The sequence below is a fragment of the Teleopsis dalmanni genome, chromosome 2 (genome assembly GCF_002237135.1).
Source record: "Teleopsis dalmanni isolate 2A chromosome 2, ASM223713v2, whole genome shotgun sequence".
NCBI lineage: Eukaryota > Metazoa > Arthropoda > Insecta > Diptera > Diopsidae > Teleopsis > Teleopsis dalmanni.
In genome coordinates this window covers 155,410,403-155,479,869 of record NC_051847.1, presented here as the reverse complement: position 1 = coordinate 155,479,869, position 69,467 = coordinate 155,410,403, and the positions used below count along the sequence as shown (strand labels likewise).

Genomic DNA, 69,467 nt, shown 5'->3' with positions numbered 1-69,467 from the left:
TGATGTCTTCAATGTGTCAGCTGTCTCATTACATCATTGTATGGTCTTTCAAAACTATTTTGTGAACATTTTTATGTTTTTTTAAAACATATACTATGAATACTATGAATAGTAAAATTAATATTGTACGAAAAAAAATGAATATTTGTAATTTTTACTAATTTTTTAAAAATTTTTAAAATAAAGTTTTAGTCTTTTTTGATTTTAACAATAAATCGAACCATTTGATAAAAAAATTAACTTTAAATTTTTAGAAGTGTTAAACTATTTTAACGACATACCTAGATGCACAACATTTATATAAATATATGTGTGTTTATATATATATACTGGAGAATCGCAGGATTTTGCTTTTATAATTTAATATTGTGTTATATTATAAAATAAATTAAGACTTATAAGACTTATAGACTTATAAGTCTGTTTACAATATATTATATATATATGTGTTTAATTTTTACTAAAACAAAATTGTGAATATATAAGAATAATATAATTACATTGCACTCTTTTGAAACTTAATTTATAATTATAATATAATACAATATTAAATATCAAAAGCACAATCCTGCGAAAATCCTTCCGTAAGTCTGCCTAGAATACATATATAAGATTAAAAAAATAAATTTTTCTCATTAAATAATTGTCATTATTCCCATTGTATTGCATTTTATTGTCATAACTCATAAAATTGATTAAAAATATTCGTTTATATATTATAAATCCATTTTTCGTATATTAATAATTAATTGATTTCCACCCGAAGCCTAACGTTGTGCAAAATGAATAAATCCTTGCGCTGATAAAAAGTACTTAAGCACATGCAAATCTACTCATGCCAGTAATTTGCAAATAATTGGAAAATATTCGCTGTTCTCGAGCACTTATGCACGTGTGTATGAGATTTAAACATAAATAAACTTATTTTTTATTCAATTTATATACACAAAAAAAATTACAAAAAGTTGTAGTTTGGCATGAAAAACACAAATTAAGATAAATGCAAATATTTGAACATAACTATATGAAAATCTACTTTGCGTAATTAATATTGAAATACTATCAATCACATTTACGAATTCTAGTAATGAATTCGTAATGCTAATTATGCAAAGTAATGTCAGATTGATCATCATCATAGCTATATAGTCTATTTAGAACCTTAACTTGTCTAACAACATCCCCCCATAATCCACCATCCATCAATCACATTTACGAATTCTAGTAATGAATTCGTAATGCTATAATTGTATGCAAAGTAATGTCAGATTGATCATCATCATAGCTATATAGTCTATTTAGAACCTTAACTTGTCTAACAACATCGCCCCATAATCCACCTCAATTATTTAATATAGCTGTTTCGATTCTACAATTCCTTCTAATAGTAGATAGAAGAATTCTCATGTAAAATCCTGGGGAAGCATTGACAAAAGCGAGTGTCTCTTCAATACTAATGCTGACAATATCGTCGAGTGTATTAAGAACGGGGGAACTCAAAAGCTTAAGTCTGTTTCTCGACAACCCTGGATGTAGACACAATAAGTATAGATATGTATATATATACTGCAGGAAATGCTACAGGAGACGCCGAGCTTGTTTCAAAAATATTGCTGCACACTGTCACTCGATATATTTCTAGTATTATATTTTGATGGGGTTTTTTCTTTACCCATACATAAATGGTCTTCTATCCACTCCAAGTGTTGTTTTTTTATATGCTGTTTTTGTTATATATCATCTGTTTATTTCTTCATGCTTATACCCCCGAAACGATATATTCCATTATCCTATAACGGTCCTAATATTTTCCGAAACAATTCTTCTTTAAATACTGATAGCTTCTGTATTACACTTTTATGGTTTATTTTATCAATTGTTAATAATGTTTCATTTTAAATCATGTTAGGTAGATATCCCAAGATAAAGAAGCTCTGAATAATATTGGTTAGACAAAATATCGTCATAAATGCAAAACTTATTTCAGCATTTTTTGTAAAAATATTCAGCAACTCAAGTGACATCTCTTTAGTTAGTGATTGTATCACGTGACTGTATCAGTTATTTCAACAGCCTAGATTTTTTCAGAGTTAATATTTGAGTATAGATAAATAATTACCTCATTAAATAGTACAAAGGTAAGGCTAACGAATTATCTTAGGAGTATTCAACGTTTTCTGGATTGAATCTTTTTTAATATAGTCCTCTCTGTTATAAACAAGGACTTATGAACTATTATGATGAAGGCATACAAAAAAGGGGGGATAAGGCATAGTTATGATAATATGACATACATTTATATAGTTATATATTATATTTAGAGTATTTAGAGTTATATATTTTTAGAGTTCCTACAGTTGACATTTAAACTGCCACTGTACCATTTTTAATCAATTATAGACTATATAAATAACACATATAAATTTTTATTTAAAATATAACAACCTATTAAGATCTAGCTGTGTCCATGCTAACAATCATTTTCGTTGAAAAGCCAAATCGTATTCATTTTTTATCAAATGTGACAAAAAGAAACTAGAAGGGTTCGAACAGTAATGAAGAAGCAACAACAAAAATTTTATTAATTCATTGAAATTTGACTGACCATATAACGCTGTTTCAATGGCAGCTTTAGGGTCAGCCATGGTTTAATTAAAAATAATATAAAAAAAATGTTTGTTGTTGCAATTTAACTACTGTTCGTTAAAAATCTCTCCATAGAAAATAATAGTTAATATTAAGAATTTAGTTTCTTTTGTCAAAACGAACGTTAAAAATCAATTTAAGACAATAGATGTTTAATTTACACAAGAATATTTTAAATATCAATTTATCTGAAATTAATAACTATAAGTTAAAAATATTTTATACTCACATTACAATATTTTGATTAATTGATTTTTGAGATGCACTTAAATCTTATTTACATTTTGAAACTGAAAATTAACATGCTGCTTTACATTGTTTTAATTACAATGAAAATTGTGATTAAATGGATTTTAATAAACTTTTAAAAAGGAAAAAACATAAGCAAATATTTAATTTGTGACCCAGAAAAAATTTATATTGTAAAACAATAAAATCTAATTCATTTTTAATTTGAAATTATTTAATGAATATTTCTATTGTTCACTCACTACTGTAAAAGATAATGGAATTATTATCAAAATAAAATTGCACATTTTGAAAAGTATAAAATAAATTATAAAAATTATTAAAAAATAAATAATTTTAATATAAGCAATAAATTTAAAATATTAAACAAAAAATATTTGTGTGTAAAATAAAAGTCTGAACTCAACAGGTATTTATCTTATTAATATGGAATTTAATTTATATTTATGTATTTCTTTTTGTTATTAGTTAATTTTATATTGAATAAAATGTAATTTAATTTATTAAAAGAGTTTAATTTTATTCTTACTCAATTACTAATAAGTCCACTTCAAATAATTACACTCAAGAGTATTAAAAATTACTCATACGTACTGATGTCCCAAAAATGCTATTATTTCATATTAAATTTAATTATTATTCCATATTTTTTTCAGAAGATTGAGTTTTATATAACAAATGAATTTATTTTAGAGTGTTATAGTATGCATTTATCAAAGTAATCTTTTATGATTTTGAATAAAACTTGTTTATATTAATATTAATTAATTGCATCTGTGAATAATATTACTATTATGCATGACAAATAATATCACGAGAATGGTATTAAGAAATATATTAAATATATTTGTACTTACCCATATGAACATTATTATTTTCAGTAACACTTTTATTTATAGAAGCAAGGAATTGAGTTTTTTTTTTGTTATTTTGTAAATAACTCTGAAGATGAAGTACTATGGTACCATTAAGATGACTAAGATGTTGAAGTAATTTAAACAATTTAATATAAAAAAAATTAAATAACATTAGATTATTTTTTTAATTATTTTACTAACGTAATAAATCTTTTAAAAATTAACTTTTTGAATTTCTGTGATTTTCGGTACTGGTATACTAACATCCTGACACTTTCATCCTGACAAATTTTTATTTTGTTAAATATTTAATTGTATTTTGGCGTCAGTTATGATGGTAGCGACCATTTACTTTATAAAAACTATTTAATATTTATATTCTATTGCTATTTAATATATAATATTTATATTTTATAGAGAGGTTTCGAATAGTAGTGAACTACAACAACAAAAATTATTTTTTATTCCATTTTAATCAATTGAATTTCTGGCTAACCATACAAATACCCATCGAGTATAGCCAAATACCTATCATCAGTAGTCTTGGAATTATTTCCTAGATTTAATTATTCGTGAGTGCTTTATGTTTTGAGGTAACAAGTATCAAAGGTTAAACTCGTACCCTGCCAAATCTTGAATATTTTGTAAAATATTTAATAAAAATTAAATATTATTTGCATCATTATATATATATTTGAAGAAGAAGCTGCATTGAACAATAAATTCTAAATTATATTCGTTTCTATTTTAATACATTTTGTAAAATAATTCCAAAGTCTGTTTCAATAATTTGTGTACTTTTTACTTTAAAAAGCTAATTTCATCTTCTTTTACTTAATTTAATTTTAATATTGCATTTGATTTTTCTTAATTTACATTTTTTTTATTTATTAAAAGTTTTGACGTGAAATCGCCCAATAGCCGGAACTGCGGCCAGAAGAGTAGTATAGTACCAATTTTACTATTGATTACACAAAGTCTTTTAAAGTTATGTGAACAAAGCTAGAGAAGAGCTCTTCATCTGTTCTGGTGACAGAAATTCCATATGAAAAAAGTTTCTTTTATGTGTTTTTAAAGCTGGACAGTCACAAAGAATATGCATAGTAGTTTCCTCATCTTCGAGGAATAAGCTGCATTCCGAATTAGCAGATAATCATAGTTTATTAAAATGATTTTATATTAAATTAGATTTTGAGAATTTAAGAATGTTTTTGTAGGTGTACGGCCTTATTACTGTTTTGCATAATATACATAAAGATATTTTTAATATTAAAAGTATTCTTAAAATAGGACTTCTCATTAACTCCTTCAATCCGGTTACTGGCTCTAATCTAAACTTATTTAATGTGTTATAATAAACCAAAAAACTTGCAAAATAATTTAAAAATATATAATCAAGTGAAAAAATTATAATCAATCACTTACTGCAAAATTATTATTGTTTTCATAACATTGTATGGTAAGTAATATTTACTTATTTCTTAATAAAATTCTTATTGATGGCTTCCACTCAAATTTCATTCAAAACACAATACTCGTGCAGAAAAAGAAACAGCAATTACTTACCCAAATTAATCATTATTTGTGTACACAATCCGAAGATTATTTTTTCCTCGAAAAATTTGCGCAAAATATAATAATACTTCAATAAATAATTTTATTAAATTTATACGCAAATAAAGTCAGGCAATTTAATAATACAAAAGGAAAATAAAGCATATTTCAAGGAGCAACAAGGAGGAGTTTAAATTTATTACAAGGCAAAATGCAAATAAGCACTGCTCCTCACGAAGGAATAATCTGAAAATAATAAAAGGAAAAATGCTTAACTCTAATCAATGACTTTACAGCAACAATAATGCGCCACAACATTGTAAATATACGTAAACATATATTATATTGTATACTAATGTGAATAATATAAATATATGTATGTAGTATATTTGTTTAAATATATCTGCAAACAAATCTGTATACACGTGTTCGACGATATATATATATATGTATGTAGTATATAATTACCAACAAATTTAAAGAATACTACGGCCCTTAACGGCACGTGATCATTAAGGAAGTTATGCCAACCTGTATAGGTAGCATGTGTTTCAATATTTTTTCCTTTAGCACAAAATAGGCGAAAATGGCTTCAAAGGATTTGTGTTTAGTAGATTTTTTTCTCATAACATAGCACTTCACCTTTTGAAATTGCGATGATAGGCTTTTGCACAAGCAAAGAGAATCACCTAAATTTTTAAAAAATGAAGTCTGTGCGAAGGCGGATGTGTTGCGGTACAATTGGTTAGTTATATCTGGCTTTTTCAAATGTATGTTATTATAAATTTCCAGCGTTCTTACGTCCTTCACTAGCGGTTGATTTTGCGTGATAGTTACCAAACCCTGTGCATCACCTAAATTGAAAAAAGGACCTGATAGGGGATAGGACTCGATATATGCACTATTATTTCATCACCTAGCAGATGTCAGGCAAATTATGCAGGGACGTCACTCGGAGGTGTTGATATTTTTCTAGTTCAATGCAATGAGATATGTTGTCTTGTTTACTCACTATCAGGGGTTCGCGACCACGCTCTCCCAGACGAAGAATCATTATTTCAAATATGTGCAACTAAGGGCTCAATAGGTAATGTGGATGTAGAGCTATCTCTCGATAGACAACATTTGCTTGTTATAAGTTGCTCATCCCAACTGTACTTCTGAATAGAAGCATAGAATAGAAGCATGCATGTTAGCACAGAATAATGAAGCAGCATCGGGAGTTTTTGAGAAAAAATTTTTTTATAAGATCTTTAGTACTTTATGAGTTGGCGACGACTACCGCATCCAAAGGAATCTTAAATTGTAAGAACTCAAGTCAAGTAAGCATGACGATGCCCCAACAAAAAAGGAGCATTTCAAGTGGGAATTGTAGAAAGACAGCTAAAAGGTTGATCTCATCTTCTGTGGAGTGACCAAGTTGAAAGAACACTTGATGTATGAGTCTGGAGAAGGCAAGCATGCAGCCGAGGCGCAAGAAGAGTCCCATCTGCTGTTTCGGATGAAAACCTGTTACAGGTTGTTATGTTCATTCAAGTAGTTAGTTATTTTAGGATGTTTTATTTATTTTCATATAGGTAAATGTGTTGATATATTTATTTGGTAAGTATATAAAAAGACTCTTAATTAGCACACAAAGAATGCAAATGGATATACTTATTTAACTTTACCGAAGCTTGGACATTTTAAAATAATTTCAGTAAATTGTGATACTTTCTTTTATTTAAAAAATTTTTCTATAAATTTTTGTACTATATGTGGAACTTTCCATAGCGATTGAGATTGTAGCGTGAACAAACGCAGAATTTTCATTGATTATTGCCATGACATTGCGTCATTTTTTGCGAGCCTAATGGTTGTTATATCAGGAAGGAATTTGCTCATGACATGGAAAATAAAAAACAAAAACAATTTAACGAGGAAAAAAAAGGAAAAAGAAAATTGCGCGTTCATCTTCTGAATCCCTTACAAAAAAAGTGTGCTTTTCGTTGTTTGCTTAAAAATTGCTCGCAAAGGAGACAGGACGAAAGGAGCGGGTGCAAATAACACTTTACATAGAAAGTACAGATGTTGCCTTTGACATACTTTTTAGGAAAAAGGAACTGTCATCGACGTGTTAGAACGTACGTTTTACCTTGCTCTTTGTGTGCCTAACACAAGTAATTGACGTCGTTAGTTGAGAATTGTATAGGTTTACAAAGAGCTCGGTACTAATTTATGTTTTCGGTTGGATTTATGGTTAAGTGTGGGGTCATTGATAAGCTTATAGTGAAAGTAAATATATTGATATTGGATTTAAGGTTTTGCGAAAATTAAAATAATTGGTAAACAATTCCTTTCAAATTGTGTTTCATGTTAAAGGCGATACTTGGGATTTATTTTAAATTGTGTGAATTTTTTGGTTTAAAGGAATTAAGCATGGAAACATGCTAGAGGGAAAGAGTTTTTATTGCAAAAATTAATTAATATACATTAATATAAAAAATATAAATATTAAAAATTATTCAGTCAAGTAATGTTGTGACATTTTACAATTTTTTGATAAATAGAAGATTTTAGGCATGATAATTTATAATCTAGGTACTTCTTCCTGTGTAGAGGTACAATTTTCTTTCTTTAAATTAAAATTTTATTATGAGATCTAGAGCGACGTTTTTCTTTTCAGCCTTGCCTTTGAGGGCGATATCAAGCTTCGATTCAAGATTATTTGGATGAATCTATATTAGTTTATGATATTTTCTGATTACCGTTTTTACTTCATCTTTCACCGGAATCATTTTAAAGTCACGATGGTCCATATTGGTTTAAACACACTTTATTTCATTTAGTAGTCAAAATATTGTACGGTATTGAATCCCAAGTGATGTTCTCTTGTTAAAAATGCAGACACAGGTATTTTGAGCTGTATGATTGAGTTATAATACATATGAATACTAATTATTATTTAATAATAATATTATTTATAATTATTATAATTTAATTCAACCAATTAATAAATAAATTCAAATAAGTCGATTAGATATTTTGATTATTGATTGATAGATAATATGGACATACTGAAAAACAAAATTCAAAAATCTGTAATAGGGAAGATTTATATATATTTTTGCGGAAACTTTTATGAGTGAATGTATGCTCACAATTTTTTGTACTACAACAATTTTAATCGACCAGGAGACATTCAGCTTTTCAAAAAAGTGTCCAAAGCTATTATTGAGAAGTTTCAAATATTAGTTGGAGATAGAAGCCCATACCTCTCTGAATTTTTCTTTTAACCAAGAACAAAGTAAGACATCACCAAAGAATATGCACCATCGTTTTCCGAGTAGAGCAAACATTTTGTCACCTCGGATACATAACAGAGCAGATTAACACGATTCGTCAGGTAACAAGTCAGCAACGGTAGTTTTGACCTACTAAGGAAGGTTGTCTCTTTCTGTAAAGTAGATTAACATGTGCCCTCAGAAATATATACTTTAAATGTTTTAGGTCATGTGGTTAAGAAGTTATAAAAACCAACATGTGGTATACTTGAACCAACATGATGCGTCGCAAAAGAATGTTTGACCTGAGATTTAATTAAAGTCTGGTTAAGCTAACTAAATTATTTATCTGAGTGAGTCCCATTTGAGTGATCCAATCATAATTGCTATTAATTATTATTAAATTAATAGAATTTAAACGGAAAGATATGACTTCATGTTTATTGTTGTTTGTTTGCGTTTGACTTTTTTGATGGATTTCATACCCAACGGTGATGTTAATGATCTAATGTGCCTTTTCGTCTGCTACGACTTAAAAAAAATACCAAGAACACAAACATAAATGTGCAAAGGTTATACTTACTTACTGCGACAATGTATCCTTTAAAAATAAAATAAGTTATTAAAATACTAAAAAAGTTGTAGAAAAGTAAATATATTCACCATAAATATCAAATGTTTAATATGTAAACATGTAAGTGGCTTTGGAATCATTCACTTTCTTTTGTTTTTTGTTTTTGAAACTAAATACTTTTCACCAAAATTTATTTGCATTATTCCCCATGCATATGGCATATAAAAAGAGTGACGTATTAAATGTCCAAGCATAGAGTTTCATTCATAAGGAAGAAGAAGAAACCGTTAAGTCAATAATCACCACTTATGTTATTAAAAAACCATAAGAGTGAGTAGTTCGGTTTATGATGCGGTTTCGATCGGTGCCGTCGTTTGGTTTTTGTTTTTTGTGTTGCTTTTGGCGTGAGGCGTTAATCTATTTAAATGTAATTAAAAAAGTGTGGGATTATTAATTGAATAAACAAATTCTTATTCAAGTATAATTAATTAAGTAAAAATCATTATAAATACTTACATTTCTATTTATAATTACTTTGTAAGTATGGAAAGTGAAACTCCAATCACACTTTTGATAAACAGAGGTTATGTGTATATATAAAAAATTATAAATATGCAGAAAAAATAATTTTCTGTAAACAAATACGTTCTATATAATATAATAAACATATTAAAAATGCTGGTTATATTAAAATAAAATTATGCAAAAATGTTAATACTTTTAGAAAATGAAAAAATAAAAATTGTTGATTCTCTAAAAAAATAAACAAGTGTAATGTGTCAGAAAATAGAAAAAAACTAGCAAGAATGAAGACACAACGCATAGCCGCAGCATCGATGTAGAAAACTGCAGTTACAGTGACGCTAGCAGCGCAGTTATTAGAAAAAGGAAAAAAAAACAGAAACGCTTCAAAGTTATTTTTTGAACGGTTAAATACGACATCGAATATTAATTATAAAATTTTGTGTTATTAAATAAGTGTTGAAAGTTATTTTTTTAATGAAAATAAATCATTATTAAATCAAAAGTAAATAATAATATTTTATATTTACATAAAAATTTTAATAAAATGAATGTGATAAAAAATGACTTCTATTTAAATATAAATTAAGAGAGAGAAAATTAATAAATCAATAATAATTAAATAATTAAATTAAAATTAAATTATTAAAATAAAAGGTTGAATGTGAGAAAAATTGATTTATGTTTAAACATAAATTAAACAATTAATTCAACTCAACACATAAAGAAGGTAAGTAATTTTTATACACATATTTTTTTTAAATAAAAATACTAATTTTAATACTATTTTTATACTTTTTATAGTTTTGCAGACTTGTTTATTTCTTGTTCCTTTCTTTTTATGCTATTATAAACATAAAAACAGTGTTGCACAATATTACCTCTGTAAAAAGAGCATATAAATATGATAATAAATGTTGTAACATTGAAATAAATATGTTTTAAATTAATTTCTGCTAATAACAGAAAGTTATTGCTTTTTTCAAATGCATATTAACATTCATATTTAAACATTAAAAATGTTTACAGAAAGTAGTTATTACAGAAAATGTAACAGAAGTTACTATTTTTATTGTAAGTTTCATATTAACATACTAAAAATATTATAAAAAATATCAAAGAAATATAAAATAAAAATGTTAAGAATAATAAAAATATTAATTTTAACATTAAAACGTTTACAGAAAATATAATAGATTATTGTTTTTTTTTGTAACTTAAAATTATAATATTAAAAATATCAAAGAAATATTAAATATATTAAAATTGTTAGGAATATTAAAAATACTAAAATATAAATTTTAACATTAAAATGTTTACAGAAAATGTTTTATTCTTTCCTCTGTGTATTCTGTCTTTTATTATAACAAAATTAAACCATCAAAATTCGGTATTTTCTGAACCAATAAAAAGATTGAACTAAAATTTCTTAAATACATCTTAAAATACTGTAGTTTTTGAAATGAGCTTGCAAATGTATAATTTTAAGCTTATCTCAGGAGGGCTATCTTTAAGGAAAATATCATGTTAATATCTTACTGATTTAGAAAATACCGCATTTTGTTCGTCTAATTCTAATTAATTGGCTAACTAATTAAGTTAGTTACTTTCGTGGCCAATAACGAACACTTAAGAGTTACTTAACCTAAGTGTGAATTGTAAAACTATGTCAGAGTAACCTCAGAGTAAGTTTATTTGATTTAATATAATTTAATTTAATTGTGTTTATAAAAAATATTGAAATATTTACGAAGATGTTAGTGTCCTTTGTAATGTCCCTTCTTTATGCGTACTGTACCTATGCTTCCTTATTTTTATTTATATATTTTGAATTCAAATTCACATTCAATATCTTTCATAAGTACTGTATAAAATTATTCTCGAAATTTTTAATTCATAATGATTTACATTTAATCCTTTAGCTCCTACAAGGAGCATAGAGCCGTAAATTATTAATTACTAGTTTGTTATTATCGATGAAAACTACAATTCCTCAGACAAATATCATAAAATAATTTCTGTTAAATTTAAAAAATACCAACGGAAAAATGTGTAGGCTATATATAAACGCTATATATAAACGCTATATATAAATGGTTCACTCCAAGAGTTCAGTTAGGGTCGGTAAAGTAAAAATCAATCCAAGTAGCCCGTCTGACAATAATCAGAATCCTAATACAAATATAAAATCATGTGTGTTGATGAGATAAAGAAACTCTGTATCTTTGGAATAGAATCTCCCGTTTCAATTCCTGTTCTTGCCTGTCACAGACGACGATTGATATATGAGAACCTTTTGTGATATAATATATGTTATATAAGCTAATCTAATATTGAAGGTAGGAGAAGTAGATGTTAAGGGCGACATGAACTGCTTACTTTAAATATAGGAATACCGTTTACTACCGATACTGGAATGTTATCTAGATTGAACTGAATTGAACTAGCTCTGTTAAAACTCTTCCGAATCGTTTTCATTTGCGTTCGATGCAGGAGACAAAAGAAACTCTATTAAGTCATTGTCCTGTCTTATATAGATTTTGACTTAACCTTATGGATACCCTAGATTTAATTTAACTCAGTTTATATTGATCAAATATTGTGCTTGCTTTCTTCAGCTTGTTCTAAAACGCCAAACATTTTTGTCAAAATTATTAAAAATGCTGAATCAATACGGTTTTCTTAACTAATTAAGCTGGATTACATCCTCTTACTTCTCCTGCCTTCTACTTCTCCTGCTATCTCCCTTCAACTCTACTTACTTATAATCACTTTCTACCATTTTACTCTTCATTGTAGAACATTTCCAAGTTGTATTAACTTTCGAGCTTACTGCAATAGGTTGCTCACATTTAGAGAAGAGATAATATTCCAGATTGAACTGCAAATATAGTGGAAAAGATGAGGCCGAGTCTAGAGAATTGTCGAATAATAGAGCCATATATGATTAAAGCTCTTAAAGCGAAGAAAGAAAGAAAGAAAAACCAGAAACTAGGTCTGGACGTATATTGAAAATCACAAGAGCACAGCTTGAAATGCCAACAAAAAAGAGACTGTTTTCGAAGTAATGCAAAAGCGGTCCCAAAGGGGAATAAGTTTCGCTGAAGTGGTGGTATTTTAGTCCGTATACTACATATTAATGTTAGGGAGTCGTATACACCATTCCGCTGAGGGTTGGTCTGGCGGTGCATAAAACATTCCACCTCCTCACTACAAAAAAAAAAAGAAAAAAAAATTAACTTATTAACAGTTAATTTATTAACAAAAATGAGTAGAAATAATTGTTTTTAATGTTTTGGTATGACAGGTCCATTATTAGTTTTCGTTGTATGACTTAAAACAAATTTTTAAGATAAGTCTGTGTTAGTCTGTAGACACGTGTGGAAAACTGTCAAATCATAGAGGCACTTCCCTTAAAATGGATGTCCGTCATTTTCATGAGTTCCATAACTGCTTTTTAATATAAAATTAACGGCGTGTGAAAAACAATTTCAGCGAATATCAATTGTCCGCGAGGCAGGGAAGAGAGCTTCACGGTTAAGTGATGTCGCATAAAGCAATTGCATAAAATCCATAAACCATGGAGCCGCTATTAAAATAACAAAAACAAAACAGCAACAACAACGCATTTCCGTTTTAAGTAAAAATATTACAAATAAAAAAACGCAAAATGGCGATGTGAAAATGTCTGCCAGTTAATTCGCATCCGGTTCGGCAGTTGTTTTTACCGCTTTGTGCAAGCATTGCTGTTGTTGTTGGAACGTTGAAGTTCCTCTTGCGTTGCTGTTGCATTATTTGGCAAATTTACTTGGTTGAGTTTTTTGAGGAGCTGAGTTTGCAGCCAAAAAGCCGTTTTGGTCAAGCACATTAAAAAGCTTGTCATGACCATCCTGGAGCGGCTCAGTGAGTGGTAAACCATACACAAAAAAGTATAAAAAATTGAAATGTAAAAATGTTGAAAAGTTAAAAAAGTAAGGCAACAAAACAAAACAAAAAAAAAATCGCGTGCAAATAAGTAACAATGCCGCTACTGTATGGAAAACGTAGTTAACCATGCGGAAGTAACGCCACTGCCCTTCAACGTACGGAGCAATTGTTTTCAATATAACATTTATACGTGGAATTTGTTGTTGATGGTGAAGTACTGGCCTCTGCCCGCACTCCTGCCTTGCTGACTCTGACTTCCATGCTGACCTCTTTACTCTCCTCGGTTGGTATATCCTTATTTGTATATTTCAATTTTGATTCAATGCTGGCTGCAATTTAACTGCATAACTGCACTCACACAGTTGGCAGTGCTGCCAACTTTGCCTATGTTAACTCTGCGTTTACTTTACGGTTACGTTTGAGATGGTAGCGACTTACTTTGTCCGGTTGGTTAGTTTATTTGTGTAAAATTTAAATTTGCTTGCATTTTTCTGCTTGTGAATTAAATTTGATTTACTTCAGAATAATTTCGTTACTCGGACGAAATATCTGAATTGAATAGATTTACAGTTGGGCATTATTTAAGCCCCTTCTTTATTCCTGCTTTATGAGTAATGAACCACAATATTTTGAAATTAATACTTTTCTCTTATGTCAAAATCAGTTTCTCAATTTATTTTGTAAATATTGTTAGAAAAATTTAAATGGATTTTTATTAAATTTTCAATTTGTTATGTTTAAGGCGAGGAAATACTCAAAAAGTATTTAGTTCGTAAATACTTTTGGAATAATTCAAATGAAATTTTATCAAATTTCTAATATATTATATTTTAAGTAAGGAAATACTGTGGTTTCGAACAGTAGTGAATTGAAACAATAATTTTTTTTATTTATTTTTAATAAATTGTATTTGTGACTGGCCATACAGCTGTTTTGAGCATTATGAAATACCCATCAAAAGTGGTCTTGGAATTATTTTTTATTTTTAATCAATCGTAAATAATTCTTTGAGACTGCAAGTATTAAATTAGAAACTTAGAGTTAATGTTTATTAGCCAATTGATCCAAAGCCGCACTTGACTTGTATGTTCGAACTTTGAGTTCTGTATAATTGAATTAATGGTCAGCCGAAAATTCACTTAATTAAAATTGTACGTCATGGACCGAAACAAATGTTAATTACTTGATAACAGGTCTGGACTATAGGATGGCCAGTCATTATCGATGTGTGTAGCCTGGCATTATCCTGATAGAACACAATTCCTCTCCATTGTCAAAAGCTTCAGACAGCCCAATTGTTAACAGCACAGTTCCGAGTTGAGAATTTTGCCGTTTATAATAGATGATTCCCTGCCAATCCCACCAAACACAGCATAACACCAGCTTCCTGGCCGTCAATCACGACCGTTTTCGATTGTCGTTGTATTAAATGATCCACGATCCGCTTTTCATCAGCAGTTACTAACCGCTTCAGAAATGCGTCGATGAGATTATGTTGTGATTCAGCAACAATTCGCATATGGAAATTCGGTCCGTGTGGCATCCGTATATCAAGCTTCTCTTTATAGCTTCTCTGTCAAAATTTATTTTAGTACGAAATCTTATCTTTCTAACACCATCTTGGGTAATTCGATCGAACTTATATAATTCGGGATACAGATAAGTAAAGCCATTTATTGGAAATGATGAATAATGAATTTCTTTTTACTACACACCTGATATTTTAAATTAACGTAATTGAAAGGTTTGATTTAGTTTTTGCCAAAAAGTGTGGTAGTGACTGTTGACCTGTCACTGCAATCAACAGAACCATCATTCATCCTTCATTCCAACTATAATATAAACGCATTATTTCAATTATTTTTCCATTTCTTTATCTTTGAAAGTGAGATAAAACTCAGAATTTTGCTTATAATGGCATCTGCTTCTTTTACTTTCTATAAAATCTCTTCGAAATTGTTTTTCATCCAACAAAAATGAATTGAACCTTTGAATTTCATTAAAAAAAAACTCTTCCAATGAAAAGGAAGAATTTGCATTTTAGGCTTCGTTTTGTGTCAATGACACTTGTTCTGTTTTTATTAAAAACAAAAATAAAAGGAATAATAATATTTTAATGCAATTTGGTCTATAAACAAAAAGTTACTACGTTATAAACCCGCAAATGTATGTGACAATGCATATTCTCATGTTTATACTTTATGTAGTCCATTGGATTTGCATTTTAGCCGCAAACGACACTCTTAAATGTTTGTTAACTTCTTTATGTTGTGAAGGCGCATTTTGCGGTTCCACAGAATTTCTTGCCTAAGTAAATTTTTCGTATTTTTATATTTTGGCAAAATGCCTCCAAATGAAGGCATTCGGCCTGGCCCGGCCCGGCCTGCTTTTTTCGAATTTCTCTACTCAAGTTGGCTTTTTATTTATTGTTAGTGCCCGTAGTATTGTTGCAGCTTGTTAAAATTGCAACATTTCTTCCTTTAACAACGCACTGCCATGCCATGCGTTGGCATGTGGCATCCTGGGAATGTGGCATGCTAAGTATTTTTTACTCTCTCTAAGCATTTCTATTCATATTTACTTTACATTTTCAAATGCAAATTAGGAAATACTTTCCACTTTAAACCTTGTTAGCTTAGTGTTGGAATAGTTGGAACCCACAGAACTACTATCCAAAGGATTACTGATTACTTTTATGTCTGAAAATGGTATTGTCTTTATTATTATCTTATATGATCAGATAATATTTTTGAACTTATCCCCAGATATTATAGGTGTTTATATGATTCTTAAAAATTTTATGATATTTTTGTATTTATTATGATTGTAAAATAACTAACTGCGAAATATTAAAATTGCAATATATTTTATTGTGAAGATGAAGATACTATAAAGATAAAATTATATAGCTACCACTGACATAAACGCTTTTATTATCTGAATGAAAAAATATTTTTTTAAGATCTGCTATATTGCAATGGTATCGTAAATTTAGTGTAAAATATATCAAAACATAATGGTTGTGAGTTAATACTCACTGATTTATTATGATTTCGATATGCTATTTCAATACGAAATACGAAATTAGTTTCAAAGTTCAGTAGTATGAAATGTTATGCAATTTTTATTAGAGAGGTTTCAAACAGTAGTGAATTGCAATAACAAAATTTTTTATTTATTTTCAATTAATTGATTTTTGGCTGACCATACAGCTGTTTCGAATATTACCAAATACTCATCATCTGTAGTCTATTTGCATTTATCTCATATATTATAATTCGCAAATAATTTTTGAGATTGTAATTACCAAGGATTGAATTCGTTCCCTGTCAAATTTGAAACTCATAGTCAGTGTTCAAACCTCTCTATTAAATATAATAACTTCTATTAAGTAAAATAATCACTACCGTCATAACAGACATTACAATCAAATTTAATAAAATTTTAAAGAAATGTGGGCAATTTAGTAATGGTAACTTATATTATTAGATGATCATACAAATTAACTAATCTAATACTTCCTTATATTCACAAGAACAGCTGTTGTCTTCTAAGGGCTTATGTCAGCAAGATAAATTAGGTTTGTTGAACGAAAGGTTCAATATTGAATATAACATTAGCTTTTTTGATATTTATGTTCCATTTCCAAAATTTTTAATTATATGACAGTAACTGAAACAGCTGTATGTGATCAGCCTAAAAATTGACTTTCTTAAAAAATCACACTTTAGAATTTAAAAATTCCCTCATTATAAATTGGTCCACCTAATATAGTGAACCTTGTAGTTAAGATCTTATCTAAATTTATTGCCACCTTTTCTATTCTAAAAAAGTTTCTTGTCATAACACGCATTGAAAATTAATGATTTTTAAGAATTAAATTATATTCTTAATTATAGGATTGGCTATAATAGGTGGACCCACTAATATAGCGAGAAATACCAACTTTGTAGTTTAGCTGTAGTGCAGCTGTAGTTTAGCTGTAGTTAAATTCTAGTTTAGTTATAGTTCAGCTGTAGTTATGTTTTGAATAGCTGTAGTTTAGTTCAGGTTTAGCTATAATTTAGCAACTACGGTTTAGCTATAGCTAAATTCTAGTTCAGCTGTGGTGTAGTTCTAGTTTGGTTGTAGTTAAGTTCCAGTTCAGCTGTAGTTTTGTTCGAGTTAAGCTGTAGTTTAGTTCTAGTTCAGCTGTAGTTAAGTTCTAGTTTAGCTGTAAGTATTTTCTAGTTCAGCTTTAGTTTAGTTCGAGTTCAGCTGTAATTTAGTTATAGTTTAGTTACCGTTTAGTTCTACATTAGCTGTAGTTTAAATCTAGTTTAGCCATAGTTATGCTTTAATTTAGCCGTAGTTATGTTCTTGTTAAGTTGTAGTTTAGTTGTGGTTTGGTTTCAGGTCAGTTGTAGGTCAAAGAAATAGAAGAAATAGAGAACACGGAAATGGAAATGAAAATGAAAAAATAAAAACTTGTTATTCTTTGCTCAGTGCCAATATTATTTTATATATTAAATATATCTGCTTACTTATACTTCTCAGTTATTCGTTACACGTTACTTTTGCCACAAACGAATGCGGCTTAGGTTGCAAATTTTAAAAGCTGTGCGCTTGAAGGACACTCGATGCAATGTTGTATTATAATTCTATTGTCTTTTCCAGTTGAAAAAGTAAAATGAAGGCATTCTCAAGTTTTGCATACAACAAAAGCACTTTTCGAACAATGCTGCCAAAGCAAAATAATATTATTTTCATATTTTATGTAATTAAATGCACTCGTGCTAAGGAGAAAGCGTATATTTCGTAAATTTAATTAATCGTTTTTGTTTTTAATTGTTAATATTAAATTGGTTTAAGGAAACTACTCTCAAACAAATAAAACTAAGCAAGAAAAGTATTTTAATTCTGATGCTGTGATGCTGGGATACTGTGATGCTGTGATGCTCTGCCATTCGAGAGGAGATGTGAATGAGTAATTAAAGCGCTCGTTTCTGTGTGCATTTCAATTTGTGTATCTGTCGTTTTGCGGAAAATATGCCCGCATATGTTGCAGTTTTAATTGCGTTTTTCAAAACCGCAAACAAACGTATACAGGCTCATAAGGACATACATATTAAGGATACACATAAAGACATTTACAACAAATTACACGCTCATAAAAAGGAAATTTTAAGCAACTTTCGTAATCTTACATTTCGTTCTATATTAAATAGAAGAATTTTCCAACTGCTCGGAAAGTTTAATGCGCTCCAAAGTAATATTCAACACTTGCGGTTGTTGTTTAATGTTAACGTATTTATGTCCTGATATGTAATTGCGAAAGTACATATGTAGCCTGTACTTATGGATCCTCGCCTCACTTTCATATACTCTACTCTTGCATAAAAAGTTATTAAAAAGTTAATATTTTTAATATACTTTGCAAAAGTGGAGAGGCAAATTAAATTAAACAAATTAGTTGCATTTGAATTTTAATGTTTTTATTTTATGACGAAGTGGCATTTTGCATTTATTTACATTAAAAATTGTCTTAATTAATTGTTGAAATATATGAATTTGAATCATTTAAGTAATACTTTTATGTGACGTTAAGAAGTAAATTTAGATTTTATATGATTTTAAGAACTTAATAAACAACAAATTTTTAGCCGTAAAAAATACTTTAAGAAAGCAATAACAATTTTTATGATATAAAGATATAACAAAATATTTGAAACAATTAACAAAATGTACAATATATATACATATATACGTAGTCTTTAAAAAGTATACGAAATTTATAATTTGATGCAAACTGTAGTATCTATGAAGAAAATGAGGAGTCAGCCACACCTGTACTGTTAGAATGTATATTCTTACGGAGAGGCAATTAAACTCCGTAAAATAGATGCTATACTACTTTTTATTGACGCAACAGGGTTTAGAGACCTACTATAAACCCAGAAGGGGGCATAATAGAGCCAACGGTTGCAGTGTCACATCCCCTAATAATAATAATAATAATAATAATAATATTATAATTTGAAAGATATAGACACCCCAGCAATTTCTTCTTTCTTATTTTGGACTCACACGATAGCTTTGTTTGTCATTTTGGTTGTCAATTCTTTTTGCTTTCAATGCAAAATGAAAAATTTTGACAGCTAGAATTATATACAAAATTCTAATGTGAATCCCGTATTAGTAATAATACTTTTAAGTATTCAGCGATAGCGCAAAGCTATCGTTCTGCAAGATTTTTGAACATAAATTGAACATATGTGTAAGATTATTTTATATATTGTTCAAAAGATGGCAACTCTTGTTTAATAAATTTCTCTATTTTTGTATAATCTTAAGATCTATTGCATTTTGTAAGTTATATAAAAAACTATTTTTATTTCACGAGATACAAGTAATTACAACCATTCGTTTATTTGATATAACAATTCAACAAAATATGATCTACCCAAAATCTTATTCACCTGAAATGGATTCATGTGACTTTTTTGTTCTTCTAAAGATAATATTACTTCTTCAAGAAAGGCGTTTAGGGTACATTGCAGCTGTAAAAGAAAAATTACGGAAGAAGTCGAACTATGCCAAGGTCAGCTAAGGAAAAATGTATTCAGTGTCGTAGCCAGAAAAACATTAGGGAATAGATCCCTCCTTAACAATATTAACTAGTGATTATACACTGCAAAAACACTTGCAAAGAAATTATTCTTTTGTAATCCCATCTCAATACTGAATTATACTGATTGTATTATGTGAGATGATTCCTACTTTCAAGTTGACAAAATAAATTTTGTTAGACTGACAATTTTTAGAGTTGTATATAATAATTGCAAATCATTTTTATACAATATGTAGAACTGTTCTGAGTTCGAGAACAAAACTCAGTGACATAACGCAACTTTAGTGGATTGGATATACGCTAAAAAAAGAACCAAAAACTAAGAAAACAAGCCTTGAAATAAAATCCTTGAAATAAAATCCTTTAGGAAGCAGAGGAAGAGGTCGCCAAAAAACAAACTGGAGACGATCTATTATAAATGCAATAAATGCCGTTTTACGGAAAAATAAATAACATTGTTGAACTGAGTAACGGAAACTCCAAACTGAAACATCAATGGACTGATGGACTCTGAAAAAACCATTGTTATGGATTGGTGATATGGCTAAGTTGTGTTTATTCAAATATGAAGAGTAACAGAACATCATCATCAATGGCACTTCAAATAAAGCAATGACCAACGATAAATTTTCAAAAAGGAAGTAAAAATAATCTGGATGGTTGTTAGTTTTAACAAGACGATACCACATTTTGTATTGAAAGTGAAACTGAGGAAACATTAAGAAAATTACAGGATGTCTACAATATATCATGACCCAGATTGAATGATTTTACTTTGATGAGGAATATATTGTGACAGTATTGGAAACCGTTAGTGTTATGAGAACGAGTCACCAAATACTCTAGCCTTGAAAGTTGACCTGTAGTCGCCAACCTTATTGAAACTAGAGTTCTACTATGCACTTTTTAGTGAAGTTCTTAATATTCATGCCATGAGAGGAGTATTTTTGAAGCTTTCAAAGTTGTTTTCTTTTATTTATTTTTATTTATATGAATTCACTGGCAACTTCAACTTTCAAAATATAGTAGAATATATGAAATAAAAGTTTCCAAAGTAAAATCAAATTACAGTAATTTTTAACGAAACATTAATTCAGTTTTAAAAACATTAAATTTGTGAAAAGATTTCAGGATATTTGTGTTGTAGTTTGAAGTTTTAAAATTCGCTACAATGTTCCTCCGCGATTGCATTGCCGGAATCACACAATAGCAACCATCATTCAAAACCTATAAAACTCTGAAACCAAGGCAGAATGAGATTTTCCATGAATGTAAAACATTGTTTGGATGCTCGTATGTGTTTATTGTGCATTGCAGCAATAAAACAATAAAAAGCAGGAAAAGCATTTAAAATAACTCAAATGAAAAACGCGAAAATAATAATCCAAGTTAAGAAAGGGAACAAATGGAAAAACATTGTTGTCATTCCTAAAAATGTAGCAAATACTGGCAAATGCGTACCCAGTGCGGAAGCTGCCCTACCACTCGTACTGGGAGTGTAAAATTATATTGCTGCGCGTTCTCGCTTAACAAGTTGGCCATATATCCTTATATGTTTGTGAACAATACAATTCCTGGTATGAGCCCATATCGGTGTATGGAGCATTCAAATCGCATTCACGCAAATGTATCTCCTCAGATGTGAATTAACGTAAAGGAAATGCGAGAGCCTCGGTGTCGTCAAGTTGACAAGTTTGTGTGTTAACGGATTTTGAAAAACACTTCGGTGGTATTACGTTTTGATTGATAAATTTAAGTTCTTAAAAATAAATTCTCTGGAATATAAAAGTTAAATGAAAAACACATTAGTCATTATGACATTGTGATGGTTGAAATTCTTTAACGCATATAATGAATAATAATATTAAACTCAGTTTAAATAAAATTTTTAAAAAAAAGTTTATATTATATTGATCGTATTTCCCAAATAGATATTTACTACAAAATCAACTATTTCTAATAGATCAATATCGCCAAAAACAAAAAATGTAGCGTTTGCTTCAAAACCTTGATGATCTACAAAAATTTGGCAACTCTAATGCAATCCAAAACGTTGACTTTATAGTTTATAATGCAATCTCTTCAAAATAAAGCAGTTGACCTTTAAAGAAGTATTTGTTACCAAACTATAGTATTGCCCTATACGCTGCGTTACACTTAAAATAGAAAACCGTGCTCAAGTCTGAATATATGCATAACGTTGTTCTGGTGTGTCGTTGATTTTGTATGTAACAAGCTAAATTCATCCAATTTCAATACGTTTATTACGATGTTGATGACAAAGGTGTTAACGCTCCATTCAAGCTCCATTACTCTGTACTATATGTGGACAATATACAATATTGTTGATTATTTGATTTATAAGCTAAAGTCAGGACATTTGTTGCGATTTTCATCTTATGTCTATGTCTTATATTATGGTTTAGTAATTTTACGGCTTTAATAGTAAATTAAAATAAAACAAATCCAAATTTTTATTTAAAAACATTTATGGATAATATATAAAAAATTTATAAAATACATTATTCATATATTTTCCACGGATAGTACTGGAGTTAGAAAATGAAATCGAAATATAGAAGCGATATATCTCCCAAATGCACTACAATTGTAATACTTCTTTAATGAATTTTTCTTTACAGTATTTAGACAGAGAAAGATATATTATAACATATTGAGTGCCGCTAATTACACAGTGTAGTTATTTATATTTTCTCAGTAATAACTCCAGTGAAAAAAAATCGTATAATCTTGGTGGACAATTCACTTCACCTAAACATGAGATTACTCGTCTAGAAAATGTCTCATTAATTCAAACCAGAAGTTGTTGTGTAACTGATTAAGCTAAAACTATTTTTCTTCAAGTTGGGAAAACTTCTTCACCAACCGAAACAGGAAATGTTGTGTAACTGATTTCTTGTGACTCCGTTCAGCTAAAACTATATTTCTCCAAGTCTAGAAAATATCTTGTCCAGTCTAAACAAGTGGTGTTGTGTGATTGGTTTCTTGTGGCACCCTCCAGCTGAAACTATATTTTTCCACGTTCATATTTTCAATTTTACAACAAAATAAGCATACATAGTATAACGATCAGAATTGTCGATTTATGTCCTTTGATCCAATGACCCCCATATTTTGATTTTTTTTTAGATAATATGGTATTTCGGTAATTGCAGGTTTTACTATCTGGGACTATTATTATTTAACTATCTGGGACGGCAATTTTGTTTACAAATTTGTTTTGAATTTTATTAGTAAATCCATCGAGCCTCACCACTGAATAGAATTTTCATGGATTTTTATAATACGTTTTTGCAATTTCACCACGTTTGAAGGTTGTTAAACGATACATATTTTATAATGATAAATCTTCAACTAAACACATAATGAGTGGAGTGATAGTTTTGTATGACGTATATTATAAAAACAGTGCTTTCAAATCAGGACCACAAAATGGATCATCCTTTATTAGCGACAGTAAAGCTCAAGTAATGGAAACTTTATATATAAATCAAAATGTATTAAATATGTGATTTCTTAAATTTTATATAAAAATAAGTTAATGTTAATAATATAAAAAATATTAATATTACAAAATGTAAAACTCTATTGCAGTGTAAAATTCTAACAACTAAATAATTTGAGCCAAATGCATATCAATAATCGATCCAGCCCGACCCATATATGTGGATGTTATCTGGATCAAAGTGTTTATGTTTCTGGGTAAATGGAATATTCAACGAATGCAATATTCTGTCTTCAATATCTGTGTTTAAAAATAAGCTTCAAGATATCGCGAAGAATTCGTTTTAATAAAATTTGAATACTGATTAAATTTTTCATTCCTTTTTTTTTCGAAACCGGGTTAAAATTGCATAGCGAGTCACATTTACTTCAACTGATTGCGCTTAAATTAAAATCTAGAAGAACTGAAAGGATAGAACAAAAAAATTATTTGAACTCGAATGGGAAGCTCAATTTTAATATTCTTGCGATATTATTTTACTTTTGTGTTTCTGACACCGTTCCAGGTGCCAACCTGATTACGCGCACTTTGCAATTTTAACGAGACTTTAAAAGCTTTGACATAATAAATGCGTAAACAAAGGGAACGTGACCCATATACGCCCATAAAGTCGAATTCACATCCGGCGAATGCGGGCGGCTGCACAAAGTGTTCGCGCTTAACACAAAACCAAATATTTTTAATAAAAAATAAAAGCGACAAAATAAAACAAAAACAAAAACCAAAACAAAGCAGAAAAGGCAAAAAAGCAAAAAAGTAATAATAATAACATAAAGAATACAGAAGAAAACAGAAGAATACAACAATAACAAACATAGCAACAGCAATAGCAAGAGTAGAGCACATGAACAGGGGAATAAATGCAGGCGAAATACAATAAAGTATGAATTTAACATTTTAATGTGAATGTAAAAATGTTAAAAATGCAAAAATCGGAAAAAAATTCGGAGCAAAATTAATGTTAAATGCAAAAAATGTTAAAATACACAAAATAAAATAAAATACACGAATGTATATGAAAACGAAAACAACGAACAAAAATCGCACTTAAATGCCTTTCACATTTGTTGCTGCCTTTCTCTTTATTAATAAATAATTGCACGCATACATGCACATAAATTCGAGCTCACACCCCACACCACACACAACAGCATAAATAGCATGCATAAAAGTATATTTTTTTGATTTACATATGTTTGCTTGTGTTGTGAGTACTACGTCCCAGTAGAAAAAGTGGTCTTCGAAGACATTGTCTTCAAGACGGTCTTTGATACCGCGTCCGCATGTTCAAGCAAATTTGCAAAACAATTGCTCAAAACATGAATGTAAATACTCTTTCTTTGCTTTCTCTCTCATTTTTAGTGTTCATAGCAACGTATTTGAGTTTTGCCTCAGATGACGCTATGTTTTATAAATGAAGTGACGCAATAATTTTGAAGTGCAGTAAATAAACATTTGTGAAATAAATATTAAAAAAATCAAAATGAATAAAGAAACAAAATCATTAAACTATGAAATATTAAAAAAAAGAAATTAAATCAAAACAAATTAAATATTGACTTAGTTCCTGGAAAATATATTGATATTAATATTGAAGACAATAATTCCAGTGAAAGTTGTTTAAGAAACGAAACAAAGGATGTTGAAAATAAAAAAACTAAAAACACTTGTGAAAAATTAGCTGTTATATTTAAAAACACAGGATTAACAGGCGTTGTGGTAATGATATTTTAGAACTCTTAAGATCAGAAAGTTTAATTGTACCAAAATGCTCTTCAACTCTTTTGAAAACATATAAAACTTCAACAATAGATGATAGCGAAATGCTATAAATTATTTTATATTAGTTTTAGTTAATTTTAGATATGTTAAGTTATATTAAGTTAATTATTTAAATTAATTTGTATTACGTTTACTAGTTTTTACTAGTTTATTTTTAATATCTTAATAAAATTTATAATAATTTATAATAAAATTTATAATTTACTTCTAAAACTGTTAATTTTGAATGTAATGTAAAAAATTATTATATAAAATAAATAAAAGTACAAAATACAACAATTTCTTTCTACTTATTTAAAGAGAAAATTGAAATTCATTTAAAATTTAAAGAGCGCAATAAAAGAGTAGAAATAAAAAAAGGGTGAAAAAATTATATGAGCACTGCACTAAGAGCGCACAACTTTCTGTCGAATGCGTCCGTTATGCAAGACATGGTCTTCGAGACGGTCTTCGAGACATGTACACAAAAATTCATTGAAGACATTTGGCTAATTTGTATGAAAGTGTCTTCGAAGACCGTCATACATTTGGATCGATCGGTCTACATGTATGTATCCATGTCTTGAAGACGTCTTCGATGACGGATCGATCCGTTTTCTACTGGGGTACTTTGTAGTGTGTAGCCGGTGTGGGAGGGACGCATATTACATTTATTTTTATTGTCTGCATTTCCAATTTATTATCATTTTGCATTTTTTGCGTAAATTTTTTTTTATTATTTTTATTTGTGCGAAGTATAAGTAAACAAACCTCACTTGTTAAGGGGCAACTTCTGCACACAACGCACAACACACAAATAAACATATGCATGCACACGCATTCACACAATCAAATAATAAGTGCTCCATATGCATACATGGGCTTTTAATGTAAATTTATTAATTTCTTTGGTGCCTTTTTAAAAGACATTTTTTGTCGTTCCGTCTTCACTAGTCGTTGGGCTAGGCGCAGCGCGGATGCGTGTGGCTTTGAATTTTGTCTCAAGCATCACTTAACGTCACTCGGAAATTTATGTTGGAAATTAAAATTAAAAATTACTTAAATGCTTCTTATGCAATGCAAACATTCTTCATTGAAATCCTCGATGATAAAAAAGTTTCTTATTTCGAAATAAAATTCAAGTTAAAATGATTGACTGTTACTTTTCTTTATTTGAATAAGTTTGAAGTTCTGAAAAACTTGGTTTATTTGGAAACCAGCGCAAACACGAAAAATGACGTCAGCCTAAAGAATCGACGAAGATTCACTCTAACCAACGGATGTTACTTCAGGCTAAGCATACAATAAAGCCCTTTCTTGACAAACAAAAATCACGCTCTACAAGTCTCTTATCATACCTGTAATATTCTTCGGAAGATCTATGGTCCCTTACGCTTTGGCAAGGAATATCGAATTAGATGGAGTCTAGAGATTCAACGAAAAATCACTCTTACCAACAGATGTTACTTCGGGGTATCGAGCCAATTGAAAAACAAAGTCCTCTCTCAACAAACAAAAATCACGCTCCACAAATCTCTTATCATACCTGTCCTGCTGTGTGGTGTAGAAGGTTGGACAATTACCTGCAGTGATGAGAAGTCGTTGGAAGCATTCAAAGGAAAAATTCTTCGGAAGATCTAAGGTCCATTATGCGTTGGCAACGAATATCGAATTAGATGGAACAATGAATGAACTGTATGAGCTAACATATACCTCGACATTGACATAGTGAAGCGCATAAAAATTCACCGGATTCGCTGGCTTATTCATGTCGTGCGAATGAAAGAAAGTGCTCCGGTTAGAAAGTTGTTTGTTTTGGTACCTGCAGGTGGAAAACGGATTACAGGACGTTCGCATCTGGCAACAGCAATCAGTAACAGTATTTTCTTTATTTGAAAAGTTAATAAAGGAATGAATCTCTCAGCAGAGACTTTTACATTTCAACACTCTGATATAATAATTAGAAGTAATAAAGGTGAAGGCACTAAACACAATGGACTGATTTTTCAGAATTAGTTTTTATGAATTAATTTTTGTTATAGAACGCAATGTCTAGGCACACTAAACTAAATTCCATTAACTTTTATTTATACTGTACCGCTGTTATATGTATAGTACATGTAGTTAACAGATTACATATCTTATTTCTTTGAAACATTTTGCATTATAAATTTGTTGCATATTTTCCTTTGTAATATGTCAGCTCTTAAAAATCGGCTTTCTTTACAAAACTCAAGACTCCTTAAAAGTAACAAAGTCCTTGAGGGGTGAATGGTATGCCTACAAATTCAAAAAATTAAAAACAATTACAGGTGCCACTTGCCATAAGAGGGAAATATTTTTGTTTATAATGTACCACTGTACATACATACATATATATGTACATGTACACGAATATAAAACATATACTAAGGTGAAATGTGAGAAAAATAAAGGTGGACTAATTTCTACGGTGCGTTAAAAAGTAATTAAGTATGCCTAAACACATTATGGCTTAAAGGGTTTTGTTAACCGAAAAATGTTATGCCTTCGCACTTGCACTTGCCTGCGCCTGTATGCATGCATAAATACGCTTTAACATGAAAGTGAGTACAAGCGCAAATCTGTTCATAAATACTGTTAAGTAAATTCGCATTTGCAGTGGCAAATGTAAGCCATGTGTGTGTGCGTGTATTGCATTTGCAGCGAACAGGCAGTCTTTTATGCACTCACAATAAAAATGTCAGCAGCACAAACCGCTAACCCTTTTTTGTTTATGGCGCTGTGCTTGCATTGTTGTTTTGTGTTCTGTTATTGTTTTTTGTTTTTGCTTTAATGCAAACAATTTTAAGGCATATAAAGCACTAAAAATTACAACAACAACAGCACCTACAGTACTTATACGGCCAATGCAAAACATGTGTCAGCAGTTAATTGTTTTAACACCTACGAACCTCTTTACAGTGTGTTTATATGTGTAATTGCATATCCACTGTGTTGCGCCTGTATTTGTACTTGGTTTTGTAATTGCGTTTGTACGGCAATAATCCGCCTTATGGGACTTAAATCTCGTCGAATATATTTTGATTTATACAATTTTTATTTTATGCTCTACCAACGTTTTTAATTACTATTTGGTGGAAATAAATTTTTAGATATATTTTTTTATAATCCCATGTTGGCCTGTTATGTGGAACCTTGATTAAGTAATACCGTGGTGAGTTTATACAATATTCATACTCACCAAATCATATTTGGGTATTAATACCACTTTAAGTTAATGCATCGTGGCACAATAATGGTGGAATAATATACAAAATAAATTGCATATTTCAGCTAATTATTACGATGTTTTTAAGTATGAGTCTTGAGAATACTTATACAATACGAATTACATTTTGAACTACTTTCAGATTTCAGACTTCTTCAGACTTCACTTCCAATGTTTATAATATGTTTTAAAGCATAAAGAATAAAAAAAGCCGTTGGAATGTGATTATTAAAGCTCTTAATAAATAATTTTACAAAAAAGCAAAACAGAAAAACCGTCTAAAAGACGCTCTGATTTCACTCTACAATTATGATTACAATAACCCCTTGCACACGTTTTTAGCACATTTACGCTGTCTCATTTAAGCGGTTTTACTCATTATATCCATTCATAATGATGATTTACCACAAATGAGGTTTCATATAAATGACCTTATTATCAGTAAATTAGCTAATTTAAAATTAATTTTGTTTGTATGTAGTTATTTGTCCAATTTTTCACCAAAATATTTGTTACAATTATGTTGACAGAATGATTTTAAATAAATAAAATTAAATATATATATCTACATATATTTAATTGATTTTTGATGTCTGTTTTAACGAAAGAAGCTACATTTCTAATAAAACTAAAATTTTCAATAGAGTGGTGTTTTAAACAGCAGTAAATAACAACAATAAATTTATTAATTAATTGAATTAATTAAAATAAATTAATTATATATATTAATTATTAATTATATATAAAAGTTAATTGAAAATATAAATAAAATTATAACTTAAATTTGTTCTATCAATTCTAAAACAAATTAAAGGCATGATCACAATGGGAAAAATGAATTGTGTGTGAAAAACAGAAATGAGTCGGTATGAATATCGTAGGTAAATGATAGGTTTTTATATATATATATATATAAATGTTGATATATTTATGCTTTAACAAGATTTAATACTTGAAACTTGAAAAGTTTGTATTAAAATTAATTATTTTGCATATCCACAAAATTTGTATTTTAACAGTTCGAAAAATTGGCAGCAATTATTAATATAAATATAACATTCATTTATCAACAAATCAACTGCGTTTTTTTTATATAATAGAACAAAAATTAAATTTTGAAAGAATTAAGCTTCTGTTTAGTTTATTGAAAGGATTTTAGTATTAACAGAATTATAAGATTTCAAAACAAAATATATATAATATCGATTTATATACTTCATCGCATTAAACCAAAATATCCGGCGTTCTCTTACATCAAACTTGTTTCATTTAAGTTGTTTTGCTCTTTAAGTCCGCTAAAGAGAATAATTTAATATATAAAGAGCTTTCATGTGGTTATTACAAATCAACTGTTTTAAAATGTTGAATGCAACCCTAAGGTAAATTTCCCACAGGGGAAATTACCAAAATTTTTATTTTGTCATATACGTCATGTGTTTTATACGTAAAATGTAATATTGCATTCACATGAAAGTTTTGTTTTTAATTTTACTTGTCATTTGAAATTATTCTTGATATCGGTAGCAAAAAAAGTTCAAAACATAAATTTGTGTAGAAATTTTAGGAGCTGAAAACAGATGATTTGTAATATCTACAAAATCAAGGTGATTTTAAGTTGGACAGTTCACCATAGTATAGTATTGTACAGAGTAAAGTTGTGCTATTGTGAACGCAATATTGAATGAAATTTTCATACTAAATAAAACAAAATTGTTATCTCCATACGAGTATATCATATGTGCCAAGTAAATATTTAGTGAAAATAGTTAAAAAGAGTGCATATATGATAAATCTGACAAACAAATTACAATAATGTTGTATGTTTAACGATATTTTTGCTTTTTGATTGCAGATGTCAGTTTAAAATTTTTGACAGCTAAAATGATAAACAAAACTCTTGTGTGAATTCAGTATAAACAAACAAATTATTTAACATGTATAAGTCATGGAAACGACAAATTCTTAATTTCATTAAAATATGTAGTATTAGCTGTAGTGGAAACATAATATAAATTTGCGTTGATGAAAACTTATTACTATTTTTATTACAATCTTGTATGTAACATCACTTTTGTGCAAACTCGTTTTACAAAATTTTAAAAACTTTTTATGTAACTTTTGATGAAATTAACATATTAATTAACTGCACTGCAATCGTAGTGACAAATATATAAATCAATTTCTAGCGTAATTTAAATAAAATTTGAATAATACTTAAATTATAGTGATTAGTTAAAAAATTGCATAATTTTTATTACATATTACAAAAAATATTAAATAACATTAAAAATTCGCTTTAAAATGGTTTTACTTGGCAAATGCTTGCTCACTGCATAAATACTCAAGTAATACACAAGAATTTTTGTGTTTTGTGTATTTGTCCATGTGGCATCACTGTTAACACAAACCCAATTCTGTTTTGACAGTTCGCATGTTTTGTTTTGCTTGCGTTTTCTTTCTCCGTCGGCACGTGTGTGGAATTGTATGGCGAATAATTATTATTAAAATTAATTTAAAAAGTAATATAAAATAATAAATTTAATATAAATTGTGAAGAAACTCAGTAAGTGTTTAAAGTGTAATACGTTTTTCAATAATAAAATAAGTTTTGTTTGGTTACAGAGTAAAATACGTTCTGCGCAGAAACACAACACAACAAGTTGGTGGTTAAAAGTAAAACGTGCGTTCCACATATAAAATTAACGAAATTCCTAAACGAAATATTTGATTTAAAATGGGAAAAACAAAGAAAGTAATTGTGATTAAAGATAAAGATGAGAAAATAAAAAATCCCGAAAAGTTTCGTTTACGCACAGAGGAGTCTGCAGTTTTGGATAGCAAAACAAGTCAGAAAATTTTGGCCGCCGCAAAAAAACAACACCTGGAGGAGAAGGAGGAAGATGCCGCCTTCAAAGTAACCAAAAGTGTTAGGTTTGGTTTGGATAGCAAAAGCGAAGACATCGATGTTACTGACACAGACTTTTTCGATGACATACAAATGGATCCGGAAGATATGAAGACTTTTGAGCGATTCTACAATCCGCAAACTGAAAAGAAAACATTCAATTTGACTGAAGTAGTTATGGAAAAAATTAAAGAGAAACAAGCCGGCGTATTGTCGAAATTAAGTGATGCTGGTTCATTAGACATTGAAGATATTGATCCAAGGGTTAAAAGCATGTACGAATCTGTGCGAGATGTTATGAAGCGCTATCGTAGTGGTAAAATACCGAAGGCGTTTAAAGTCATACCCAAATTGAAAAATTGGGAACAAATACTTTTCATCACTGAACCGCACAATTGGAGTGCAGCGGCTGTCTTCCAAGGAACGAGAATATTTTGTTCGGTATTGTCAGAACCAATGGCACAAAGATTTTACAATTTAGTGCTACTGCCCAGAATACGAGATGATTTGTGTGAATACAAAAAACTCAATATGCACTTATACAGTGCACTCAAGAAGGCTTTGTTCAAGCCGGCTGCTTTTATGAAAGGCATCATCCTGCCACTATTGGAATCGGGTGATTGCAACTTACGTGAAGCTATTATTTTCGGTAGTGTTATAGCGCGCAACTCTGTGCCGGTTCTGCATGCATCTGCGTGTTTGTTGAAGATTTGCGAAATGGGTTACACTGGTGCCAATTCCATATTTATTCGTTATCTACTGAACAAGCGTTACGCATTGCCATACCGCGTGATTGATGCTGCAGTTTTTCATTTTCTGAGGTTTGAGCATGACAAACGCGATATGCCAGTGTTGTGGCACCACAGTTTACTCGTTTTCGTCCAGCGCTATAAAAGTGATATTTCCTCCGACCAAAAGGAGCTTTTATTAAATCTGTTGCGTAAACAATCACATCCAAAAATTACTAGTGAAATTAGAAGAGAATTATTGGCAGCAAAGTGCCGCGATGTTGAGGCGATGGAATCCACTAATACAGCTGAAACGAATTCGAATGCGATGTACACAGATTACAAGATGGACGATGATTAGTTGGAATGAATTTATAGTTGAGAGATATTGTGTAGTGTGATTTAAATATAACTTATTTATGTTATATAAAAATTTAATTATTTCTGAAATTATAGAATAAAATTGCTAATTAAATTCTGAAAGCAACTGTTTTGCGTAGCTCAGTGCGTGTGGCGACGTTTGTGGGTGTGGGTGGGTAAAGTGCAGCAATTACTCTTGGATTTGCTACTTGTTCATGCGTGAGTTTGCTTTGCCGTTTGTGTGTGAAATCCGCCACTTCAGCGGATGACAGGCAAATTCGTTACACGCCTCAGTGCGCCCAACTGGGAACTTGTGTGCGTGTTAAGTTCCAATTTATGCGGAACATCAGTAGTTTAAACTGCATTCAAAACAATTTTTATTCAATGTTATTGCATAAATAATATTGTATGTATAAATGTGTTTATATACATAAAATCCGCTGCATTTATTGTATATTAAATCCATCACATCTATTAAAATGTGATATATTTGCATATTATGTTAGATTCAAGCTGTTTTCATTGATGGATGCTAAATGGAATATTTAGTGAAATTAATGCTTTATGCATCACGCTACCAAAGCAGCTTAGAGGTTGGGTATGATTAGCTCATCCCTTCCTGATCTTTAGCTAATTGAGGTTTTAGCATTGCAATAATGATTACTTAGTAGTAACCATATGCTTGTGTTGAAGAAAAATAATACCTAAGTCATATTGTCAATAAACCATGTATAATCACGAATGTTATTGTTGCGAGTTGTTGCGGATCGTCCCTAGTTTTCTTTATCAAGTATGACTTGGTTAGTGCTATTTGGGGGAGTTGTTGTAGGCCAAATTGATATGATAAGCATGCACCCTCTAAAGTGTTTTTACAAGCAGCTCCCAGTGGGTTACCACAACAACATACAAAGGGATAGTATGGGTGAAGTGAGGAAGTATAAGGTTAAAGCAAAGAATCTATAGTAAAAAGAAGTACCACGCTCATACAAATGAAATACCCACTTTATTTTACTGGTGGATTTATAATAAATCCACCCAACCTCATGCAACAATGTTCGATCGAGTCACAACTGGTATGATGTTCAGTTCAAACTCATTGCAACCCACAATTGTTTTTATACGCCTGTTTCTTTTACCTTTCTTGTTTTTATTTGTCTATTTAATTAATATACATTGATTAGTAGCGAAGTGAATGGTAAAGAAATCCCTGAAACAATTTTACCATATACTTTGTTGCTTTATTTTCTTGTACTGAAAATGCTCATATCATAGGAGTAAAGAGTAATAGAATATATTTTTTTTTTATTGCAAAAAATGATGCACTACAAAAACTATTATGTATGTACAAATGTGATATTGGAGACATTAAGTCTGCAGTACATAAATAGGTATGTTTTTATTGCACATTTGTGCATATATTTTACCTCAAATGGAACTACTTCTTAATAGTTTGAATTTTTGGTAACGTTTTGTAATTATTTTAAAAAATATTTGCAAGATTCATATAAAAGTTTTTGAAAAGTATTTTAAAAAAAATAAAAATATTAGAAATGTAAGAAAAATTTTAATGCAAAAAAACGCATGAATGCTATTTACACCGGATTGAAATGTTAAAATTGGTGATTACGATATTGCTTCGGAAATATTGCGCATGGACAACATTTAAGAATAAAGCTTCATAGAATGAAAAAAATCAGATTTGAGACATAAATAAATTTGTAATGTGTTTTTACACTACAATTCATACCAATAGCAAACAGGGAATTTTGTTTTTGTTTTATACTATTAAATTAAAAAAATTATCAAATGTACACAATTTTGATTTCGTCACTGAAATGCTGTTTGATCGCTTGAACATTTTACAGCGAACAAACATACAAACATGCATACAATGTAATACAGAGGGTTGCATGTATGATTGAATACGTATGCAGTCGGGCTTTTGTCAGCCTTACTTGACTCACATATAGGTTTGAACTGAACATCATACCAGTTGTGACTCGATCAAACATTGTTACATGAGGTTGGGTGGATTTATTATAAATCCACCAGCAAAATAAAGTGGGTATTTCGTTTGTATGAGCGTGGCACTTCTTTGTACTATAGATTCTTTGGTTAAAGTGAGAAAAGGTTTGGAGTTCCCTATTGTAATCGTTACAGCCAAATGTAGACTTAAACGCAAGTACGTAAAATGTTGACGAAACACGGGATAATAGTTTGAAATAGGAAGAAAAATATGACTTAAGATAGGAATAAGGATAAGAAAATAGATATGGATGTTGTTTATAACTTTTAGATAAAGAAATTTGGTTCCTATTGATTTATGGCTTAACATGGTTAAAATGGCTCAATTTCTTCAACAGGAGCTGACCTCAGACATTAAGAGTTTTCTGAATCTGATCACATCGCCGAAAATATGGCCTTGTCTTGAATTTTTCGACCTCGAGTGTCATTTAAAGCAGGTTTCCGCTGGAGTATGGTTTTTTAACCACACGATATAAGCAAGTCAGCGATGTTGCTAGGAGATAATTCGTTGAAGAATGTTAATGTAGTAATCAAATTACAATAAGAAACGGCTTTGTTGGATGCGATACTTGTTGTCCATTATAAGTCAATGGAAGGTGTTCTAAAGAACTTACTCGTGAAAGTTTATTAACAAAACTATTTTATCGTTAACTATTGTTATTAATTATCATATTAATTATTAACCGTTGAGGATTGAACTGCTTTGGAGCTACGGTCTAAAAGAAAATACACTAAGGTTAGTGTTGGCTCTTTGACGTCCGAGCAGTTTTCATGATAAGATCTAGTACCAATAACTATCGACTCCCGAATTGGTATGAATTTAAACTTTTGAAGAAAATAATATCTTAGTCAATTATATATAGTAAACATATTAGTTAAGTAAGATCTAATTAGTGTCGACTTAAGAAATGGTTTAAATGGTACTGCTAAAATATAATAGGCTGAACTAAACTAAACTGAAATAAAGTTATAATCTTAAGGGATCTTAAGAGATCTGTATCGGTGTGTTATTCTAAAAGCGCGCATCGGTAGTCAACTTTAAAAATGGTTCAACTCCTTGTTGGTAGTTAAGTTAAGAGATTGTTTCAATATATGATTGATGAGGATAATCTGAATTAACTGATGTTAGATGGAGTTGATGAACGTCCTAACATGACAATTATATTTTACGATATTTGTGTATTCATAATGGGTGTTATGGTGGATAGGATAAATTAATAGGATAAAAAGGATAAAAGCGACTAAAATATCTAAAAATGACTGTCCGAAATCTTGGTTCTGCGGTGGTGATTAACTATCTTTTATATGAATCCATTAATGGTGATGTAGACTTTATTTCTAGTTGATATATTTGAAAAATGGCTGCGTGTCTGAGTTGAAGATAAATTGATTATCAGACATAATAATTTTATTATAATATTATCATAATATTATAATATATGATTTAGTAAAGAGATTTCGTTAAGTGCATAGTCCTTGCATTCCAATATAACTTAAAATAGAGGTCCTTTATGTTGATATTTTTTTAATAATAACATTTTTAAAGCTTTAATAAAAATAATTTCAGTTATTATTTTCTTTCTACAATTCCTATACGTCTGTATGGAATTTATGTTTCAGTTATAAAGTCATATTATTTCGCTTAATGGTTTTTGTAAATATGTTAAGTATAATTCATTGCAGGTGCACAATCATTAATACATTCGAAACCATACTTAATGAGCTCAAAAACCTTGAGCTTACACAGTTAAGTACATAATTGCTAATGATTTGCTCATTAGTTTCATACTTAACACCTTGTTGTACCGTCGAAGTCAGTGGAACACGAATCCACGAATCTACGAATCCATGAATCCACATATTTATTACTTCGGTTCGTTAACAAATTCGAACCGTTGTTTAACGCAAAGTTATTGGGATAATTGATTTCATAAATAAGATTTGGTGCTTCATAAATAAGAACTAAGAAGTCTGAAGGGTTTCATTACCAATTTGACTAGCTTCGTCAATTAATTATTTTCGAGAATACATATTCGATAATTGATGTGAAGTGAGAATGGAATATTATTACTGGGTGTTATGTTTTTGATTATTTGATGATGATAAATAAATATTATAGTTTATCTAAGAATTTAATTTTGTTTGATGACAAATGTATTTGAAAATAATTTTGTGGCGAAGGACCTATCCGTCCAGTTCCCTATTCTTAGTTAATTTTAAAATTAATTTTAATGTAAATTCACAAATAAATAAATATTATTTAGTATTGAAAATACATGTATTCTGACAGGAAGCCTTACCAGGACATAATATATTCTATTCATATCACAACTTCGTGACGAAGATCAAAGCGTTTAAATAGTGAAAATATATATTATAGGAAAATTATATACATTATATAAATATATATATATATTATATAAATATATATATGTACTATATTCTGAAAATAGTACTCAGGTATCCTGTCGTGAATTAGTGTGGAATGTAATATTCTCCACATCTAGCATCTCCTGATTATTTATTTCGGTTCCTGCAAATTTTTTATTATAGTGAAACCTTTATTTCAAATGTGGAGGTCAGTAATCACCTGAATCAGTTTTTTAAAAACAAAGAACAAAAATTGTATGATCTTTGAATCATGCTACTGCTAAATACATGGCAAAAGACATTAGCCAATATATATGTTGAGGCTAGTTGAGTTGAGTCAGTGCACCTGAGCACTTTCACTCTCTATTAACTGCGAGGTTTCTTCAAAACCCCTCTTTGCGCCTTGACTGGATTATTGTTTATCACTTCATCAGACTAAGTAATAAATAACCTCAGATCTGCATATCTCCCCAAGGAGCCTGTAACCATTCTGAGATTTGATAACGCGGTGTTAGTAAGTCTGTCAGATTTCGCAAATAATTTCAGGGCTCTATCCTTTATGTATTTTTTGATGGGATCAATCTTGAGGTCCCTGAGGATGTCATTCGTTCTAATGTACCAAGGAACAAAATATTTACACGGTATAAACAAATTATTTTTACAGCAAACCCATTTCCTAAAGAATCATAAATTTAGTATGAATCAACTTAACATTTTAGTTCTGAACCACTTTTTATGTGAATTAAACTTTACGTTCCAAAACTATATCAGACTTTAAAGATTCAAATCGAAGACTAAGAAAAAAGTTTTATCTTAAATTTAAACAAAAAAATAACTAAAACTCTTAAATCATTTATAGAAATAAAAGCTCCATGGCTTAAAAATTTTATTCCCTGGACTCCAATTACTTAACAACAGATGTGGAGCTATCTCGAACAGAAGTTAATTTAATTGTGTAGTTAAATTGTATTGACATAATATAATTAATTAATAAATGTGATTTTGTATTTTATTAATACAATAAAGTAGAAATTAGTAGCATTTTAAAATTATATATAAAAGAAACAAAATAAAGGTTTTATATATAATCCTCAACCTGTGTAGATATATTTATATTAATATAAACATGCAACCGAGGATAACACTCTTCGAAGATTACAGAGTTATAATCTAACCTTTTATAGGAAAAATTATCACAATGAAAATAATATATAATTATAAAGCATTTAATTGCTATTATAAAACACCAAAAATCTTATATATGCTTTTTGACAACATATCTGATTTTGTTGGTAATAAAATACAAAAGTAGCTTTAGTGGCACATCACCGAGGTACTGTAACTGACTTAATATGGATTTAGTATGGCAGCCCATGATGATTCAGTAACTATCATTGGGTGGCATCATCCTAAAACTGTGGACCTAACACATTTCTATCACATTTCTAAATGTGATAGATTAATGAAGAAGAGTTGTGGAGATTTGTTTGTATATGTTAAGATATCGATATAAATGTTTGCAATATATTGAAGAAAGTTATATTTTTAAAAGTAATATGAGTCGAAAGTAATAACTGTCTAGTTAATGGCAAGAAAAGCGGAATTTTTCTTGATTTTCCAATATTTGAAATGAAAAAAAAATTCTAGTCAAGATTCTTCTGAATCGTGAAGTAGAATGTATATTCCTTCTTATACTTAGAGAAAAAATTTTCGAAGAATTAGAACTAAACTTTACTTATTGTCTTATTTACGGAGATAATTTCGGCTACGTACATGGTGCCAATCTTCGATTTAAGTCTTGACATCGTTATGGAGAAAATATGAATGACTCTACGTTCATGATTATTCAGAGTAGAAGATAAAGGTAAGCTGAATTCCTCCATTAATTTAATTTTTTTCAGAGAAAATGAAGTTTAATTTGTAGTAACCGTTAAAGTTCCTTGAGACTTATTTTAAATTGAAAACGAAACTTGTAAACAAATACTACTTGATAAGGTCAAGCAAGCTCCTACAGCTATCGGGTGTTTTTTTAGCTGCTTGAGAACTTAACAGGATAATACAAGACAGAAATATTGTTGGAATGAAATTTTTTTTATTATAATCTCGTAGATAATTGCATGGAATTTATTTTTTTAATTTGGTTCATTCGATTAGTTTAATTTTTGACTTTTTTTCCAATAAATGTTGTAGTATGGCATCAGTTGTGGTATGAATATTGGCTTCCAATGGTTCAAGAGTTGTGGGTTTGTCGGTATAAACTAATGACGACATAGTTCCATAAAAATTAATCTTGAGGCGTTAAATCGCACAAACGAGGACAACAGCACTACTTCTGGAAGTAAAGTTGATTAATTTCGTAAAAAATCGATTGTTCGATTGTAAAACGCGTTATATGGCAAGTTGCACTATCTTGTTGGAGTCAAATGGCGCCGATGTTTAACTGATTAACTTTTGGAAACAAAAATTCAGACAGCATGGCTAGATATCGTAATGGGAACTCCTTCCTCATTTCGAAAAAAATAAGGACTGATAATGCCGTCAGAGTGTAAATTTCATTAAACAGTCAATTTTACTGGATGTAATGTTGATTCGTTAACGGCTTAAGCATTATCTTCGTTCCATATACGGTAATTTTGTTTATTAACGTAGCTATTTCGAGCTTCATTACTAAACACAATTATGTTTATATTTCCACAATTGTGAACCTTACTAAATAGTAATGTCCACATAGTTTGATATTTTCAGTTTTCAAACCATAGTGCAGCTAAAAAAATACCCGATATAAGAACTTGATCATTTGTAACCGATTAATTAGTTCTATTTTATATATGTGCATTTATCAAACTATCAGTCAATATAGGTGTTCTCTGACTTAATCGAATATACAGACATTTCTTTTGTGTGGCCTTAAAAAAGAATTATGAGAACCTTAAAGACCAACTGAAAAAATTCATTTAAAATTTTTCAATTATTTAGTGTTTCGCACGAATTTATTTATGTTTGAACCGAAATGTCAAAAATTTCAAACAAGAAAAATCTAAAAATAAAAAAAATTGAAACTTCAAAGCACATGTCATATGAGGGACCTTCATCCGATGTACTTCTGTGTTGACATGCACTCTGCCAGCCCAGAATACAATATTATGTGAGCAGTTATCACTGCAGGCACAAATGAAACAACAAGTTCAGATGCTAATGACAATGTTGGGACATACTAAAGGCAAAATTCAAAATTTAAGACATAAAGTGACACATCACAAAGTAAATGACACATAAAAGGATGAAATTCGGTAAGGTAAAATAGAGCAGACTGCAAACAGAAGGTCGCATTCGAAATTCAAACAAAATAGACAAAATTACGAAGAACTCATCTAACAAAAATTTTGCTTAAAGGTTTTAATAATAGTTTTGACTTAAATTCTAGAAAAAGTCTTAAATTCGATATAAATTTATCTTAATTTATAATATAAATAGATAAGGAAGGTTAATACTATACACCCTCTCTCTTGTAAAATTGCATTTCGTTAAGAATATTTGAAGGTAAACATGAAACTTGGAAAAGTTTTTCAGTACTTTCAAGTTCGTTAACTTTTTGAAATTCCCTTAAATAATCAACATCTTTTTTCATAAAATTGTCACCAGTTAGAATGTGTAATATATATCGCTTACGTGATTCTGATTTGGCAGCACTGCGTCAGTGACATATGTCAAACAGAACTGTCATTCAAGACATCATATGTTTAAGTTAAGGTTTGTCGTTTAGATTAGATCGTCTAACAACCGCTGAACTTGCTATAATTTTTAAACTCATTATAATTTACAACCTTAAAATGGTGATGTAATTTCGCATAGTTTTTTATAGAATATATAGGGCAGTAAAAATCCACTGTAAACTGTCGAAAGATTAAAAAAAATTTGCTGTGTAGTGTGGCATTAAGTCTGGATAAAGGTGTGACTAAAACCCATCAATTCTAATTGCTACGGTGACAGTTACAAAATTTTGGGTTTTAAATTGAAAATAAGATGTGCAGCTTCCACAGTAGAATACCACAACTCACACAATACTTCTTGTTTTGACTTTGTTGAGAGAGACATTTTCCGAATGTGTGGCTTTTACATGTCACATGTCATACGAATTGGACACCAAGATCATGGATTCGTGAACTGTAGATTTTTTTGTGGAGTTAAGCAAAGAATCGGGAGGGTTTTATGATTTAAAAATATAATGCGCCCTATTATGCGGATACTGTTTGAATTCTTAACGCCGTCTTAACATCCGTCAAGTCATGACAAAGCTATTGCCAGCTTTATGCTGACAAGGTATTGAAAATTATCTCACAAACAACCCATACTTTAAGATATTCGGTGTTATTAGATGTGGTGCTGTGCACCTAATAAAAAGGTCTATACCAATATACTAATATATAAAAATTTGGTCGAAGTCTCAATTCCAAATGTGTTTTATATATATTTGTGGGAACCACAAAATTGATAACATATATATGATCAAAATCGATAGTATAGTTTAAAATTATGATAGTAAGATATTACGATCATATAATAATCGTTCGTTATTACGATTAAATATAAATATGTATATTTATATTGTACATGTGTATTTAAAAATATATATGTGGTATTAGAAACACCACAACAATATTCAATCTATTTAGAAAGTGTAAGAAACTTACCATGATTTGATAGAGCAAACGACACACCAGAACAACGTAGTTTGTAAATTGCGGCAAGTCGTTTTGTGGTCGTAAATTATTTTGGCTATAAATAAAGGAAAGCATTTATTTTAAAATTTTTAAAACTACATTTTTATATATTCTCACTGGCTAGCTATATTTAAGCTATTAATTTAGTAGGCATAACAAATTTATGAATCTCGCATATCGTGAGACATACTTTAAAGTACTTTGTTGCCAACAAAATGGGATTTGTTGTCTAAATTAATAATTTAGATATTTAGTGCTTTACAATAGCAATTTAGTACTTCATATAATATATATTATTTTCATTGTTTTTATCTTGTTATGTTTCATTTAGTTTTTACCTTGTTATATAGACAAGGTAATATAGTCAAATATATGTATACAGTTTATATGGAACTTTATATAGAATAACTGATCGCAATATATAAATATGACTTAGCCAGATACCACTATCCACTATTTACCACTATTTACAAGATATATATTATTTCACTGAATACTAATGTATGCTAAGTTATAGTAAACTTTTCTAGTGCTAAAAGAATATCCACATTAAGACTAAAGTATAAATATCTTTACTTTATTTTTCATCAGAAACTCAGACTTCAATAGTGGTACATTAGAGGGGTGAACAGCTCAAAAAAATGACCACAAAAGAATGAGAAGCATATTATAGAGAAAAGGGGAATGTTTTGTTGAGACGTTATTTTGCCACTTGTAAATATTTTATAAATTTAATATATTTAGAAAATTGATTTATTCTATATGAAGTTATATATATCATGCTGTTTTTTGCAGTCTGAACATAGATTAAGCCTACAGATCTACGAAATCATTTGAAGTTATTTGAAGTTAAAATATATAATAGAGCGAATTAGGATATCAGCTTGTAGGTGTGAGAACCATATTTTAGTTTGGATGAATTAATGAAATAAATTATAATTTCGATGAGAAATCTATTATGCTGGATATTGAAGAGATTTTCATGCTGTTGTTAAATTAATGTTATTCAAATTTAATTGATCTATAATGGCTATTGAAACTTTACGTGATTCTTAAGTAACATAAGGGTTTTCCTCAAGTAGCTAAATTGGGCTATCTAGAATCTAATCCAATTTTGAATTTTGTTAAGTCTTTAATTATTTCCTCAGATATACTTATCTATAACTGAATGGGAGTAGTATTTTGTAAAACTAAGACTAATATGGAACTGTTTGGGTTATACTTTGGAAAAATTAAATCCATTTGATTTGTCCTTTTATCAATTAAGAGTAATGCAATTGTGATTATTGATTTTATTCCAACATTTGTATGTCCGAACAACTGAAAAAACATTATCTTTACATTGTAAAAACAATTTTAACCGAACATTGTTATTGTTTTAATAAATATGCCTTTAGATTAACGTTAATTTGGGTTTATTCTGTCGGTTTTATAATATCGATTTATTTTAAGAAGAAAATAATGATAGAAATATGGAGCGGTAATAGTCTAAATTACCACATCGAGTAACAATAACCTTAGTTATATCATTGATAACAGCTGTTAGTTGTAGTTACCAATTCATAGAAAAGTAAGGTATCAGACTAATATCGATTTATTTTAAGAAAAAAATAATGATAGAAATAATAGGAGCGGTAATACTTTAAATTACCACATCGAGTAACATTAACCTTAGTTATATCATTGATAACAGCTATTAGTTGTCGTTTTCAATTTATAGAAAAGTAAGGTATCAGATCAACATCATCAAAAATATATATTATTAATAACTATAACTAAATGTAATTAATAACTAATAATTATATTATTAATAAAACCAATTGCATAGTATGGCAATAATTAAGTGGTCCTCTTAATGACTTAAAGAAATGATTATCAACTATAGGTTCAATGAACAAATGAAATTTATAGTGAAAGATTTGCGATAAAAAAGAAAGGCTAAGATGAATAAATTTAGCAAATTTAAAGATTTAAAGTTAGAACGAACGGATGTTCTAGAAAGAGATCTTGCCTGTAAATCTCCAATAGTCTTCTGAAATGTAAAGCCCATGGCGAGTACAGTATACGACAATCAATCGATCAACAGTAACCACAAACTAACAAAATGTTGTTTAGGAAAATACGTACCTATATTAAAATCCGCAAGAGATATAAAGAGAAAGTAGTTAAATGTTTGCAATTAATTATTACTATACTTATGACAAGTACATTTCTCTGAAGGTAGAAGTATCGTAAGATACGTTTTTGTCGCATGTAACGATTTTTTCTCATAAAAGTTTTATGTGTACTAATTGCAAGTATACGACTTAATGATGTCTCGTAAAACTCACTTGATTTATATATAACACTCAGTAACGTACATAAGCAGCACAAACTTTAATGAAAATAGTTGTACTTATACTTGAACTTACAAGATTTTCTGCAATACGTAGATACGAGTACATCCGCATCCGCATCCGCATCCACAGTTGGCTGCTTATGCGCACGCACTTGAGTTACATGTCAGCTTGTGGCTACAAATTAATTATTCTTGATAATAATCATGTAATTTGTAAGTTAACGTTAAAACGTAAACGATTGGGCGGTAAGTGGGTGGTGTTGGCTTGGGTGTTTGGCACTAAGACTGGCAGTGGACATGATAATAACAGCATGACAGCGACTTCATTAGGGTACGATGGTTAACAGAATTGACGGCAGTTGGGTTGGTTACTCCAATGAAGGATGTGAAGAAATTTACTAATTTTAAAATATAAACTTTTTGTAATAAAAAGCACCATTTCTGTAATAAGAACGAATTACTTGTAGAGTTGCTTGCATAAATTAAAATTAAAAAAAAAATTAATAAAAAAAGTTTCCTATTACTTTTATTTTAAAGATTGAAATTTTTCTTAATTTTGTTTAAAAAAGCTTTTTTTTCAAGTTTTTCAAATTATTAAAGAGTTGTAGTTATAAATTATGGGAATCCACAATGTTGGGATATCATGACTCTTTGTAAATTATTATACATTTAAGGTTGATTTAAAGAAAATCGTAGACAATCTTGTTAAGCATCATGAATCAATCACTAATTTTCAGTAATTCTAACATTAAAAAAATATACAAAATATACAGATAAATACAGATAAGATATAAAGATGAGTAGTCTAAAGCCATATATTTCTTTGCAATATACTGTAGGTTGGTTGATTGACTGCATTGCGTTGACTCATTCACATTTTTTGAGAGATAATCAATTGGTATTCATTATTTATCTTCATCTTGATTATTGATTATCTAATTACTTGCTTTGCAGTGTTTTTAAGCATATAAGACTTTACCACATCATTTGTCTTCAAGTTGGTAACACTGTACTGTGTTTTTATGCAAGATCTTAATATGCTTTGTTATCCTTTGTGTTCAGCTTAGCTGTAATAATAGAAAATTATCGTTACACAGGAGTTGTTTTTGAAAAAAATTCAACAAAAAATGAGCGACGCATGGCACTGCCCTCCTATAGCCCAGAGTATCTACCGCTTACAACACGAAAGTTTGAAACAAACAATTAAGGAAAAGCGACCAGAATTGCCCCGTAGAAAAGAACTTAAGTTCCATCATGACAATGCCTGGCTATACACATAGCCATAAGATCATATAGAATTTGGTTCGAAAGTTTTGATACATCCACTGGACTTTGCAGCGTCTGACTACCATTTTGATCTCTGCAAAATTCCGTTAATGGTAAAAATTTGGACGACAGAAGAGTCGGTAAAAATCACTTGACCAAGTTTTTCGCCGATCAACCACATAAGTTCTACACTGTTGGAATTATGTAGCTATCCAAAAAATAGTGCGAGGTCATAAATAACATTATCTGATATATAATAAATTGAAATTAATTTTCAATAAAGAAAATTTTTATTCAAAAATATTTCAAAAAACTGTAGATACTTTCTATATCAACTAAAATGTACACTTTTTCAGTATAAAGAAGGAAGGTCATAGCGATTGTCTATGCAAATCTAAATACCGTTTATTTATTTATGTAAAACCACCTAATTCTTCTATAAGGCCCAAATCAGTTAAGAACGGAATATAATGAATATTCGATATATAATACTTTTGTGTTAAACATACTATTTCGTAGTTATATTCCAAAGAATATTTTATTTAAATTTGTTTTATATATCTGTTTTATCCTCTTACGTGTCCGCATGTATATTTTTTCGTATCAAATAAGCAAATTATGGAATTACAAAAAAAAAATTTATTTATAAACATTTCTAGTTAAACATAATTCTTCATTTTTCTAGTTAATTGGCTCTAAATTCACTGAAGCTTGATTTACTTAAGTAACTCTTAACCCACATAACATTACTTTTTTTCCTGTTGCAGTCATTATTTTTAGTATAAAATGTTTTTTTAATAAAAAATTGTATTTACATGTGTTTATATTATATAAATTTGTATCTTGTTTTATAATTTTTTTGCTACATACATTTTATCTATATTTTACGTTTCTCCGGGACTAAAAACTGTTGCTAAGCTACTCAACGATACAACAAATCCGCTTAATATTTTCCATCACAACTGCGTTGGATGAATCAAGAGAGACCAAAGCAAACCATTCCGATAATTAATTGATATTTATATATGCTATGCACAGCAAAGGCATATAAATTGGTATTAATAGTATTACCCACAGTGGGGCGTTAGTCAGTCAATTATTTTTTTTACCAATACCGATTGATTTTGGATATAGAACACTTAATCTCTTTGTGTTTCTCATATTTTTTCCCGAATTATTCCACTAAAAGTCAATTTAATTTAATTATTTTTGAACGCATTCAAATCCGCTTAAGGTATTAGCTTAAAAACATTCTTGCAAATTTCCGCTTTTTTAAAATATTGGAAATAAAATGATATTCTAATACTCATATAGCACTCTAGCCAATAAGTGCCTAGGAAGAGAATTTAAAATTTTATAATTAGGTCAAATCATAGCAATACCAATTTAATTCAGAATGTAAGTGGTCAGTAAAGTATTTCCATTGAGAATAATTTTAATTTATGATAAACTAAAAAACAATTTCGTCGCCCTTAGTCTCGTCTACAAAAAAAAAAATAAATAAAATATGTAGCGGAAGAGACATGTATATAGCATTTTAAATGAAAAAAATTTTATTAATCTCTTAACAGCGTCGTTTGTGCTGTTGGCAACCCTAACCCTGTTTTACTGTCTCATCACACCCGACGTACTAGTGCCATTAATGTTGTTAGTAATGTCGTTGATCAACTTAACAACTTTTTAAATTTCTCTGTCGTTCTTCCTGCCCTCTTTTCTCCTTCTTCTGTTTTATTTTCATATTCTTTCTCATATCTTTTTTTTTTTTTTTTGGTGATGCTACTTTGGCTTGTCCTTATCCAAACTTGTCTGCTTTATGCTATTTTAACAATTTCTATTGGAATCTATTACAAAGTATTAAAGTTTAGTGAAAATAAAGGACGAAAGCAGAAGAAAAAAACAGCGAAAAAATTATTCAAATAAAGGGAAAAGTCCTTGACATGAGAAACGAGAAAATTACCTCTCAGCAGCATTGTTAAAATGTCCTTATGTCGTTAAGTTTTTCTGTCCTGTTTTCTATTCAATTTTGTTGATTCCATTGTTTTAGCAGCCATGGAAGTTTTTAGCAACGTCAAAGGCATCAATGACATTGCTTTTAAGTGTCGTTTAATTAGAATTCACTCAAATCACATCAGGAATTTTAATCGAAGCGACTTTTCACTTCCTCAGCTGCGTCTTTTTAACTACACTACCAGTCAAACAAAAACGTAGTTGCATGTCCTCTAAATGTGATTAAATGGAAAGTCGTGATTTTTTCTAGTATAAGGTCTTGTTCGAAGTATAAGCATTATAACCACCATTTTTTTTAAGTACGAAAAGACAAGATTTTATTATCCTTTATAGTTCTGCAAAACGCTTATCACCTATATTGCAGGAAAAATGTGATTCAATAAGAATCATACAATATGATTCCTTTAAGAAATTTAATTTTATTTTGTGTATTGGTAAATTTGTGTTGGAAGTATATAAGTATACGATGGCTGTCTTTTAAGTCTTACACCTTAACAATGAAAACATTGTGGTTAATCAGTGGAAATGACTTTATTGTTTCTCGAAGTCTTGGTTTTCTTCAATTATCTAAAGACTTTTGACAAACAAATGATTGTGTGTTACTCAGAATTGACTGTATGTGAACCCACACGGACCGTATAGACCAACTTATAAGTTGATCGTTCTGGCTCAGAATTTCGCAACAGAATTTTTCGAATAAAATCTTGTAGAGCTCTTATCGTACCTTCAGCTCTTTTATAGTTATGCTCTTTCAAGTACAACGGCATTTTAGAGAGCGTCAAGTTGGGAAGAGAGAATTTCATATTCCAAATGATTGAATCATCTGACCTGGATAGGATTCTATACCTTGCTCAATGTATAACAATGGTAGATATCGCAACGATATGATGTTGTATAACTGACTCATTGATAACTTATTGATCTATAGCTTTAGCGTCCTTGCCTCGTCTGTCCCAAACTATCTGTCCCAACCCGTATGTCCCAACTCGCCCACATTCTGATGTCTTTTTCTTCTTTCTGAAGAGAAAATTACATTTCAACTCTCTAAATCTGGTTGATCATCGCAGGACATGTAATAAGTAATATTTTCGCATCGGAGTTGGTATGTCAACATATCATATGTAAAATTATATTTCTTATATATATTAAGCTCATTAAAATAATATGTTGACAAAAAAATTTTTATAGTCACAAAAATTAACATAAATTAATTATAATTTCATTTCTTCTTCTTGTTCTTGAGTTAGTGCTATTACGCACTTTTACTCTATAATGGCTGGGGGACTTATCACTACCCTACACTAGGCTTTAACTAGGCTAAGAAATCATATCATTTATTTGTCTTTTAGTTGATGACGGACCTTAAATCAGCACATCTTCTTGAGATTCCAGTAGTGGACTTGAGGATTGTTAGGGCGGGGTTAAGTAGCGTATAAACTTTAGTGAATAATTATAGAGCTCTGTCTCTGATGTATTTTTTCACTGAGTCAATCCTAAGATCACTATGTATCTGTGTTGATCTAATATGCCATGGAATCTTAAACAGTTTTCTTAAAGTCAGGTTTTGAGCTATCTGTAAATGCTTTAAGGTATAATTTCATTTAAAAAATTTTTTTTTTAAATATATTATTGCATATTCTATATTTCGTTGGCTTTTTAGTCAAATACCATTCGTTAAAATTTATATAAATTATTTTTCACTTATTTTTACTTGAACTTAAGGCATTTTTTCTTTTTTTATTAAGATTTAATAATTTTAACGGATATTATATTATTTTTGTTGTGGTGGTGAAAAGGATTACAACAAAAGTATTTAATTTTGAGCAATTAAAAATTCCATTACTTCATCTACCCATACATAATAGTTTTCAGGACCAACGGCCATAAAAATAAATACCCTTAAGTGCATAATACTTATTAATAAAAAATAAATAAAAATGTTGTAAAGAAAAACAAATTATTTGAACGCAATTGAACAAAAGTAAATTTCACCCAATCAATTTAATAAAATAACAATTACAATCAGAAATAAAAGCACTTAAACCGGAAACGGAAAAGCAGATGACCGCACATTAAAATAAATTTAATGATTTCCAGCATGAATGGCTGGCATGCGTACACATGTTTGCGTATTGGTGCGCTTATTTGTTTAAGGACTTTTGTATAAAGGACATTGTTGTGCAATAGCTACACGGTTTTGTATGGATGCGTTGTTTGGAATATGGCAAAGGAAACAAAATCCAAAAATGCGTTAAAACAAACAAAAGCTAAAAATGTAAAGACAACAAAAAAATATGGAATTCAAAGCATTGTAACGAATACGGGGAATGTGTAAAGCTCATTAATTTATTCTAAAAATGGTTGAAAGAAAAACAAACTTTAAAGCTAAATGAAGTAAATCCGATTACGGAAACCATTGGAACCATTGGCTCCAGGATCGTTATGTGATGATGGCAGCTGCATCAACGAATGAAGCGAATTAACTTAACCGCAATTCGATATAAACAAACATACAAACAAATGCTCCCATTGAACACAATCCAATGCTACAAACATACAAAGAAGAAATGTAATGTGAGCCCTTAAGTAGTCAGTGAAAGTTAATAAGTGAAAGTTAAGTTGTCAATGGGATTGCACTTTTGCATGTTATTTCCTCTTTAATTGCCTCAGTACTGAGTATAAAAGGAGTTTTTGTTTTTTTTTAATAGTAAAAGTTAATGGGACAACAAAGATAGTCATTACATTATAAGCATTTGTTTTGGATGATGAGGAGACTGTGTTCCATATCATGTGTCAGTGTTCTTACTTAGTTAGGAAAGGATCAATCTTCGTGGCCCCTTTTCTTACCAACTTGACCGAGCTGTAATCCTGCAATATAAGAGACATCCAAAGTCATACAACTGACAGATTGGTTTAACCTAATGATATTCCTATGGTACCACAATGGGCCATTATTTAAGCACAAGTGAGCTTTCTTGGATATAATGCGGCTAATCCAACCTACCTAAGTACTTGTTTTGGTCTTATTGGGTGACGTTCTATTAAATTTAAAATAGTTTATTAACAAAAGGGAAACTAATGCATAAGTGTTTCACAAAATAAATCAAATGCATTGATACTAAGACATAACACATTGCCTTTAAGCTTCTCAGGGTACGATGGGTCTGATTTGATACCACAGATAAAACGTTGCATTTATACAAGACCAAAAAATCTACCAAAACATATATAAAGATCGAAATACTGCTCTATTTTAGCAAAACTGAACCAACCTGTTTAGTTTGAAAACTAGACGTCCCTAATTTTAGACAATGGCACAAGATATATAATTTTCTTCTTTTCTGCACAGCCGTAGTCACGACAAAAAGTATTATAGGATAGACAACGTCACAATACATATCTTTCTGATAAGCATTGACTTGTAAGCACCGAAACTGTAGTGCTGAATGGGTTCCAAATTAGTTGAAGGTATGTTTTTATTCTAAATTAGAGTAAGTAGTTTTTGAAGTCTGACAAGAATCTTCCTCCACTAAGGGTTATTTATTACTGTCGCATAAAAGTATGATATTATTAGTACTAATGCTTTGATCTTGAATTTTGGTACTCATCTAGTAGTAATAAGACGTGGTTGCTCTAGTGATGCTGCAGTAATAAGCTAAATGCGTTTTATGAAGCAAATATTATCCGAAAACTAAGATCGGTGAACTCAGGGAGATGGTACTTTTAGTTCACATGAGTAAAGGGAAATCCATTTGGCAAATGTTTTGTTGTAGTTTGTATAGATTTTTGTATACTATACCGTCCTTCCACGGTATAGACTAGAATACTCAAAGCCTAGTTACAATAAACAATGATGTTTGTCGGCTTAGGATTAAGATTTGATGTAAAAATTTGTTGGAGAAAGTCAAGATCGGACACCATTTCTAGTGCCGTAAAACCATGATTATAATATTTGAATGCTTAAAGTTGGGACAGCTAATATGTAAACAGAATAAATGTAAATGAATTTTTTTAAAAATTGTTTATACAATAACTTTGAGGTGAATATGATCAACGACTCGAAAACTGAAAGCTTAGATACAACAAAGTGTATGATATGATATTACAATCAATATTGGCTAAGAGACTTGCTGAAGAAGCTTAAGAATATTGGTTAAATAATAACCTCGAGCAGATGATATTAACTTTTAGTCCAGATTGGTAAAGAGACTTGCTGGAGAAGGTTAAGGACACTCGTTGTAATGCCGTTGAATGATGTTTATGATATTTGACTGATAGAAATTTGGACTTCGTTTATTTAATCGGTGCAAGTTTAAACTAAGTTTAGTAAAAATTCATGATAACATAATATAGGTCAATTAGTGAATAGCGATAATGCCACTTGTTTTCAACCAATCCATTAAAATCATAATAATATAAACGCTTTTGACTGTTTCTGGAATGGCAGCATTGCAAAATTTATAATGGAATGCTATACTCCAAATACAGATTAATTGTATTCAAGTTTTAAAATTATTCACATAAAACGATTATAAACTATTTATTAGCTTGAACCGGGTTATATTGCTCCGTTGATTACAGCAAAATATTTAGTAAAACATATCCAAGCAAAGCAAATTTTATGATGTTACATGTGTTATTAATCGATCGTATAAAAAGTCAAGTCTTGACTTAATTCTGCTGCGATAGAGACTTCCTTATTAAATCGAAAATATTAATGCATTATCTGGTACTTAAAAATATCTGTGGATATAATTACACAAGTTTTTTTATGTGGTAAAGTTTTTAACTAGACATATTCGTTAAAAAGTTTATCAAATATTTTACATACTTTTTTTCGCTAATATATTTTAAAAAAAGCTTATCAGAAATAAATAATTCCCCCATAAATAACTTAACATTGCATGCTGTATTCTATTAAACTTTCGGAGAAATATATATATATGCGAACTATAAACGATTTTTTGTATTATGTCATTATCATTTTATCTTTAATACATATTAAGTTTAAGGCACCTCGGGGCGTATGAGTGACATAAAAACTATGAAATAAACAACAACTCAAAAGTATTAAAATGTAATTATTTTGTTATCTTTTAAAGAAACAAAGAAAAAACTCTAATCAATAGTAATTAATTTCTTGTGTAACAATAAAGCTCGACACATACATACACAGATGTATGTAATACTTCAATTTATTCTAGTAATTAGCTCGTATCGTAGTGTGGGCACCTGCTAATTAATTATTACTATCATTTCAGTCCAACCAATGGAAAAACGAATTTGCGGTTATCCAAGAGTTTATGTTCACCTTAGACATTAAAAGACACTTAATGGTTAATAAATGATTTAGTAATTAAATTAAATGACAACATAGTCCATTGTCTACACAATGCCTTTAATTTATCAAAATTAAAATTAAATCAAAGGAGGCAGGCTTTACTTAAGAATTATACAAAATTTTCTGTTTAAAAGATTGAAAATCATTTTTCGTCCTTAAAATTGCCTCGTACATAAAATGAATAGCAATTTACAGCTGTATTTACTTACTTCTATTGTATTTCATTCAATTTTTATTTTATATTTGGTTTGATTTTATTTCGATTCCCTTCAATTGATCTGGCTTTGTAAGAAAAACTGGAGCAACCAAAGCTGTAGGTACATTTTTTCTGTTATGATTTGTATTCACTGTAGGTCACACTGAAAAATATTAGTTATATTATAGAAAAATTTCATTTAAATGAATCTGAATGAATTTTAATATTTTATTATATAATGAAATATAACAAATAAAAATTTCTTATATTTCTTATATATTTTCTTGTTGAAATTTTCATTACTCTTCAAAATATGAGCTACATTAATTTGCATTTTAATAGCTTTATAAGAATTCAGCATTGGAGCCTCAAAGGAAATGACAGACTGCAGTAGCATTTGAATACTAAAAATAAAAGTCGTGGTTTAAAACCTAGTTCAGAAAATCGCTAGTAAGTAAAATACACACAATTATCGTTTTATTCACAACTAGGACAGTAATGTTTAAATAGGGGAGTTAATCTCCAAGCGTATTTCCTATTTGACTGACACCCAACAAATCTACATAATGTAGATTATATCTAGTATCTACAAGACTGATACTCATATATTTACGGAGCATTTAAATGAGAGTGCTGAGTTTTTTTCTTAGAACGTAACCAACTTTCATATCGATAGTAACGATAGTAGAGGTTAATAAAAAACATTGAGGGCTCATCAATACTGCTGCGCACAACAAAATAGACTATCGTTACTGTTAAAGCTCGTTTCACGGAAGAATCAAATTTATCGGACTCGACATTGATATTGCAGAGAATTTTGTCGTATGATTTTGGTTTATGGCTTTATAACATTTAATTGGTTAAAAATTGAAGCCGCATGATTGTTGTTTATGTTCTAAGTTCAGTAAATAACTGTTCACATGATTAGGTATTGATCCACTACTTTGTTCAGAGATGAGACGAGAATTCTCATTTAGAGGTTATGTCAATAAGACCGTGTAGAGCAGGTTTACATAGTGGATTTCCTTTGCTCCACTAGGAGAAGAGGATGTAAGCTGAAGAAGAAGAAGAACAGACGATCAATTTATCGTACATGGTTACATTTGCTGTTATTTTCAATGATTTCTGAACAAAAGACTCGCATTTGATTCGAGGAAAATAAAATGATCATCCATTCGCTTTTGACAATGTAAGAAAAATGTATTGTTTGATGTGGCTTATGAGTTACTAGTCTTATAAAACCATATTTCTTGAAAAAATAAATAAATATGTCACTGTAAATGGTGCCTAATATCAAGCTATTCTAAGTGAGTTATTTTCTTCAAAATTTTCGTTTTTGCTTTAAAGAAAATATACAGTCGTACATTATACTTCTAAGAAGATTATTAAATTTTTTAAGTACGAGTTTGATAATAACACAATCTTCAGAAATGTACTAATTGCTTTATTATCAATATCGTGTGATATGAGGCGATTACTGAACTAATATCTGTGAAAGTATTTGAAATCCTTCACCCTTGTTAATAAGTTAATAACAATTTTAGTCTTCTAAGCCAGCAACAAACATTTTATTTTTTAAATATGAAGTATAGTGATTACAAAATATGGTGGAAAATGGGATTTATAGATATATTTGTGACGGCTACATGCTTGAAAAAAATTGCATGTGATATTATATGAACAAATTTAAATTAAATTAACAATCATTTGCATAAGTTTAGAACCAATTTAAAAATATATGACCCTAACAAAAATTCTTTAGTTTATTATCAATTTATACTTACGTTATTAAAATGTTACTCATACGCACGGTGGTACATCAAATGCTCACTTGGCTTTGAGTTATTAGCATAATTTTAACAACTTTTCTGCCATTTGACATGATATCTTGATATTTGGATTTAAGAAACCATGTTGTTCTAGAACTAACTGATTTCAATAGGTAATAAAGTAAAATAATAATTACTTTGTTAGATCGATGAATATATCACTCTTTCCTTTCTATGAAAATATGGTATTACTGTATACCAATTTAGATAACTGAGGTTTTTCTAAATTCGCTTTCTATTCTTTTTTTAATAGCATACTGGTTTCTTATGATTCTTTTTTATTATTAATAATATTAATATTTTTCAATATTGTTAAATATTATTTTTATTATAATTATTAATTTATTATTAATAAATTTAATTATTGTAAATAAATTCAATTTTTTGCTTTAAAACTATCAAGTATCGATATATGCTTTTATAAAAAGCGTACTTTAACTAACAATTTTGATCTAGTGTAATGATAAAATAGAAACGGTAAAAGTTAGTTACTGACGTCAAAATAAATTCAATACAATACAATTTGAAATACTTCAATTTCTTGTAATTTTTTTTAAATAAAGTATATATTTTTTATATATAAACATGTAAGTTTTATTTACAATTTTGTTTCATTGAGTTTACATATAATAGAAAAAAAGTAAATAGAAATTCATTTTTAAATAAATAAATCGAACGATATAAAATGGTGTACGTTTCTTAATATTTCTTTTCTATTTTTTTGAAATAAAATTGTTTAAAGTTGTTATAGTGAACAGGTGTCATATTCCCATTACAAAGCTATTTATTTCCTTAAATAATTCGAAAGAATAAAAGTTATTGAAAAAAATATGTAAATTATAATTTATTTAAAATATTATTTTGCGAAAAGTAAATCTTAAGATTTTTGCTTGACCTAAATTGATGGACTTGATAGACTCTTACTTTCATGAAAATAACGAAGTTTTAACACAAACTTGCAAATCTGATAGCTACATTCATATGATTGTCACCACTTTTTTGGTAAATTTAATTAAATGGATGTACAAGATATGTGGTTTTAAGAGGAAGGAGCTACAAACTCAGAACTTTTTTTATTGTTTTTTTGCTTGTGAAATTTACCGAACGTTTGTTTTGAAAGTTGCGTGATATGAAATGGCCACTAAGATCATGATCATTATTACCACCGGATTTCTTTGTGTGATAGCTCAAAGGATCATGTTTATGCGAACAAACTTTCCATTCTAATCGCTTTGAAAACCAGGAGCCGTCAAGTTATGGGGGAGCTATTGTCTGTTAATTGATGAAAAGTTATCAAATATTAAATCAAGAGGAACCAGTATCATAAGATGCCCAGAAAAGCGTTTTTGCATGCATACGTTTTTAAAAAAATTTTAAATAAATAATAATTACAAAAGAAAAAACAAAATAACATAAAAATTTACATAAAAAATTAAAAAAAATAACAATACAAAATAAATTAAATTAAATTATAATTTTAAAGACGGTTCTTGTTTTTTATTATATTACCTTTTAACTTTAAACCTAATTCTTAACATTACGTTTAATATTAGTAATATATATATAAAGAAAAAAAATAATACCTTATAATGAACACATAATGAATATAACTCGATAATAATCCATTTAATATCCATATCCTTAATGTAGTTAAATATATTTTATTATAATAAAAAGCAGATTAATATTTTTTATAAATTTTCCATTATATTATCAGTACATATTTAAATGTAGACCAATAGTCTAAAAGCTAGATAGTTAATCCTGATTTAAAGATTTTTCATTTTTATTTAAATTTATTTAAATTTTTTTTGATATGCTTAAATGCTATAAAATGCATTTATTGCAAAGAAAAAAGTTTTTAATTTTTTTATCCAGATATAAAGTTTCTCAACAAATACTTAATGCTTAATCCAATCCAATGAGTATTTAAAGCTGCACTCATGGTCCTTGTAATGTTGTAATTAAAACATTTCTAAAGTTTAAATATTTCACATTTTTCTCACATTTTCCTTACTAAACCGTTTAACATTCTGCTTTTAGTGTCTCCCTTGGACTTAATATTCCTTATTTTCAGTTTCTCCTTCAGCTTCCGCTGAACAATGAATGCAACAATTTCCTTTGGGAATTAGCCAGGTTTATAATGTTGCTAGTAATCATTGGCATGAGTAAACCTGCACTTAACATGGTCATTTTGTTGTTGTTTCCATTTAAGGTTGACATATTTTCCTCGTAAACATAGTAGAGAAAAGGGTTTTTGTTTTCCTCTCACTGTTCCAATTAGATGCAATTGTATGTGCTGGTCTGGTGCTGATTCTGGTCCTCGTCCCTTTAGTTTTAATGGCGCATTTAAGCGCTGCTGAGCGTAAGTTTCTGCATTTAACATTTTATGTCCTTATTTTGTATTAACGTAATTGTGTGATTCCTGTTGATGAAGATGAACAATGTTGCCATTTTTTTATGGATTTTGTTGTTTGTTGTTGCTGTTGTTGCTTTTTCAGTCGTTTAGTTAATTAATTGTGGTTTTTGGCGCATTCCAAATAAAGCAATTTTTTTCTAACGTTCAAAAGGTAAAGATACTCCCAAAGTGTTATGTGTTTTGTTAAGTAAGTAACTAAAAATAATAATTATATTCATAACGTCTCTTCAAGTTAAGTGCTTTATCACCTTTGTTTATAACAGAATAATGAGCAATTACGAAAGGATGGATGAAGAAAGAAAAAATTCTAAAGAATGTAAATACGTCGATGCGCAAAAAAAAAATAAGTTTAGGATTTTAATGGAAGGTTAAATATGAAATTATTTAGAAGCTCTCAAAGTGGTCGTGATAGTGAGTATTTAGTTAGAGTTTTAATTTTTCAAGTGGAATTAAATACAATGAAATTATATTAATGTTCACAAAAATGACTTAATAAAAAAAGAAAATCATGTTTTTAGTGAAGGAATATGTTGATATCACTTGAAGTACTTGTGTCCCATTTTTGACTGAAATAAAATACAAACTGACAGTCAAATTTTTCGAGTAGTTAATTCCGTACACTGGAATCAACTCGTTGAAGAAAGTTTTCTAAAGACAATTGTCAACACTCACACTCAGAGATAGCTATTCCGCATTGTGACGGCTTAAAGTTGTTCTGAAAGAGCGGAGCTATATCAATTATTGTTTCCAAAATGGCTTGTCATGTTATCCTTGTAAAATCATTTGGTTTCTACATTCAACTAAGGTGAACTGATGAGTCTATTTTCGTTAAATCAGCCAGTTCGGCAAAGTAGCTGTATCTTAGATATTAAGCTGCATCGTCTGTAGTCCTGGATAAGGAGATAGATTCCATTTTTTCTTAAACATGGTAATTTCTATATAGTCCGGTTGGTGAAGGACGGCAACGTTAAAGTGTAGATGCAATAACATGGCGCCCTGTTAGCATTCCAGCCAGCACTCGAATTGAGGGTTTGTCGAAACACAAGAGATCCTGTTTTCTAGGTTATAGGATTCCAGTGATTTCACAGCGAGTAATCCACAATTTATTTGTGAGTACATCAATGTTCATCTATATGGGAAGAATATGAACGAATCGAATGTTTCCTATTGTACATTAATAATAATTAGTTGGAGAACAAAAAGGTTGTAAAACACTTATAGCGCTCTCTATTGACTGCAATGTTCCTACTGACATCGGTTATGTAGCTGTAGGTAGCTGATTTCACCACTCCATAAGAAACATCAGAATTTACTAATATTCTAATAATAAAACATATAGAACAGACAAATTTCCTTATCTATATATGTAGGTGCAATACTAAGCAGTAGTAAAAAGTAGAAATCCAGACAAACGTCAGGGTGTTACGGAAGGTTGGTTACTTCATATTGGTTTTTATCAGATCAATTTAAATTATATGTGGTTACAGCATATTTTTCTGAGCGTAGGTTTGCGACCCCTATTCTTAAGAATATCATAGTCGCTTATCTACAATACTTATTTTATATAAGTAGACCATACAAAACGTATAAAATTAAAATGAATTGATTACATTTAGAGCCCTTATAAGAATACATATTATATATATATATATATATAATATATATATATATATATATATATATATACATATATATATAAACTAATTGTTACTAATATATAATGAATTTAATAAAATGTATATAATCAATATAATCAATAAAATAACTAAAACAAGACAATAATCCCATAAGCAGAATTTTGAAATTATTAATTGCTTATTCCTTTTTTAAGTGAAAGTTGTGATGTCTGTAATTATTTCAGCAATAATGAGAATTAAACATTATTTTTTAAAAAATAACATTATTTCTTTCAGATTTTTGGTTTTCTATTTTTAACTTAAATAAAATATAGTATAAAAAAAATAATATAAGTTACTAAAAAAAAAAACACATACAAAAAGTAGTTAAAAGCGTCATTAGACTTAAATAGATTTTAAGTATTTCTCAATTTGAAGTCAAAGCCTACAGTTTTTGTAAGGTACAATCGATTCGTCCTTTATTCTTCACTTTCACGATTTATATACAAATTTTCTGATAAGTTAATGTGCCAGCAAATTTTGTGTCAAACATCATTGTCATCAACATTGTCACCTTCAAATCAACAACGAAAAATCTATTCTAAAACTGTATTAAACCTTAATTCCCCAAAGTATGTTTGAAAAATTTCCACAAAATAAAAACGAAATCCACTATTGTCTCATTATTCACTTCAAATTGAATCAAACGAATGAAATTTTTATTGAATTCCCTTGACTCGGCCTCAAACGTGACAGTGCAAAACCCAAAAAAGTATACATTTTACGCAAATCCCCTGTTTAACATGCATTTGACGCAGTATTATATCTCACTACACACAGATATATCTTTATATAACTACTAATATCGGTAGATATACCCGTACATATACGAGTATATATATATATTTGTATATATATAATCCATTGTTTTGTTTCGTTTTGGTATGTGTGCACTCGTTGTGTTGCAGGCGAAACAGTTTTAACCAAATTTTGTTTGTTGGATTTTAGCTTTAAGCTTTATATCTTGTTTTTGTTATTACATTGGGTTAGACTTTTTTTATTGTTGCTGTGGCATCAACATCAACATCAATATCAACATCAACTACAACATCGACTACGGCATCGAATTTCGATTGTTTTCATTGCCAAAGGGTATCTGATACAATTTATTCCTTACATTATGCAGATAAGTTCGGTTGATAATAAGATATACCAAAACACAAAAAAAAACAAAAAACACAAATACGCAAAGTAAAGAAATCAATGAAGAATGAATTTCTTATCAGATAAAAAAAATATACATTTGAGTTAGTTTGTAAAGCTGAAGGAAACAAAGTTGAGCTACAAAATATTTGTGAACTTAAAAATATTACAGAAAAAAAGTATAAATTTGGCCAATGATCTTTCCTTTCTTTTATTTTTTAATAATACACTATGAATGCACCCCGACCTAAAAGATCTATTGTGCGACTAAAAGCCCACTAAAACAACACCAAATTAATTATAAATCTCTAATCGCTATGGGCTTCATTTTATCAATTTGATTTGGGACCGAGATCCCTGTTCCAATATAGTCAAGTCTACGTCTTGCCGCCGCTGGGCTAGCAGTTTAGAACATGTTCTAGTGTTTCATCGTCCTTATGAATCACTTTCTACGGGACATATATATTCTTCATATGGTTATTGAGTTTGCAATGTCTTGTAAGTTTTCTTTTTTTTTAATTATATATTAGTTTCTCTTTGTTTTGATTACGAGTTGTGGAGAATAACATGAACCAACTTGTTCGTTTTTGAAGAAAGCGAGACACATTAGAATAGTGTCTTCACATACTAAGTCAAACTATGGTTTTCCATTTTTTTTTTCTAAATGTATTTTGTTATTATTTCATATAAGAATGCAATTACTAAAATTTAACTAAAATTCTTTTAAAACTTATATTATTTGCACCAAAGTTAAACAAAGCTTACTTACTTACTTACTTAGTTCGCCATTACAGACGTGTGTCGTCCTTGGCCGCGTCGAGTAGCCTCCGCCAGTCAGCCCGATTAGTTGCCTTCTGACGCCAGTTGGTAGAAGCTAGCCATCTATATATTCACTTAGATATAGCAGATTAATTTACTTGAATAGAAATGACCTTAATATATATCCTGTGTTTGGTCATTAGTTATAGTCATGTAATTTGCTATTTATTGACCTAAATTTCAAGAAATATTAAGCCATAGCAACCCTGTCTTTTATATTGTATTCAATTATTTTTAATAAAGTTCAGTTGTTATTAAAACTCAAAAGTGTGTACTTCTACATAGGGCTCAATTATAATATGATTAGTTAAGTAGAATATTAACTAATGATCTCTGTAATCTTTGCCCCTAGTGTGAAAAGGACTATATGCTACTTGTGTGGGAAAGACTATACTTAAGTGGAGTATAGAAAAGATCTATACGCCATTTGTGTGAGAAGGACTATATTCAAGGGTATTAAAGTTGTTTTCACATGAATGGCAGAGATTAAAAAGATCGTTAGTTGATATTTTACGTCTTGGGCTAAATTTATTACTTGTCATGCATAAATAAATTAATTCGCAACGTGTGTTGTAGAATTGACACAATTGTAGCTCTACTTTTCAAGATGTCGCCCTTTTCTTCTCATATCCCAATTTAATCCTTATCGATTTTTGAGTTTCACCCATCAGAATGGTAAGATTCAGGGTCTCGATACAGGTCTATTTTCGACCATAGTCTTATTAAAATCCCATTCACTTTTTATTCATTCTTTAAAGTTTCTTATTCTCACTTCGCTCACAAGCCCGTTACATACTGGTTTTTCAAACCAAATCTAGTCTATTTAATATTATTAACTTAATCTGCAATTAGTGAAGTTCATTTTTAATATGAAATGTTTCGTAAATATTATAGGCACAAAATATGTTGACACTCTATGCCCTAATAACATTTATTCATCAGTTAATGACTTAAGCGGTGTACCTGTATCACCGCTAACAAAAGGGGTGAGAACGACTTTTTCATGTGACTTTCGTCAAACTATAGAAGAATGTGTTCTTTGGTCAACCCTATACAATTTTTGGTTTATGATCCCCACATATTTGCTTTTATTAGGTAAATAAATCTTTTGGGAAACCTTTATTTTCCACAGAATCATAAATCAAATTCCTTGTAATGACAATGAATGTCTTTCCAAAATCTATAGAGAATGGAAGCATATAGCAGAGGTGCTTGGAATATTGTGCTGCGGTAGGCTTAAAGTCGTTTGTTATGACCAATTAAGCAAGTAATTACGGGGAATTCAATATTTAGTTGTTTTTAACCATATCAACTGGGTGTAGTCTTCGCTATTAAAAGTATATTATAATAAAAAACAGCATGTATAAGTTCAATGTTGGTAATGGGGCTGGAATACAAATTTAAATATAACACTATTTATAATATATTCTATTAGTAAGGAAACCTTCACAATATATACATATACTGTGTTATAGGTATATAAGATGCTACTCGTATCAAGCTATTAAATAAATGTTCTAATATTATGCATAAAGAAAAATGAAAACAAAGTTTTTGGTTCGAACTTAGTTATACTTTATAATATTATAATATAACTTAATTATTGTTAATATAAATTAAATATTTGCTTTTTAGTTTCTATTAAACTAAAGTGATTAATCAAAAATATAGCAACGAAAATTTGACATTATAAAAGTACAAACTCATTCTGCATAAATTTACAAATATTCACTTTAGCCACATTTGAGGATAATAATGTTTGCGAAATAAGTTAAAGTCCGGCAAAGAATCCCTATTATCCTGCATTTAAAGTTTGATCCGCAAAAAACAATTTAAGAAATAGTTAAATGTGGTTTCCCAAAATTTGCATAGGAAATATGATTATTATTTTTGCTTTGATATTTGCCTCAAGAAAAATTTCTCCAAAGTTATGTCAACACGTTCCAAAAATCTTCAAGATTTAGCATGTGCCGAAATATATGTTCCTACCAGTGAAATGGAATTTTTTATAAGCATTTTAGTTTAGTGTTTATTTTATCGGAATTTATTATGTGCTAAGAAACAAATTCAATAAGTACAGTCCTCTGGCATTTTCGATTTTAAGTTTGCGAAATATCCTCTTTTTAAATCAACTTTGAATGAATTTGAATGAATTTCTTCTTATTATAAGTATTATTTTCATAACTATTTTCTCTTTAATTCAATAATATTTAGGATTAAATTTCGGCACTTCTTAGTAAAGTTAAGTTTTCGATTTAAATTAATTTAAAAAGGCAGTTAAATAGAGTCTTTGATATTAGTTCTTATACTGGCTTAATAACCGAGAAAAAGGAATAAATTATTATAGTAACTGAGTTAATTTATTAAGTTGGACTTTTAGCTATTTTTTATGTAATCTTTAAATATTCCTTATCAATTGTCATGGTTTAGTAAACAAATACAGATTTGCTCTAGAATTTGAAGTAATTTAAAGTCTTGTAAATATTCGCTTTCTTCTGTCATCCTCTCCTACTAACACCTCTTCAAAAGTTGCGCCATCTGTATTTTCTTTAATTGGAGTCCTCTTAAAAATTTTGTATCTTGATAAAAGAAAATTTTGTCCATCTATAAAATTTTTTTTCGGTACTCAGACTAAGGAATCACCTTCTGCTTTTATTGTACTTTCTTCGAAGATACCCTAATGAACTTTAAGTATTTTGGCACGCTAATTCCGAAATCCGCATATAAAACTGTGTAGAGGTAGATACGTTGATAAGTATATTATATTTAATAAAAATTGACATTCAGTCTTGGAAGTGGAATTTGCAGCTAAGTGGACTACAATAGCTGCTCAAACAGATCAAAAATACACAAGGTATTTCATCCATCGTATATCTAAATTAATGATGAATAATCACCAGCAAATTGGCAGGTGTTGTTATTGTGTTTGAAGGAAGAAATTGCCAAAACGTCCATTAAGAAGAAGAAGAAATAAGTGTTCTTCCAATACACTATTTCACAAGTTGATAATTATTAATGAAAAATTCACTGATCGCCTTCGAAATTGCTTTTTATCTTTCGTATTCTTCTGGCAGATACGGTTTCCGGTGTCTGTTATATTTGTAGGCCGAGAAAGAAAGCTTTAGGGAAAGAGATCCAAATTCAATGAAGAAGTGATTGCTGAAACTGGTGTTTATTTTAAGTCTAAATATAAAAGGTTTATAAATTATAGATCAAAGTATTCGTATTAGAATTCGAATGATTCGAATGAATTCGAATGATTACAGGACACTATGTTACTGAATAAAGTAGAATTTTGCCTAAAAGTTGTTATATTTATTAACTGATGAAAAATTTGAGACGTGTAGATTCAAAGACTTTTGAAATGATATTTTATTGCCTTAGTTTTGATCTTATATTCTGAATTTGATGAAATTCTCCTATTCTCATCATATTTATATCATATTTATATATTCAAATCCTTTAATCTTTTGAAACTTGTTCGTGATCTTTAAATATTGCTATGTTTAGACTATTTTACTAAACTCGACAAATAGGCAGCAATATAGAATGTGATATTTTCATACAAAATCCATACAATCTCTTTATCAAAATATGCTAAAGAGGTGCTTAATCTAAGTCCAAGTGTAAACATAGCTTAACACACTTGTTTCTTTTTCCAAGATTTCTTCAGCAATAAGTCACATATATTATACATCTTAATGATCTTCATAAAGTACTACAACTGACTTACATCTCTTCCCTCTCCACTATATACCTACTGTTATCTACTATATCCATTATATATACTATATGTACTATATAAAGCCAAGAAATGGAGATATGTCCTGAGGACATTTAAGATACTGCAAAACTTTGCTATAAAACTTGTGTGACAAAAAGTAAAGAGTTTTACAAATCGCAGAGGTGCTTGCTCATTTCTTCTTCGCAAAGACATAATTTATTGCCAAAGCACTTCAAACTAAGTAAAGTATTCCATGTTCATATATATTTTTTTTATCTTCACAATTATTTTTGCATTTTTTCATTGTAACTCGTGCTGAGGATACTTACACATCTTGACTGAACCGACATATTCGCTGCACTTTACGCATAAATCAGTTTCTAAGTGTCGAGGTCGGTGCACTAAATGTGAGTTTTGTCGTCTGTATGTGGGTGTGGGGGTGGGGGTGGAGAAGAGAGTGTAAAGGTTTAAAAGTGTGTACGAAATGGTAGAGATACATTTGTAACTATTTGTGTGAGTTCGCGTGGAAGTGGAGTTTTTCGGAAAAATCGCAAGAATGCTAACAAAATAGCTTAAAACAAATAAGCGTAAAAGGTATACATGGAATGCTAACAACAGGAAACGGAAACACAGCAGCAGCCTGAAGCTGAAGTAGTTACAATAAAAACAAAAAAAATAATAGAAAATTTCAAAAATTACAATCAAGCATGAAAATTTAAAACAATGCATTTTTTTCATCATACAGAATTGCTACACAATTTTTAAGATTTTTCCCTTAACTCTGCACTTAAGTGCAGGTCGAGCGCTCATAGTTGCCCACGAGTTCAATCCTTCTGCTTTTGTATAGCTTGGATTATTTATTTCAGTGTATTTTAAAAGGGTTTCCATTTTACTATTGCAGTGTTTATACCATATAAATATTTTTATTTTTTTCTATTTTTTGTTCTATTTCCTTTGTTTTTCTCTTGTCTTGAAAGTTCTAAGAGCATAACTCAGACCAGTACGCGCACTTAAGGGCCAAAATGGCTTTCCATAACACATAGTTCTATGCATTTCGGCTGCCTTAAATTCAGTTTTTGTTTTCTTTTGTAAATTTTTTAATAAAGTATCTTTTCGGTATCGCCTATCCGCTACTTAGCGTGAGAGTTCTCATATATATTTTGCAGAAAAGCGCACAAGTCAAGTGTGCAAACTGCTGGCGTAATTAATTGCATTGTTTATCGAAAAAGATTAATGAGTTGCCGCGTGTAAACGCTTGTGTGGGTTGGTAATTGATTTTAAGTTTAGGTTTAAAATTAAATTGTATTTCATATCGTCTTCATGGTCATTTCGCAATATTAATGTAGATAAAATTTTATACGTACATAATATAACGAAACAAATGAATGAAATAATTAATATAGTAGATTGTCATCAAACTTCGATTAAAATTAAATGTTTAATAACTATAAAATTAATATTATGTCAAGTTACTAAACGATTCATTACAATAATATTGAATTTATGAAGTATATTTCATCTTTAGAGAATATCAGTTCAATTAACTGCTGGAATACACATTAGTCTTACTTTCAAAGTTATTGGCATTACTTGCTTAAAATAGGTACAGTTTGGAAAATTTGTAGATATGATATTCATGGAATATACTCGTATGTAATTTGTTAAGAAATTTATATAAATGCGATTATGACATTTGCCACATGATAAATGAGGTGTGTTTTACCTTTTGAGCCTATTTCTTGAATTAAGAAATAAATATAATTATCAAATTGTCAAGTAAACATAAAAAACACAGTGTCTGATTTAATTTACATAGGTGAATGCTAACGCAACCTTTGTCACTGTTCTCTTCAAATTCATACACAGTGAACTAATGTGTGCAACGAAATATTTGAGGCTCTCAGTCAAACTTGGAACCCACCATGTAAAACCACAACTTCAACGACAACGAAGAGTCAGCCTCGGATAAGGAAACCGTTAACTGTTGGCGACACGCGCAAATGTTATAAAGAATATGATTTAAGAATATGCATATAGAATGTCTGAACTCATGTCTGGTTCATGCCCTGAAAAAATATAAGGGTGACATTACCGCCCTCCAGAAAATGCGATGGACGGGACAAGAATGTTCTAAAAAACAACATTGTGACACCCACTACAGCTGACATGCAGCAAAGTAACTAAAGTAAGTAATTAAAAATTGCATGTGTGATGACAAAAAGTGGATGTAACTCAAAATTTACTACATACCTTATAACAAGAATCTCGTATTGAGTCATATATAATACCGGTCGGACATAATAGAATACAGCTGTTGTGATAATGTAGTAATGCGAACATATGTTTATTTATTACAATAAAATGCTGAAATTCATTGTTAATCCATCAATATCTTTATGGCAAAAAACAAAATCAAGAAATAAGCGGAACCATGTGGTGTCCTCTAAATTTGTGGCCTCAATGGAATTCAGAATTTAAATAAAATAAAGAAAGCGTTACGTTGCAATCTTTCAATAAATTAAAGAAAAACGTAGTGAAACGTAAAACGTAATGAAATATTACTATTTAATTATAATTTTCATCTACTCTGCCCTTCTGACATTAGGAGGTCCTTAACGACTGACATTCTAGTTTGCATTCGGAAGGTGGAAAGTCCTCTGTTTGGTTAGGGTCGGTTGCAGCACAAAAGATTATCCATGGTCATAGTGCTCCCCTCCGTTGGGAGCTGGTACCCTGTTCATTCCTATTTCTATTAATTTTCATGATACAAAACTTTGAAAATAATTTTGAAATTGAAAAGCATGTCAAATTAGCTTAAAAGTGTTTTACTACAGCACTTTTACTATTTCAAATAATTTTGCTTCTATAAATTGAAATCAATTCTAAGTAAAGTGGCGCAATGCACTGTTTATTTAATATATACCTATAATAAATGAACTATTAAAGGTTTTCCCAATTTCTTTCAACTTTTTTAATGCTTCATGTTAATTAAGTATTCAATTTTGTTGAATTATATTAAATGGAGTTAAGTCAGTAACGTAAAGTACTAATAGTCGGAAAGGATAACACATTAGTAAAGACATAGGCATTCAATATTTCTGTATGGATTCAATTCGATTTAGTGATTATGAATACATACATATTAAATAAGTTTCCAATATCCCTTTTAGGTGAATATATTTAATAGAAGTCATGAACCATAGTGTTTTTTTTTTTTTGGAAAAAAATTTATTTATCGACCTGTTGTAAGAAAATGGCGGGGGATGAAAAATATTACTTAGATAACATGGCATTGATATTAAATAAATGAATGTATGATAAAATATTCAGTAAGTAAAGGCAAATAATTCTTGTCTCCGAGCTTTCAAAATATTCTATAATAGTTTTCCTTCAATAGTTTCCACATACTTGGTCTAACAATCAACTAGTTGCAGGAAGTAGAAAAGTGTGGATAGTTGGCAATATTCGTAACAGTTTTATAGTCAACCATTCAGTTAAATTTTAGATTAGAGAATACCTCATAATTTATTTTCTATTCAGATGAAAACAAATGTTTATTAAATTTCTACAGCTACATTACGTTACAAAAGAAGTCAATGAGGGTAGTATGATTTTTACTAAACAATGGAAATATATGCATATACGGACGATAATTTAATTTTCGCCAGTGATATGAACTTTTTTTCGAATAGAAGAAAAGCTCGAAAGACTAGTCAGTGGCGGATTTCAACCGCCCTAAAACTCCCCCATCCGACTAACATTTACTAACTACCACGCTGTACTATTTAGAGTATCATTGGTAGTTTGTGAGCTTCATTTGTGGCACTCGAGCGGAGGTGAAAGTCTGATACCACAGGGGCTAAGGTATACACCATCAGCTGTCATGATCGATACATACTAGTCTCTTTAATGGGAGTGTAATGGTGGCTATGAAGCCTTATGTTTCACTAGGAGAGAAAGACAACAGTAAGTAGTGGCTTTGGTTAAAAACTAAATATAGGTGAATATCTGTATTCATAACATTTATAGGACTCAATAAAACATGCGGGTGCTGTGACTCAAAGAACATCAGAGATGTAGAAAGGTTTAATTTTCTAACAAGAGAAAACTATATCCAAACGTATAGCTTTAATTAGTAATTTAATTTTTTGGAGTTCTGATGGGACGTTTATGGGTATAATATGTCATTACAAGATTCAGGCGAAAATGAGAGGATCGTAGTGTTAAGGCTCAGCGGCAGAAAATGACTTACTCGTGTTATTGAAAAGTCGAAACATATATACACCTAAATGCATTGTTAAAGCAAAATAAGACAAACTCATGTAGAATCACGAACATTCGAAATAGAGAAATTAAGTCCATTAACTCCAGAACAGTGTTAGGGAATGTCTTTCGCGCACCACATTGTATTAGCTTAAATTGATTTATTATTATTTTAAATACGTGAAATGTAGTTATTAATTAAAAAATATATATTTTTGATTTTAGATGTAGTCTGAAGAATCGTAATGATTGTTAAATCATAAAAATATTTATGGCCAGCGAAAACATATTTACTGACCTACCACTCTAACTAACATAAACTTAAATACATCTCTCTGTTTAATCACATTTTGTTGACCTATATAAATCTCTTTTTTTTAATAATTTAAATTAAATTAATTACAAATTTTAAATTTATATTTAGTTGGAATTAAATCTGTTTAAATAATTTTTTTTTCAAATGCATTTGAAGAACATATTTTAGTATACGAATGTGAGTAGGTACAGCAAGTACAGCTAACATATTCTCGAATATTTCGATAATAATTTATATGCATTTGACACACTTACATAAATTTTGTATGGAATAAATACCGTT

The 69,467-nt window shown here is 29.5% G+C and overlaps 1 protein-coding gene across 1 annotated transcript; it reads left to right on the top strand.

Annotated features, from left to right (window-relative positions):
* The first annotated feature begins 31,124 nt into the window (after window positions 1-31,124).
* LOC119683074 (bystin-like) lies at window positions 31,125-32,843 on the top strand. Its single transcript, XM_038096678.1, has 2 exons — window positions 31,125-31,302; window positions 31,362-32,843. Exon 2 carries the CDS (start codon window positions 31,474-31,476, stop codon window positions 32,731-32,733), a length of 1,260 nt encoding a protein of 419 aa, XP_037952606.1. The 5' UTR covers window positions 31,125-31,302; window positions 31,362-31,473; the 3' UTR covers window positions 32,734-32,843.
* The last annotated feature ends 36,624 nt before the right edge of the window (window positions 32,844-69,467 follow it).

Bases quoted from the DNA above. Each gene is read 5' to 3' on its own strand.
- LOC119683074 (XM_038096678.1), top strand. From the start codon at position 31,474: ATGGGAAAAACAAAGAAAGTAATTGTGATTAAAGATAAAGATGAGAAA.